This window comes from Pinus tabuliformis, chromosome 9, assembly GCF_031772625.1.
Source record: "Pinus tabuliformis cultivar Carrire ecotype Pingquan chromosome 9, CPIR1, whole genome shotgun sequence".
Classification (NCBI taxonomy): Eukaryota; Viridiplantae; Streptophyta; class Pinopsida; order Pinales; family Pinaceae; genus Pinus; species Pinus tabuliformis.
Genome location: NC_142307.1, coordinates 1,895,387,421 through 1,895,459,509, shown reverse-complemented (window position 1 = coordinate 1,895,459,509; position 72,089 = coordinate 1,895,387,421). Strand labels below are relative to the sequence as shown.

The following is a 72,089-nucleotide window of genomic DNA, read 5'->3' as shown; positions in this document are numbered from 1 at the left end:
AGGTATTCCAAATGTGGGTGAACAGTGGAACAAAGGACAGCTTGTGGGCAAAGAGCATTATGAGCCTTATGACAAGGCTAGTTATCAAAAGCAAATCAGTAGGGTCTTTCCATTCAGATACCTACAAGATACTTATGCTCCACTCATGAAGCTTATTATCAAATATTTCACATGTGAAGGGAGATTTTCTCACTTGTACACTTACCATGTTAGATAATTGATGCATTTTACTAGAGCGAGGATGATGAACCTCCCCTATTTCATATGCAGAAATATTAAGAAAATGGCTATATTGGTGCAAAGGAAACCTCTTCCTCAATAGTTCAATAGCATTTATCATTTTTCCTTGATCAAGATTGTTTTTTTGCATCAGCTGATCTTGTTGAATGTTTCATGGGATACTTTCATTTCAGATGAGGTTTTCAAAAGCCCTCAAGTGACCCCATCAGTGCTTCAAGAGGAAGGAGGGCCTTCAAATCAACAAGAGGTTCATAAGACTCAAAATACAAGTGTGTCAGTATTTGTCACTTATGAAAAGGGCACAAGGAGACTATTTGCAACTGTCAAACTAGTATTATCTCCACCTGGGGTGGAAGTGGTCTCGTTTCCTCCATCAGACCACAGGCAAATGCTATCTTCACCCAAGGTGAAAGGGGCTTTGCCTTCTTCTTCAGCAGAGAAGGTACAGGATAAAGGGAAGCAACCATTGCATGATGAAGGGCCTTCTGAAGGTCAGGAGAGAGATTTTGTTTTGATTCAGGAGGAGGATACTGATTTGGGCTCCCAAAGCTCAAGACTCAAGGAGATCATCAAAGAAAAAGAAGCTGACATCCATGCATTATCTCTTAACCTTGAGAGGGCTAAGTGGATAATTAACTACCTTGAGCAACAGAATAAGAAATTGGAGGATAAACAAACAATTATGGAGCTACAAACCATAAGGGAAAACAAGCAAGCAGCAAAAAGAAAGAAAGTCAAATTGACACCACTTGAGCAAGAAATTCAGGCTAACCCAGAATCATGGCTTGAGAAGATAAAAATTCACTTGGAGAAGCTGTTTTAGAAAGCCAACAAGGAAAATAAGATGTTGCACCACATGGCTTATCACTATTTGGCACGGAACAAAATTTGTAAAACAAGGATAAGGAGCCTAAAAGCCAAGTTAAGAAAGACTTTGAGGAGCAAGAAAGAGCAAGATAAGCTCAAAATATTGGCTGAAGCTTCATTGGCCCAACATAGCACTTGACATAGATCACTCATGCCAAATTTCAAGAAATTTGGTAAACTTTTTGACATTTTTTAAATTTTCATGGAAAAAACAGGGTTTTCCGGCAGGTGCGTAGCGCCACCTAGCGCTCGCTTTTGATAGGGACCTCCATTTGAAGAAAAATTTGAATTTTTAGATTCCTTATGAAAATTTATGCATGCTTAGAAATTACTAGGAAATTTTGACAAGTTTTGGACTTCCAAAAGGGCCAAAAACACCCAAAAAATGCCCTCTCTGCGACTTTTGGGCCACACAGGAAGCAGTCTTGGGAGATTGCAATTTTGGAGGGGCAAATGGACTCCAAATCAAAAACTTCAAGTTGTTCCATAAATTAGACTCATATGGCTTTCCAACGAGTTATCATGCACCTAATTTGGACCTTAGGAAGCCCTCCAAAATCAGCTTGTAAAAAGTGCTAAGCATAGAAAAAATGGCGCTACGCACAGGATGAAAAAGTGACAATTTTGCTCAAAAACTATGTTTTTCTCCTAGTTTTCTTCTAGTTTGATTTTTTCTCTCTGATGGTCAAATTCATGATGTGAAATGATGTAAATTTATGTACTATGATGTAAAAATGATAAAAATTGACTTGATAAGGTAGATACATCAGTTGTAGGTGGTTTTGAGTTGAATGAATCAGTTTCCTAGGTTTTAGAGGCAAGTTGTTCCACTGCCTATTTTTGTGTTCCTAGATTAGATATGGTTGAAACCACCCCTCTTCTCATGGATTCGACCCTTGATGGATAGCACAGGTGGTTTGGAGGTCTATATGATTTGTTTTTTCAGTCATTTGTAAAGGTTGGACTCTTGTGAATGCTTTGAGCACTATTGTACATCATGGTTGCAATTTGGCAAGGAAATAGGCAAGGGTTTGCAGCCTTTTGTGGGATTCTTGTGGCAAGGTGACTTAGTATTGTTTTTCCTTCTGTGATTCAAGTTATCATATGTTTATGTGTGCCATTATCTCTCGCTTTTCTGCTTAACTAAATGAATCAAGTATAAAGGTGGAATTCCTTGATGTTGCAGTGCTCTACCTTAGGGTTTATTTTGTTTTACATGTTTTCAACTATTTGAAGAGGAATCATGACACTTCCATGCCCTCTCCAAATCCTCACCAGTATTAAGACTCTCCATTTCACTTAATTCAAGGTATTAAAGCACTTGCCTACCTCGCCCCATAGAACCCTCTGCAAAACTGAGCTCATTCCCCGGACCCAAAACTACCTTTCACATCTAATCCAGAAAACCTCCATTAAATTCAATCAAACTCCTTTGAGCATATACCTAGCCTAAAATTAGTATTTATATCAGTCATATCAAGCTTTACTGGCCATATTTTCCTGAGATTGACAAGGAGAGAGCCCTCTCCCGACCTGGTAGGGCTAGCTACCAGGTTAAGTGTGGTTTGATGTTACCCTAGACCTGTCTTTCTCAGCCTGAGGTAGATTTAGGCCCTAACAGACTGAGTACATTCTTGAAATAAAAAAATTGTACTTGGATTGATAATTAATGTGAAGATAAATAGGAGTTAAAAAGACACCTTTTATCACTCAACATTTTGGCGTCGTTTTTGGGGAGAGTGTAGCCATTTCTAAGGAGTAGTATGCATCTGATGAGTGCATGTTAAGAGAGAATTGGGTATTAAAAATGGAAGGTAAGAACCTAAGTATGAAGCATGTAAAAGCCCTACCCCCACCCGCTTTCTAGCAAAATTGTTAAAGAACTTAGGGTAGAATTAAATGTTTGGATTTCTGTGTGAATGACTAAAAAACAAATAGAAATTTTGAAAAAGGAAATCTTATGATTTCACTCAAGTGGTGATGTAAGCACCACCCATTTCACTAACTGATTGACAGGAACATTTAAAGAATGAGCCTCAAAGAAACACATGAAGAACATCTTCTATTATGGTAAGAAATGGCTCACATTTCTACTTTTGAATTCCCTATCAAAGATCTAGGAGTAACACAAATGCACATAATTCCCCCATCTTCTCTACCAAATTTTCATGGTTTGACAAATGAAGATCCAGATGAGTTCTTATTTGAGTTTGAAAAACTTTGTAGAGGATATGATTATTGTACTAATGATCAAAGGTTGAAAGTGTTTCCTCTTACTCTAAAAAGAGCAGCTCTCCGATGGTTCATGAGCCTAGGTGGGAACTGCATCCAAACATGGGAGGACATGAAGAACATATTCTTGAAGAAGTACCAAGACTATTACAAATCCAATGAAGATATTTTCGATATGATACAAGGGGAAGATGAAATCTTGGAGGACTATGTAGAGTGATTTCATTACAACCTTCAAAAATCAAAGCATAAACATTTGAAAAAAGAGATCTTAAAAACACTCCTACTCAAAGGAATCAAAGATGAATTTTTAGAACTCTTAAATCTGATAGGAAAAGGTGATGTTTTTCAGTTGTCATATCATGATGTTTGTGAATTGTGCATAAGGAATTCAAGAGGAATCTCCAAGGCTAGTAAGAATTCTAGAGATGTTTGTTATTTCTTTTTCAAATCTGCTACAAGAACAGGAGAGATAAGAGCTTAAATCAATGTTTTATTTGAAAATTTTAAAGCTGATTTTATTAGCTCTCTAAGTTCAAAATTGGATGCTTTGCAGGTTCAAAAAAATCAAGAATTTGATGAAGTGTTTTTCCCTCATGACCGAAAGGAGCATCCCGTAGATAGTTGTTCTTCCTTATCTAGGATGGAAGTAGCATATCAAAGAGATGAGGAAGCTACAACAAGGTCAAAACCATGGAAACCATGGTCTACAGGTATGGTTCAAAACACTTCTTCTCGATTCTCTTACTTGCATAATCCATTATGGAATACTAATGTGTTAATGCAGCCATGTCAATCTCAAGATAACCACCACCAATCTTGTCTACACATTTGGCATGGTTCATCTTATAATTGCATGACTACTCTCCCTCATCTTGTAGCACAAACACATTCTCCATATTATTCACCAGCTCTTCCACAAAATCTTGTTTCCTTATCAAAATCATCCATTCAACCCAATCAACTAAATCATCAAAATTCTCCATTCCGTACACAATTTCCTGCTCAACTCATTCCACACCCTCCCATAATAAACCAGTACAACATGCTTACAGTGTTGAACTGCAAAATTTACCCACCCTTCCCACCCATTCTATCTCACATTCGTCATTTGAAAAAACTTACAATGAGACTGAGAATGTTTCAATTTCAAAAATTGTAGAAGTTATGAAAAAAATGAAGTTTCTTCTAGTATGTATCAACAAATCATTTTAAAAGCTCAAGAACTTCATGATATGATGGCTATGGCAAATCAATAAAGTAAAAGATATATTGAGGATTGGTTTCACTCCATCATCTGTTTGTAGCATCACTCCATACTTCAAAAATTTGACACCATCTTTTCAAGGGAAGTTGGCTTCTCATACCCTAATATTCATTAATATGCATTTTTCAAATTTGGGTATGTGCATACATGAAGCCTTATTTCGAAAATGCTTCCATTGGAAGTACTCCTATACGTAATCATATTCATTTTTCAAATCAGAATAGGTTAGTGTAGAAAATAAAATAAATAAGGACATAAATAAATACATTTTGTTTTTATGTAAAAATAGTGTTTTTGTTGCAACACGCTATGAAAATCAACATTGGTGATAAATGTTTTAATCCATTTGTGTATGTAGATAAATTATAATGGAAATAACAGTTTTACAGACACTCATATTCATTTTTATCACCAATTTGGAAAAAATTCTTGAATATCATATTTTTTTGGCTTATGGGTTTGATGGAATTTCTAGAAACACAATCAAGACACTCATGTTTTTGAGGGATCAAAAGGGAATATTTTTAAAACCTATTTCTATACTAAATATTCATTGATGTCTACTTTCCAACCCAATTTGAATCACTCATTTTGGATTTGAAATGAAAAAGTTAGAACCAAAACATTGACAAGGTGTCTAACAGGAAACTCAGGAACAGAGTTGGGACAATCCGTTTTTGGAGGCCTAAATGAATATATTTTTAAAACCTGTTTCTATCCTAAGTATCCTTTGCTTTCTACTTTCAAACCCAATTTGAATCACTCAATTTGGATTTGAAAGGAAAAAGTTAGAACCAAAACATTGACAAGGTGTCTAGCAGGTAGCTAAGGAATAGAGTTGGGACAGTCCATTTTTGAAAGCCTAAATGACTGAATTTTCAAAACCAATTTCTATGGTAAATTCCTTAATGAATATATCTTACAAAGAAATTTGAATCACTCATTTTTGATATCATATGAGAAAGTTATGACCAAAATACTGACTATCTATCGTAAATCAACACTCTTAAAACTCTATTTTTCCGGTTGTTCCTTAGAGTATTTGACCTACCAATCCTTCTTGTCTTCAAAACCTATTTCTATTGGAGATAAATAAATGAATATACTTTTATTTCCAATTTTAATTATTCAAATCCGACATCAAACGAAAAATCTATGCTTAAAATATCCATTGTTGTTCTAAGTGGGGTAATCAAAAATGACTCTATTATGCAGGTTGTTCTAAGTAAAATTGACATATCATATTATTGAATTTTTAAAACATGTTTCTATTTCAGATATTCCTTTTAATTAGATCTCATTTGGTTTTGGAATCACTCAATTTGGACAAAAAACAAAGAAGTTGTGATTAAAACACTACTAGTTAGTATGGTTGACCACTGCTCTCCTGCAGGTGATAAATAAATTTTACTTTGTTATTTTCTCAGTGGATTTGTTATACAGAGTAATTATTTGTTGTTTTTTTGCATAATTCTTGGATTAGGGGAGCCTGATCACCTCTCTTTCTCTATGATTTAATGTTTTATTGCAGATAGACACTCATTTTTTGCAGGTCCTAGGAGAATAGAAGGTCAATTTATGGACAAGCGATTCTTGAAAGAATTTTAATGAAACAAGGGAATTTCATCCAATTCATTACCCAACGGATTCGTAACAGAAGAAATGAAGAATTGATTTCCATTTGAAGTTCATCTCATGTCACTACTACCAAAACATTTTTCAAAGAGATCATTTTTTCCTTGCCTTAAGAAATAACATTATAGCTGTTGTAACTTAATTTATTTATTTACATACTGTTTTTAAATAAAATGTTGTTTTTTTCTGATTTCTCTTATATTTTTGTGTTTCAGGTGTTGTTTCCTTCAAATTGTAACCCATCCCTAGCATCAATGCACTGAACAACTAATTTGTTTTTTTGTATGCTTGCATTTTATGATTGTGCATTTTTGTTGTTCCTTTCTGAAGGAACAACACTTTCGCATTTTTATTGTTCCTTTCTCAAGGAACAGCACTTCCGCATTTTTTGTTGTTCCTTTCCAAAGGAACAACATTTCTGCATTTTTGTTGTTCCTTTCCGAAGGAACAACACTTTCACATTTTTGTTCTTCCTTTCCAAAGGAACAACACTTTCGCATTTTTTCTATTCCTTTCAGAAGGAACAACATTTTGGCATTTTGGTTATTCCTTTCCAAAGGAACAGCACTTTCGCATTTTTGTTGTTCCTTTCTGAAGGAACAACACTTTCTACATTTTTGCTATTTCTTTCAAAGGAACAACATTTTCACATTTTTGTTGTTCCTTTCAAAGGAACAGCACTTTCGTATTTCTGTTGTTCCTTTCAAAGAAACAGCATTTTCGCATTTTTGTTGTTCCTTTCAAAGGAACAACACTTTTTTGGGTGTATTTTTCGCTGTTCCTTTTAAGGAACAACACTTTTTCGCATGCACTTTTTTTGGGTGTATTTTTTTGTTGTTCCCTACAGGGAACAACACTTTTTCATGTGTATTTTTGTTATTGGCATGCATTTCCTTTGTTGTTCCCTACACGGAACAACACTTTTTCGACTGTTTTTGTTGTTCCTTCAAGGGAGCAACACTTTGGGAGTATTTTCGAGAACAACCCTTCCTTCCTCTTGTGGGATTATTCCTAGTTCATCTCAACCACATTTCACTGATTCCCTTTCATGGCATGAAGTACACTACTTTAATGAGGACAACAATTATGGATTCTATTGAAGCCAGTTAATATAATTCACATTATGATCTTTAACAGAATAGCCCCTTGATGATAGATTATTTTCAAAAGGGACGCAATTATTTATATACTACTTTACTGCATTGTTTTCTGTTGTACATGATACTGATTGGTCATCTTAATACCATGTTGGTTCCTTCCTTCCTGGTTATAATATTCTCTGTCTGTAATAAATGAAATTATGGGTATATTTTTTCTATTGACATGTTCAACTTCTTCCACCATCCCTACTCTGAAGGAGTACTGAACCTCCCTCTTTTTATCATAAAAATGTGTAATAACAGCAAAAAAAAATTTGCAGATGGAGGATAGGGGGTCTCATTACGAGCCAGCCTACCATGTTCATAAGGTTATAGTGGAGTGACGTTCCCATTATGGCCACCACACCAGGGTTATGATCCATTAGATAGCCAAATTATCCTTGGAACATGAGGTCTCATCACAAGCCGACCTGATCATTTTTGCTACATCCCAGTGAATGGTAGTGTGGTTATTTAGTTACCACGCCAACACACTGATCTCTTCTGTAGAACAACACTGGAACTCTCCATTTCTAAATTGAGGATCCTAGCTCATACAAGTTAAAAAGCAACCCTGCCGAGGCTATGGACACCTGCTGGCAACAGTGGCTCTGTTTATAGTATTGAAGTTATATCTTATCGTCAATTATTACTATAATACCCTTTTCTTATTTTCTCTTTTTATCGAAGAAGTTATTTCCTTAATTTTTTTCCCTGTTTTGAACCTTTATGCATGAGAAATTGTTTTCATATCAATCGCATCATTTTCAGCTAGAATACCGTCAACAAAACATCTTTTTGGCATATTGTTGTCCTTTTTATTTTTTGCATAACTTATCATCAATCCAAAGCGCCCTATCTCTATTCATAACTATGTTTACACACTCTGATCTCATTATAACCATACCTCTTTCCGTTCTATCATTGATATGTGTACTCTGCTTCATTCACTGTCGTATTGTTCATTCCCTTGCCTTGCTGTCAGCACAACACCTTTCATATGCTTTATGGTCATGGAATCCCTTTTCCAATTGGAGGGGGGAATGTATGCATTATGGGATAGCATGCGATATAATTACTGCACTCTACCATAACTTGTTGATTTGACAAAATATTAGTATTGCATGTATACAAAAGCTTTTCTGATTGAAATTTTTGCATGCATATTATCTGTTGCTATTCAAAACTAACACTGTAGATTCAAGAACATTGTATGAAAAATAGTGATTTGTTTACAGGAGAAAAATAAGTATAGGGGGGAAACTCTATTCGCAGCATGACCACACTATTGCAACTAACAGAAGAGGCTTGAGCAACTCGCGAACGTGAACAATTGTTCAGACATGATGTGCTTGCCTAGATTCCACCTTTTGCATCACTTTCAACACCAACTCTGCCTACATCAACTTCAACAAATGCTAGTCCATACATGTCATTCTACATTTTCTTTTCTGGAAGTAAAACTTGAGGTAAAATAACATAATTTTCTGATTTATTACAAATTTAGGAGAATTTCATGGAAATCCATTGAGCATTATTTATCATCATTCATTCTACATCTTAACCACTTCCCATTTTTTAGAGACATATCATCTTTCAGTTTGGAGGAGTGTTTCTTTCATTCATTTCTTTCTTATGACCATGTCATTAATATTCTTTATCATCCATTGATATTTTTATTCATTCTCAACATCTCCCTTATTCCATGTTGTTTTCAATCAAACATAGAATTCAACAGATGGTAGCAACCACCTCAATTTGTTTTCTAGCATTGCATGAGTACATGCTAATTCTTTAGTTTGGGGGAGGAATTGTTACGCGTGATGGATGTTTTCTACTTTCTTTCTCATTTAAGGCATACAATTTCATTTTTATACAGTGCAGAAATTGATTTGTGTATATCTTTAAAACAATGAATTCAATTCTTGTGATTTCTGGAAAACACGGACGTATCATTAAAATACACAAACCCAGATAATTTCAAGTTAAATTAGTTCATAAAATTTCGAAAATCATGCATTATCACCTACAACCATTTTGTTTATATCTCATGATCCATGCATCAAAATGATCTAATTTTTGAATCGTAGAAGCATTAATATATTATAAATCTGTAGGAATTTACAGGGTAAGTTCCACAGAAAGAATACCAAAAGGACACCGCTCACAACCAGATCTCAAATCAATACACCAGTATTTTTGACGTGGTTAAAACCCTCAGAGTGCAAGGAGGGAAACAGTCCACGGCCTGTCCCAACGTGGGTACTACAGGCAATTTATTAATCAAAGAATGAAAATTTACATAAGCTTCTCTCATGCACGGATTACCCGAACAATGACCCTCCATGCGCTTTAAATAGAACTCATGGACCAATCGGGTGTCAAGCCACGGATCAAGTGTCGGTAATACCGAGGTGAGAGTGAACCGTCGGATCACTACATATCGTGACCGTCGGATTGTAAGTTACAAAATGTACAACGGTAAAGAAACACACTTTACCTAACTCTAACCTAACTCTATACTAGACCAAGTTGAACTTAACTATATCCTATGTGTCGGAATATCCTAACATCCCCCCTTAAGAACAACTTGGGATAGGATTGAAGGATTTACAAATATGACACAATAGGAGAAGGAAGGAGGCACTAGAGCCTATCCCCCCTTAGTGACAACTTCCTGAACTCCAAGCATATATCGAAGTTTAGTGAACTTCGCCTCTGTGAGAGCCTTTGTGAAGATGTCTGCAACCTGATCATCTGTTGGACAATATTGCACTTCAAGAACATGGTCATGAATGAGCTTTCTGATGAAGTGCATGTGTAGTTCAATGTGTTTGCTGCGCTGATGCTGGACTGGATCTTTGCATAGCTGAATGGCACTTTGATTATCACACCAAAGTGTGGTTGGATGCTGCTGCTCAAAGCCAAACTCTGATAGGATCTGACGAAGCCACAAGGCTTCCTTACTAGCTTCCACGGCACCACGATACTCTGCTTCTGCTGACGAAAGAGAAATGGCAGCCTGTTTCTTACAAGCCCATGTAATAGGTCCTGAACCAAGAGTGAAGACATAACCGGCAGTAGACTTCCGATCATCAGGGTCACCAGCCCAATCAGAATCAGTGAAACCAACTAACAGAGGAGCTGCTTTGGCACTGTAATGAATCCCAAACTGTACTGTACCTCGAACATAACGAAGTATTCTTTTAGCTGCTTTCCAATGACTTTCACGGGGGTTTTGCATAAAACGAGCAACAAGGCCAACAGCAAAGGAAAGATCAGGACGAGTATGGGTTAAATACAAGAGTTTTCCGACAAGTTGACGGTATAAGGTAGCATCAACTTCAGGAGAAGTACAAGAGACTGAAAGTTTGACTCCAGACTGAAAGGGAGAAGGGGCTGGCTTACAGTCTTCCATGTGAAAATGACGAAGAATATCACAAGCATACTTGGACTGGGAAAGGAAAATACCCTCTTGGGATTGCAAGACTTGAAGACCGAGAAAATAGTGTAAGTGTCCTAAGTCTGTCATTTCAAATTTCTTTTTAAGGCTGGACTTCACATGGTTTATAAGGTTGGGATCACTACCAGTAAGAATAAGATCATCAACATAAAGAACAAGGATGATAAGAGAGTTGCCCACTTTCTTGGTGTAGACAGTATTGTCAGAATGACACCTAGAAAAGCCAGATTCTAAAAGAAAGCTATCCATTTTGGCATACCAAGCCCGAGGAGCTTGCTTGAGGCCATAAAGGGATTTCTTAAGTCGACAAACAAGGCTGGAGTCTGTTTGTATGAAGCCAATGGGTTGTTCCATATAGATTTCTTCCTGCAAGTCCCCATGCAAGAAGGCAGATTTAACATCCATCTGATGGACTTCCCATTTTAAAGAGGCAGCAAGGGAAAGAACAAGGCGGATAGAGTTCATTTTGGCAACAGGAGAGAAGGTTTCAGTGTAGTCAATGCCTTCAACCTGTGAAAAGCCCTTAGCAACGAGACGAGCTTTATGTTTATCAACTTTCCCATCTGGTCCATACTTGGTTCTGTAAACCCATTTACATCTAACAAGTTTGCGTCCCTTTGGTAGAGGAACAAGATCCCATGTATCATTTGTCATCAATGAATGATATTCTTCATTCATAGCTGCTTCCCAATGTGGATGGCCTGAAGCTTCTGCAAAAGTGTCAGGATCATGATTTACTGGAGCTTGAGCCAGTAAAGAAGAGGCTCTTTCAAACTGAGAACGTGTACGTCGCTGATCTGTAGGATCACCGGCAAGATCACCTGCTGCATCCCGAGTAGCACGGACCCATCTTGGAAGTTGAGGATCCTGAGAAGGTGGGGGAGGATTATCATCCTCGCTTTCATCATCTGAAGAAGAAATGTTTTCAAAGATAGAAGAGATAGGAAGAGGTGGCACATCCGCCGGACTAGGCTCGCAGGCCGATTTATTTTCATCAAATTTTACATCTCTTCTAATGATAACATTTTTGGACTTAAATGGAATAAGTCTATAACCTTTTACATCTTCAGAATATCCAACAAAAGTACATTTCTCACTCTTAGGTTCTAAAGCTTTATGCTTTTCATCTGGAATATGGGCCCATGCTTCACTTCCAAACACACGAAAGTGACTTACATCTGGTTTAATGGAACTCCAAGCTTCTTCTGGAGTGATATTCTCTAGAACCTTAGTAGGAGTGCGATTGATTATATAATTTGCACAATTAATTGCTTCGGCCCAAAAACTAAGACTGAGTCCTTTAGATTGCAGCATACAATTAGCCATTTCCTTTAAGGTGCGATTTTTCCTTTCAGCTACACCATTTTGTTGTGGAGTGTATGGAACAGTATGTTGCATTTGAATTCCATTTTCGGTGCAAAAGTTGATGAATGTGTTTTTAACATATTCTCCACCATTATCAGTTCTTAGCTTAAGAATTTGATGTCCAGATTGTTTTTCAACAAATGCTTTGAAGGCCAAAAAAGTGGTAAATACTTCGCTCTTGAGTTTTAAGAAGTATACCCAAGTGCGTCTGGAGAAATCATCAATGAAAGTTAAGAAGTACTTGCAGCCAGAGAATGAAGCAACAGGAAGAGGACCACATAAATCACTGTGCACAAGCTGTAAAGGGGCTGAGGCGTGCCAAGAGGCACGTTTGTCAAAACTGTCCCGATGATGTTTTCCGAGTACACATCCGGAACAAACACCATCTCTGCAAGATACCATAGGAAGACCTGTCACCATATTTTCTTTACATAGATGCTGAAGGGAGCGATAGTTTAAGTGACCAAATCGCTCATGCCAAAGTTTGCTCACTTCATCATTATGAGCAACAAATACTGAGGGAAGATTGGATGACCCAAAGTTGTGAAACTTATACAACCTTTTGGAATCATCAGCAAGACCAGTAGCTAGAATCTGTTTAGGATCTTTTAGATCCTTGATTACAACATCATGAGGTGAAAATTCAACAATTTTACCTTCACCTGAATGAGTTATCTGATAGACAGATAGAAGGTTGCAGGATAAGGTTGGAACACATAATACATCATTAAACTGACCATTGTCTAGATGAACAGTTCCAGTCCCTACAACATTAAGAGATCTATCATCACCAATATATATATTTTTGGTGTTACAATCATTTAAAGAAGAAAACATGGCTTGGTTTTTGGCCATGTGACAAGAGGCTCCAGAATCAATGAGCCACTCATGAGAATGAGAAGAAGAAGAAGATACATTTAATGCATAACCAGACTGAGATGATTGACAATGACATGCAGAAAGTGCCATTCCGGAAGTTGAAGTTGAAGTAGGCTCCACATGGATGTTATGTTTCTTCATTGCGGCTTCCAAGGCTTCCATCTTCTTAAAGCATTTAGATTCTAAGTGGCCATCTCGATTACAAAAGTTACAATGTCTATCAGTCTTCTTCCATTTGTTTTTATTGGTCTTATCATTTTGCTGAAATGATCTTTCATTTTGAGGCTGAAATGGTTTAGGACCATTCTTTTGAGGATATGACTTCTTAGGATTCTTTGAATTTGGTTGCTGCTGGGCGGCTAACGCTTTCGTGGAAGAGTTTCCAAGATTAAGAAGACCAAGGTGTAAGAGTTTTTCTTGTTCTCTTATTAAGGAATCACAAAAGGAGTCAAAGGAAGGGGCTTGTAGTCTTGTCCTTGACAAATGAAAGCTTCCCTTGTAGAATGGAAAGTGGAAACAAATACAGAGTAGGCTGGTCCCAACTTAGTAAGGATGGAATAAATAAGGTTACCATCTTCTTTCTTAACTTTAACACCTTCCAAGAGATATCTAAGGTCTTGAATTTGGACAAGAAATCTTCAATGCAAGAAAAATTATTAGGATCCAAAGTAAGCAGCTCATTTTCAAGTTGATGGGCTCTAATTTCATTTTTAATCCCAAAAACTTTAGCAAGTTTTTCTAATGCTTCATGAGGAGTCTCAAGTTCTGCAATGTGGAATCTAAGATCAGGAGAAATAGACATCCCTATCAAACCACGTGCTTGATCTTGTCTATTTTCCCATTTTGCCGCCTTGTCTTCATCTTTTGGTTTCTTCTCTTGGTCTGTGGCTATTCTGAAGAGACCTTTACTTCTAAGTAAATCTTCCATGTAGGCTACCCATTGGAAGTAGTTAGTGCTGTCAAGAATGACTTGGCATGGACTTTCCATTTTTTTAAAAAAAACTGAAGCTGAAGATGCTGAAAGTAAGTGTTCCAATGGATAGATCTCGAAAAAATAGGCGGTTTTAAAAAAAACGGCTCTGAAAAAGGCTTCCGGATGAAGAAGTTATGGCTTTTTGAAAAAAAATTGTTGAAGTTGCCGGCAAAGTGCGCGAATGTGCGGGAATGAAAAAATCCGCCCCCACAAAATGGAGACTTGAACCCAAGACCTCTACTCTCTTAAAATAGCTTTGAACCAATTGATCTATACAAAAAATTTGAGAGAGAGAGAGAGAGAGAGAGAGAGAGAGGGGGGGGGGGGGGGGGCCTCGGTTTGCGTGCTTGCCTTGAGAAAGCTCTTTTTCCCTACAAAACACAAAACACAAAACCCAACACGAATATGCAAAGAAAAACGAACCTTGCGGCTCGAAGTTAGCTTTAGCCAAAAAACTAGAAATTTAAAAAAAAAACTCAAAGTTAGCTTTAGCCGAAAAACTAAATATTTTTCTCAATGTTTCTGATTTTCCGAGATCACACTAAGGTGCAGGGAAAAGAGCATACGCATGAGAAAAATCCTTCCTTTCTGTTTCTGATTTGCCCAGATCGCACAGAGTCGCAGGGCAAAGAGCATACGCAGAAATGAAAGGTATAGATCCGGTTAAAAAAAAGGCTAAATAAACTGAGACCGAAATAAGCAGAGAGAAAATAACAGTAAACTGCAAAAAAGACACTATATACCTCCCGATCTGAAAAATGACGCAGCTAGGGCTACCGGAAACCTTTTCGCGTGAAACGAAAGGGGTTCCTCACTGGAACAGATGCTCCGAACGCAACAGAGCAGTCCTCTCGGCCCGAAAGCAGTCAGAAACAGCAGATCTAGGAAACGACAACCGCATGCAGTTCTATCGGCTTCAGATTTGGATCACCAACGGACGCGGCCCTCAAATAGCTCTGATACCATGTAGGAATTTACAGGGTAAGTTCCACAGAAAGAATACCAAAAGGACACCGCTCACAACTAGATCTCAAATCAATACACCAGTATTTTTGACGTGGTTAAAACCCTCAGAGTGCAAGGAGGGAAACAGTCCACGGCCTGTCCCAACGTGGGTACTACAGGAAATTTATTAATCAAAGAATGAAAATTTACATAAGCTTCTCTCATGCACGGATTACGCGAACAATGACCCTCCATGCGCTTTAAATAGAACTCATGGACCAATCGGGTGTCAAGCCACGGATCAAGTGTCGGTAATACCGAGGTGAGAGTGAACCGTCGGATCACTACATATCGTGACCATCGGATTGTAAGTTACAAAATGTACAACGGTAAAGAAACACACTTTACCTAACTCTAACCTAACTCTATACTAGACCAAGTTGAACTTAACTATATCCTATGTGTCGGAATATCCTAACAAAATCTACTTGCAACATTTCAACAAAATCTGATTTGTAGTTTTTGAGAAAATGGTTAATGAATTTGTTGTTACTTATATCATATTCTGTTGCAACTTCATATACACATAACTTGAATGTCAATGTAAAAAAATTTATGCCTTCGTCAAGATTCCTAAAATTGAACATTCATTAATTGAGGAAGAATTCATTTGTTCTATCCATTTCATGAGCTGGGATGAACAATTTTTTATTGCTTGGATAACACAGAGTCTTTGGGTTGCATGAGGACATGCGATATATTCAGTTTGGGGGTATGTTGGGTAATTAATATGTCATTATTATTATCACTTTTTAACACCTATTTCATCAATTTCGACTCTTCTTTATCATGTCATTTATCATGATTTATCATATAATTCCATGTTATAATGATTTATTCTCTTATGGATAAATATTATTTCTTCTCCTTTATTTTTAATAAATTGATGATTATGCATGATTTTACCAATGATGGTTTATTAATAAATTGGTTGTAACATCACTCACCATTTTAGCCTCCAAGATATTTTCCAAATGGAAGATTTGATCTCTAGCTCATCATTAAATGTGCCAACTCAGAAATTCGTTGGAATAAGAAGTGACAGTTTTGAATTAGACGTTTTGGGCAAATGGAGAAGAATCTGGAAAGTCTGAAACATGGGTTTTGTCCAGAACGGACCAAATTAGTTTTTGAATGAGTATTTTTCCCAAATTCAGTCCGTAATAAGAGAAATGGAAGGTTCTCTGAAGACATTTTTCTCAAATTCGTTGTTGTGGCCATTTTCCAAAATATCTCAGCTACAATGCCAAATTCGACCTATTCCTGTTAATGATTGATGAAGAAATATTCCAAATATGATCTTGTTTATCAGTTTGTTGTGAGAAATCCAATTTTGTAATGAGAATCATATTGTAATCATCTCTGTTGTAACTGCTCTCTGCTTTCTCTATATTTAAATGAAAACAGAGATCGGAGAAGGGGGAACTATGGATTCATGATTCATGATGGATGATTAGAAGGAGAATTAGATGGATTGTTAGATTAGAGATAGATAGGTTAGGATAAGAGGAATGGGAGAATTACTATTGAGAAATTGTAACTATTATTGTTGACTCTCATTGCTGAAGTAGAGAAGAAACTATTGTAATGTTTATGCAATGATTAACATATAAAAATAGTTGCAGTTCCTTCGCATCTTCTCAAGTAATCTGGCAGTGCTTCACTAGCGGCTAAGGGTCTGGCCCTGGTGGATCCACTTGCTTCTTGTATCATTATTTTGCAGTTTCGTGTGATGGTTTGATTTCTTTTTCATTTCTTTAATTTGTTTTATTCAGTAATCTTCTGTTTCTGAACATTTCGCTGAATCGCCCTGTTATATCAAAATCGTGATTGGATTGCGTTAACTTAAAATGTCATGTTGTTCATTCTGAAATAATATTGCGCTGTCTAATTCAGATTCTGCTGTTCATTTACAGTTGCGATTATTGTTCATTTAACTACAGTTCACTTACAACTGCGATTATTGTTCACTTAATTACTGTTCATTTATAAATGTGATTTCCATTCCTATTATACTTGTGGTTAATGTTCATTCTGCTAAGATAAGATTGTTGATTCAGTTTAATTTACAGTCACTATGTGTTTCCATTTAATTAGCTTTACTGTTCCGTTATATTTCAGATTTTTGTTCATTTCCATTAATTTAGCTTTGTTGTTCATTTCCATTATTTTAGTGGTGTTGTTCAAATAGGCTTAACTTTTATCTCTTTCATGCAAGGATTTGATTTCACCTTTTAATTGATATTGCAGCAAGTGTGTTTTAGTGAGCAATTCCAATTGAATTTCCATTTCCAGTTATTTGCTTTAGTGTGGATTGAAAGATCAACAACTGTAAAGGACACTGACTATCGCTGTCTAAGTTCTCAGATTGGAGATCTTGCCTATGATCGATTTTCATTTGCATCAGTTTACAGGGGAGAGAGCTATCATTACTGATTCCTCGACTGATGATTGTTTGATTAAATGATTTAAGTACAGAACATTTCAGTTTCTTGCTGTTCCGATTAGATTTTGTTTCCAGCATTCATTTACTTTTTCATTTTAAGCACTATACTACAAAAAATTATTCTTGAGTAAATAGCCACCTCAGACTGAGTACACTCTTGAAATAAAAAAATTGTACCTGGATTGATAATTAATGTGAAGATAAATAGGAGTTAAAAAGACACCTTTTATCACTCAACAGCTTGATATTCTCTTTATGTGGCATCTAAATTTTGTAGAATCTGAGTTGAGTGATCTCGAAGCAATCAAGTTCCTAACTACAAAAATAACTTATTTCATGACGATGATTTGAACCCCTTAATGATGAGTCTAGATTTGTCTGAACTTCTAAATCAAGTTCTAACCAAGTTCATGTAAGAACAAATTCCATGGAGGATCTAAGGTTATGCCTAAATCTCTCTTCTAAGAGGATCGAGATGATATCTCTCTTAAGGAAGCAAGATAACTCCAAAACAAATATGAACAATCAAAAATTTTGATGTCTAAATACGCATGAGGATCAGGACATAAAAATAAAATAAATAAACACGGAATCCTTGAAAAGGTTCAAAATCAAACACCTTTAATAATTTCCTTAAACAAAGACCATGCTTTGAAGATTTATGGACATGGAAGTATCTAGGGTTTGCAAACCCTAGCAAAATTGTGAATAAGAAAAAGCCGAGGGACAAAACTCTAGGACTAATCATTTCTACTAAAAGAATAAGGAGACCTAGCCTATGCATAATGATGTGGATGAAGTTGTCTTACAAATTGAATTCTAGAAGGATATGACAAAGTTACATTGAGTTCAAGATTAATAGGGATCTTATTTTTCTCAAAATATAAGTACTCTATGCTCCTATCTTTGATTACTATTATTGTTATTTTCTTTGTCGTTGCATAGTCGCTTGTCTATATATTTTTCCTAATTATATTTGTTCTTCTATGCCCTCCTATTGAGAACTATAGGTTGAAGACAAGGGCCACCTAGGCCTTGACAACAAATGAAGTAAATGGAAGAATTAGAAGAATGAAGAAAAGCATGAAGGATTTCTTGATGTGTAGAAACAAGTTCAAAGGGGGAAGTTGTGGAGAAGGTATTTCCATTAGGAGGAGACATTAGAAAGCCATATTATGACCCCAAAGAAAATTATCCTTAGATTCCTAGATAATGGACTATCAGTGTGAGAGAGAGTGTCCAGTTTAGGTATTTGGAAATAACGTGTAATCTAGTACTATTGGTCATAGATGTTTTGAGAAGTAAAACAACAGATTTAGCTTGGACTTGTGTGTTAATTTTTACAACTGCGTCAAATTCCACTTTGGACAGCTCATATGATGAAGATAATAATTGCAATAGTTTCTTCTTTTCGAGAGGACCAAAATCAACCTAAATATCACCCAATTTTGTCAAGAATAAGTTAAGTTTTGAATTATTGTATTCGTACATGTATTATGGAATGGTTCGGCCCTAACCACTTGTGTAACTACTTAGGTCGACCTCAACCCCAAGTGGACCCTCAGGAAAGCCTATAAATAGAAGTGACCTCAAGCAGATTACATCACAATGGTCAAGCCATCTTCTATTCTTATTTTTTGTCTTGGTTCACATAGGTTCGATAGAAGGAGTTTGCGCAAGGGTCTAAAATCACAGCCATGAAGCTCGCATTCGTCTAGGTCTTTCTAGTTCCTAGATGTTGGCACAAAACTAGGCATTTTAGCCCCTGGACGCTAACACACAGTGGTCATTACAGTGTCCAGAGACCCCTAGATGCTAGCACAAAAGCTTATGAGAGCGTCACGGTTTTAGAGGCAGATCTGAAAGTATCGGTCCCCAAACACTTGCATAAAGTGGTCTTGAGAGCATCCAGGTTATCTCGGATGCACACATAGCAACTGGAAGAGAGAGTCTCAGGGTTTTGGAGTAGATATGAGTGATTTTTACCCTGGACACATGCAAAGAATGGTCTGGGAGCATCCCGGTTTCCCTAGATGTTGGCATACTATTCACAAAGAGCGTCTAGATCTGTTATGGACACTCGCACAACTCCTCCTTTCTGCGTCCAAGACTCAAATATGAGATTTCATTATTCCAAATATTTTGTACAGTGTTCAGCATAGTGACAGTAGTACCTAGCAGTTGTCTACAATCAGTGAAAGCATATTACAATCATCAAAATCAGTGTTTTGTTTTCAAGCATGATTAGATCTGTTTAATGGATATCATAGTTGTTTAGTTACATAGATAAATTTATGGATCATTGTACTCTCTTATGCTAAATCATTTGATGGTGATCTAAGAAGAAGAAGATTTGGAAGGTTTTTCCCCAGAGTGGGTTTTTTCCTGGTCTCAAACCAATCCTGGCATCTATATGTGTGTGCATGATTTTCTTCTATTGCTTATTTATGTTCCACTTCATTGATGATCATGATATTGTTCTTTATATATAATTGCATATGCTAATGAATAATGGTGTAGATCTGAATAATGTAATGATGATATGGGGTGAACTTAATGTATTAATGAAGAAATGCAATTATCAAAGAAAAGAACAATGTAGCCCTATGAAAAATTAACATGGTATCAAAGTTGGGTTGAAGAAAAGACATGGATATCACCCCGATAATGACACCTTTCATGGAATCAATAAGAGGATGGTGGAGACCTAAAATAATTTTAGGGTTTGAATAAAACCCTAGGCAACTTGATTATTAGGGTTTGATGGATTCTATGAGGTTAGGGTTGGATAGAAAACCCTGGTTTATGGAAATGATATGAAACCTAGCTAAGATGCTCAACCACTTGAAAAAGATTTGATGAATCCCCATATGGGATAATCCCTAGCAAGTCTGGTTGGATAACTGAAGGCAACATTGGTATATCGACCATGGACATTGATGGCTATTGAAGATTGGTTCAAGAGGGAGAGGATCACCTCTCATTGAATATAAGTATTTCTTGACTTATGATGCTTCTTACTTTTGTTTATATTTATGGATCTTATTATTATGATTATTGTTTGTACTTCCTGCATATCTATTTGAGTATATGGATGTTTCTAACCTCCTTGATGAGATAGATCCTTCTTGAGGATCATTTGAAATGCAAGAAGGATGGCTAGAGCTGCAAAGGTTAAAGGGCATTATATGAAGAATAAAATGGCAAAGTGCTTCAAGCACCCTATGTCTAATGAAAAGGTGCATAGGTATTTGAATACCACAAGGTATGCATGGTATGTTGTATTTCAGTTGTATCATTGGATGGATCGATAAGCCCTAAGGTGTGATGAGAATTTCTCTTTCTTTGATAGCCCATGCATATGAAAGCGACTTGGATCTATGTTTCGTAAGATAAAATGATGCACCTGGTGTTGAATATTCTGATATTATTGAAGTCTATGAGGCTATGTAATGTTGATATATTGATACACTTGATGATTGTCTAGCATCCATCCATTGGACATATTTATCCTATAAAGAAGGCTAGTACCTTGATATAGTAAATGATACTCTTGATACTTGTCATGATGGATTTCACATAGAAGGATATCTCATTGAATCCTATAGATGATACTACTGGTAATGCTTGTGATAAGCATGATGAAAGAATATGGAAAGAGATATTAACACTCTTGTTGCTTTGGTAAATATTTATTGAATGACCTAAATTGAACGCATTGATCATGATAAGCATGGTAACCTTGATGTTAGAGGTATAACTATGAGATTGATACTCTATATCTCTTACTACATGTGGTCATGTCTTGATGCCATATGGTTAAACTGAATGTCCTAGCTTGATGGAGTGACTTGATAGAAAGTGTTATTGAGTTCATAATCTCTGAGAAATTATGTTGCATCTATCTACTGCTTTGAGTCTAAGCTTTGATGAAATATTAATGTTGATATCTATGATAGATATATGTTTATGATCTAACAAATCTGTTGTTCCATGACTCTAGAAGAGACAGATTGATGACGTGAATGAAGATGAATGAAGTAGATTCCCACTCAGAGAGAGAATCTCTTCTCAATATTCTTACTCATATTTCTATGCGCATTCTATGTTGTTGAAATAGGATCTATGTGTATCTGACATTATTGATCTACAGCAAAATCTCAGATCCAGGAAGCTAAATACACTCCCATGCTAGCCTAAAGGGAGTGTCCAGTAGTTTGACTATAGTTGACCGTCATATGAAGCTTTCTGAAGTTGACTAAACTCTAAATCAAGGCGTCTCTGACATATTCTACCACTGTAATCTAATTTCTGAAGTAGTTGGGTTAAATTTCTGATCTCGTAAAAATGAAGTATTGTGCATGAAATCGGATGGTCGCCTGGAAGGTGTCGACTCCACAGATGTTTAGCATATAACAACAAGATCTACAAGCAAGAAAAGCTTGAACTTTTTCCATAGCATGAACATGCAAACTAAACTTGTGTTTGCAGGTGACCGGGACATACATATGTGCTATAAGAGGTTGGCATGATTTGGTTAATTGATATAGATGATCAGTGTTCAATGTTTTGTCATGATGCTTGAAAATAACTTTGAATTGATGATTGAGATATGTTTTGACTATAGATCTCTCTATAATAGAAAATTTGGACTTGACCTCATCTCTAATGATTTGATCTGAAGATTGTTGATTTATCCTGATATAAATGCTATGTGGGCATAATGACTTATATATGTGGGTATCGAAAAAATGATTTTATATTGGCCTCCTCGTTCCTAGCACACTGGTTGAGGTATTGATAGTTGTGATCTAGGATGAAATTGAAACCTGCATGACTCATCCTTGGTGTATGAATTTGCACCCATCAACAGAAATGACTTATGTTATTCTCATGAGAATGACTTGATCAAGTTTGGATATATAATGCATGGTTGATGATAACTTGTCAGCATAATAATAAATGAATTCACTACTTGATATGAGCTCTCCCTATCACCCTGTTGAAAGTATAGATATTTTGATAATAATGACTTTGATAATGGTTGTGATCTAGCTTCTAAACTTTGATGAGCTGACTTTACTGATGTGATGATACAACATTGATGTATGTAAGGTTGATTATGTTGGCTTAGTAAATAATTATGCTTATAGAGAGAATTTCATTAAGCAAGATCCCATATCCAGATATGTCCATAGTGGACAGTCATTTGATGAAGTTAGGATGATGAGTTCCAAGGTATGGCTTTGATTTAAAGTATGGTTTTGGATTTATATCCTAATGACCTAATTTTGACAGGTGATGAGTCTTTGATGATCTAAATCAGAGGGAGATAGATTTTGAAGCTCAAAATGATGTATCATGGCATGATGAATCGATTTCTAGAATTTGGAAAAGAAATTCTATATTGCAAATCTATTGGAAAATGTTTTTGAATAATTAAAATGCAAATCCTTGGATACTCCGATTTGAAGTTCAAAATATTGTTGAACTTAACATGGCATCTAAGAGTTGTTTGAAGCATTGATGTTTTGTTTTGAACATCCATCTGTATATATATGATGTGCATAGAACCTGAATAAATTCATGATTGAGTTGCTTCATACACATAAAGTTTCCACGGAGCATCCTTTGAAATATCTACATGAGATATTCTATTTTTGAGGTTGAGATATTTCTCCTATGCTAAGAAACCATATTCGTCCTCCCCCCGTGTCCTGAATCCCACGAATCATACACGATTCTCTATGACACATGTCTGATTCTCATGTCCAATGTGTCTTAGAGCATGTCCAACGTCTCATGGAGCATGTCCTAGAGTAAACCCACCTATCATTGATGAAGATTGCAAATACATGGTTCTCCTCTTCATTCATCATGTTGAATAGTTTAGGGACATAAAGATCACTCTTGGGGCCATGGGTATTTTAGATTTTTGGTCTTTTTAGATAAAGATAAAACAACCTCAAAAAGAGTGAATGACATAGTGTAAGATGATGCTTGGTGGGAGAGGGTATATCTCACTATTAAGATCATGGACCCTATAATTAATTTGCTATCATTTTCAGATACAAACCAACCCATCCTAGGAGAGGTTTATGAGGGATGGGATTCCATGATTAAGTCCATGAGGTCCATTATTTTACAGAGTGAGTGCCCTGCGTATGAGACATCATCAGAGGCCTTCTTCACTACCATACATGATATTATTGTCAACATATGGGACAATAATTGCACACCTTTGCATTGTTTGGCTTACTCAATGAACCCAAAATTCTACATCCAAGAGTTGTTGAATGATGGACCTTCCCACGAATTCCCTCCTCCAGATGATGAAATTTCACAGGGGAGGAAGGATTCATTAAGGTGGATTATTTAGGATAGAGCACACCTTGATTAGGTGGAGGATGCCTTTGCATATTTTTCCACTAGTAGTGGGTGATTTGTAGGCTATGACGTGATTAGAGACAAGGGGGTAAGAATCCATATTCTGCGTGGGAAACACATGGGGCAATAAGACCTCTCTACATTAGTTATCCATGAGGCTCCTCTCTATAATGACTTCATCCTCTTACCATGAGAGGAATTGGAGCACATATGGAAATTTTGATTTTGATGACTTAATGAGAAAACTGATGTTTCTTGTCTTTTTCCTGTTGGGGTGTTGATGAATATGTCACAATTGTATTTGTATGCATAATGTTACTTTTTAAAACTTACAAATTTTAAATTTATAACGTATAATCTAGATCTATGTCTAAATTTATATCATGAATGAGAATTTGTGTAAGAAATATCTATTTAGTATTAATATATACATATATATATATATATATATATATATATATATATATAGATAGATAGATAGATAGATAGATAGATAGATAGATAGATAATGTGTCCTATTAAGGGGTGTCAACGTGCCCATGTCGGACACTCGAATTTTCATGTCCTATGTGTCCTGTGTCCCTGTGTCAGGTCACTTAGATCCTATGATATGTGATTGCATGGATGTATTATTGTTGAAAGAAATTATTATTAAGCACATTTGGATGTTTTTTTAGTATGAGATCTGTCATGATATCTTGGACGAGAGGTCCATAGTATGATTGAGGATGACTACAATGTTGCTAACATGGATAACTGTGAGGAAGGATGAAGAAGCTCCTTAGAGATTTATCTGAGCATGATCTGGATATGACATGGATACATTGTGATGACATAGAGTGAGATCTGATTGGCAGAAAATCCCATATTTATAGTTGGGACCGAGATACTCTCATATATTGAGACAGTGCAGTTGTTCGAAACAAGCTCAGGCTTGTGATTGGAACCTCTGTGAGAGAGAGGATGATTATGGTATCCTTTTGTGATTTATATGATTATTTATGTTCCGACATGATATTTTATTTGTTTTCTTGTATGAACAGGAAACTACTACTATTGAGACAAGATGATACCATATGTGAGTATGATGAGAGCAGTGCTAATCGAGGACATTGAACAAACTCTTCTTCCATGTCTAAGCACCCAAGGTGTGGAATTGAGGTAGAAGGGATCCTAGAGTTGAGGGAACTCTAGACAATAGGGTATGACCCCTATCTGTTACCCATAGGATTGAAGATGTTGCTCCCCTATTTGGTCTTTGCATAGTATACCCCAGTTCGCATCATACCCACAAACAACGCTTGTCGGGGATACCACTCCTCGTTTGTCCAATGAGTTGAGAGTGTACTTGGGGTGTACAACCCAAGTCGATTTTGATGCAAGTGTTCTACCACATGACTATTCAAGTTCATCAATGGGAAGATCAATAGGCAATAAGATGGGTTGAGATAACCCTATGCGATTCCAGGTTGAGATTGAGCTCCTTGATGTGATCCCAGGGTCGAGATGTGCTCCCCTATGTGTTTGGATATCCTATTGCTTGATATGTGGCTGTATATATATATATATATATATATATATATATATATATATATATATCTATATATATATATATATATATATATATATATATATATATATATATAGATATATATATATATAGATATAGATATATATATATATATATATATATATATATATATATATATATATATATATATATAGATATATATATATATATATATATATATATATATATATATATATATATATATATCCCCCATGATATTCTGGATCAAGATGTGTTCCCTAATGTGGTTACAAGTAGAGATGTGCTCCTTGATGATATGTTTTCTGATGACGATTGATGATGATATTCCAAGTAGTAGCCCATTGGAAAAGCTAGGTAGTATCCTGATGGATAAAACGTGGTAGCTTAAGCCCCCCTCCGGTAACAAATTCTTCTTCTTCTAGATTCGATAATGTTCATCATATGAGCAGGAACAATCAAGAGATAAGCAAGAATACTCAAGGGATATATCGAGATGTACATTGATTATTTGTGACGATGAGATACTTAAGGTGGCCAAGGCATGATGACTACATGATAAAGAAGATCAGGCCTGATATGTGATAACACTTGAAGATACCAGAATGGCATATTGATTGATGAACAAATATTGGCAGGTGGAATTCTCCCTAGTTGAGAGGGAGTGTTAATTTTTACAACTACAGTCAAATTCCACTTTGGACAGCTCATATGGTGAAGAAAATAATTTCAATATATTATTCTTTTTTAAAGGACCAAAATTTACCTAAAGATCACCCAATTTTGCAAGCGGAAGTTGAGTTTTAAATTATTTCATTCAGACATGTATTATGGAATGGGTCGGCCCTAACCACATGTGTAACTACTTAGGTTGGCCTCAATCCCAAGTGGACACTCAGGAAATCCTATAAATAGAAGCGACCTCAAGCTCATTTCATCACAATGATCAAGCCATCTTCTATTCTTCTCTTTTGCCTTAGTTTGCATAGGTTCGACGGAAGGAGTTCACACAAGGGTCTGAAATCACAAGTGTGATGCTCGCACTGATCTAGGGCTTTCTAGTTCCTCAAAGCTGGCACAGAACTAGGCATTTTAGTCCCTGAACGCTAACACACAATGGTAAATATAGCATCCAGAGAACCCTAGATGTTGGCACAGAATCTTATGAGAGCATCTAGGGTTTCAGAGGTAGATCTAAAGGTACTGATCCCCGGATGCTCACACAGAGTGGTCCTGAGAGTGTCCAAGCCATCTCGGACACACACATAACAATTGGAAGAGATCATCTTAGGGTTTTGGAGCATTTATGGTGATTTTTACCTTGGATGCATGCATAGAATGGTCTGGGAGAATCCGGGCTACCCTATACGTTGGGATATAGTTCACAGAGAGAATCCATATCTGCTATAAACACTCGCACAGCTCCTTCTACCTATGTTTAGCACTCAAAGATGATATTTTAGTATTTCAAATATTTCACACAGTGTTCAGTAGCGTTCGGCATAGTGACAGTAGTAGCCAGAAGTTGTCTATAGTCAGTGATAGCATATTACATTCATCAGAATCAGGGTTTTGTTTTCAGGCATGATTAGATTTGTTTCATGGATATTATAGTTGTTTAGTTGTATAGATAAAGTTATGGATCAATGTAGTCTCTTATGCTGAATCATTTGATGACTATCTAAGAAGAAAAAGATTTGCAAGGGTTTCCCCATAGCAGGTTTTGCCCTTGTCTCGGACCAATCCTAGTATCTCTATGTGTGTGCATTATTTTCTTCTATTTTTTCTTCATGTTTCATTGCATTGATGATGATGATGTTTTTCTTTCTATATAATTGCATATTTTGATGAATAATGGTGTAGATCTGAATAGTGTAATGATGATATGGGGTGAACTTAATGTATTAATGAAGAAATCCAATTATCAAAGCAAAGAAAAATGTATCCCTATGAAAAATTAACATTGTGGATCTTATCTCTCTCATTGAGAGAGGAGAGCTGATGAGATGGACATTCTCCTTGTGTCTTCATGACCTTGGTTGGAGAGTGGTCTAATATTTTCCCTGTGTCATCTTGACCTTGGTTGGAGAAGTTCTTCCTATTTCATTATGACCTTAGCTGGAGAATGGTTTAAAATATCAAATAACATCATGGACCTACATTCTTCATGTGTCATGTAATTTGACCTGATTAGGGAGGTTATCCGCATGTCAAATGCATAGACCTTGGTTGAAGAATGGTCCTATGGACTGACATTCTTCCAGTGTCATTGTATAATTACTTGATTAGGGTTGTATTCCCTGTGTCACTTTGACCTGGTTAGGAAGAATGGTCTTATGGACAAACATTTTCCTGTGTCATTGCATAGTGACCTGATTAGGGTTGTATTCCATGTGTAACTTTGACACGTATAGGAAAATGGTCTGGAAAATGAAAATCATTCTCTATGTGTCATTTTATAGTGACCTAATTAGGGAGTTTATCCCTATTTCACATTGACCTAATGAATGGTTGTAGAGGTTGTAGCACTCTGATCTCTTTCTAGAGTGAGATTGTTTTTCCATATGTCAAGGGTACTTACTAGGTTATGACAATGTGTTTTATGCTAGTGGTGACTCTTAATCTTGATGATCCTTTATTATAGAAGTATTCAACTCGAGAACATCTTGATAGCCATATTGAATACCTTCTTAATTAAAAAGGAGTGTTGAATTTTATAACTAGGCTTAGTCTTCATAATATTATGTATTTGAGTAAAAAAAAAAAATTATCATGTCCCCTTCGGAAATTTAAAATAAATAAAATTGAATTTTTAAGTATAATTTTAGTGTCTCCATGTTGACCAAGTTGACCCTCTAGAAGACACAATTTCCTGCCCAAAGTATGAGACCCTTTGCATGAATGAACAACTATGTATTGGCATCTATATTACATCACTTTACAACCAGTTTGGGTTCTTCTGTGGACAAGAAATTTGGACATTCAGGGCAACTTGTGCGCGACATCAAAGGAAATTTTGAGACAGTTTGGGTACAACATCTCAAGCAATTATGAGGCACTTCACATGTTTTTTTGACATAGTATTACGAATAGGCATGGGGCAGAGGTGTGACAAACATATGATAACTTATGGACAAAACTTCATGAAGATTGATGATAAAGGAATAACTTGGCACTTGGAAGTATTACTGGTTAGCTTGTATATGACTTGGATTTGTCTCTTTGATAAATATTCTAAGGAAATGATTGTTGGGATTTCCCCTTGTGGGTTTTTCCCTAGACTCTAGCCTAATTTCTAGTGTCTCTTGTCTTTTTGTGCATTGTACTTGTATAATTGCTTGATGACCTAATTAATGAAGTACATTATAAATGGAAAAGCATATATATAAACAATCACAAGTAATTATCATGATTAGAAATTCTTGTTGACAAACGAATTTCCAACAGGTAAGGCCTTGGCCCTCCATGTGAACTTCAAAAATCAAAATCTTGTTGGTATCAATTAGGTCCATGTTGTGTATATAGGAATCAAGTTCAATGCCTTTGAGAGCATAATCAAATTTATATATCAGCAATTTAGTGTTTAGCATGAACATTTGCAAAATAAGTTTAGTGAACAATGGGTTTGGGTTGGGACTTTATTGGGCTTGTTTTTAATAAATGGTCAATTGTTGGAACATACTCATCATATCAAATGTCATTGTGGCTTGGAACCCTCATGGTTGTCAAAGGTTTTGTTGTTATTGAGTAATTATGGTTTCTATATATAGGGTTTGTTGACTCTCTATGTGTTTCACAGTGTCTTATGCAAGGAAAGGGTCCTAGGACTTTCTTGAACCACTAGGGATTTTATTGTGAACTTTGCAATTTACGATATGCTTGAATAGATATTGTTTTATGCTTGGAATAATCACAAGGAAAAATAAGAGAAATTAAAACATAAATGAACATAATTAATTATTTTTAGAAGTGATGTTCCATTCAACAAAATTTTAGGAACTCTTTGTTGTCTACATCTCCCCAAGGGAAAATCTTCATCTTATGACCGTACTCTCACAACTTAGAAAACTTGAAGAAAGATTCTAATTAGAAATATAAATCTAAAGGATGCTAGAATGATTTTGAAAATCCATGATCTTAATACATTGTTATTAATTGTTATGAGCACTCTACTAATGTTGCAAGAAGATGCTCACACATAATAATTAACAAGAAAGAAAATAGTATTATCAAAAGTGTGCACATGATGTATATTCATATATATTTTTATTTCTATTAATCTAGAGGAGGAGATCAATGGTTGGAGTTATTTAAGTTAGTCCCAAGTTCAAATCTAGTAGCATAGTGTCATAGCTCAAAAGTCAACATCTAGCTGAAAACTTATGACTTAGCAAGGGCATAGTATAAAAATTATGAAGTGATCAAAATTAACCAAATCACCAATAAAATTAATAAAGTGAGTTGAATGATCAATTTAAACTAAACCACTTAAAAGAAATTAAGATAAAATACAAAATGCACTAAAATATGTGAGAATGAATGTAGAGAAAATATGTGAAAATGAATCTAGAGAATGTATCTCATACAAATAACTAACTACATTTATGTGATTCCAATTTGCTTTCATTCTCAATAAAGTTGACCTAAGCCTTATGTGCAAAAAAGTGATCATAATATTGCAATCATTAAAATGTATAACTAAAATATATACCATATAATTTCAAATATACAATAAAATATATATACTTTATAACAAATACAATATATAATATAAAATATCTAAATTTAATATATATTAAAATATATATATTTGAAAATATATATATTAAAATATACATTTAATAAATTAAAATATTTCCAACATTAAAATATTACTTAATCTTTATTTTTATTACAAACTTGAAATAATTAAGTTATTATTAACCATAGCAATTCAAATAATTGTGAACCATAGATTAAATTTTTATTACAAACTTGAAATAATTAAGTTATTATTAACCATAGCAATTCAAATAATTGTGAACCATATGAAATCAAACAATTATTTAATTGTGAACCATATGAAATCAAAAAAATAGAAATAACTGTGAACATATAAAATCAAATAATAAAATTAAAAAATATAAAATCAAACAATAAAGTCAAAAAAAATATCGATACCCACTCAAACCTAGTGAATGTGATTTCAAACAATCTTCGTGAATACAATTTTTGTCAACCATCAATGTAAATTGTGTTAATCCAATCCACATAGCATATGAATCCAATACACATAGAATATGAGGACAAGATTATAACACTTAATAGCAAGACTATGATAAAAAAAATAAAAAATTGAAGGTGTGTTACACAAAGATTTAAATCAAATCCAAAGATCAAAAGAGTTTTTTTATACATAATAAATAACATGTTTTAAATATTGTTTTTAAAGATAAATATATTGGAAAAATAATAATTAAAAAGTATATTTATAATAAATAAATAATAATTAATATTTTTTTTACATATTTTATAAATTAAAGAGTGAGATTTTCTTTTCAAAATAATAAAATGTTTAATAATTAAAAAAATTATTATAATATTTTAAAAAATCGGTACTTTTTATTATATATAATGTTGTAAATGTTATTTATAATGATGAATGTATCCATTATTATTTTTTTAACGTTAAAAATTTTTCACATAATGTTGTAAATGTTATTTAATAATTCCAGAACATTCTATTTTGGAAGTGAAAAAAAAAAAGTGATTTTTCCAGAAAAACCAAATATGATATATATGAAATAGGTTAATGAAGGTAACATTTCTTTGTGCAAGGTTATATAATATGGGTTAATGATTAAGAGAGGTGTATTATTATATAATAATGTTAATATAAATATATTTAATAATAATAAGTTTTGGAAGTTAGTTTAATTAAGTTTTTAATAATTGAATTGAAATGATTTTTTTTTATTTTGAGAATCACATTAAAATTAAATTTAAAATATTAAATTAATATATAAATTATTTTTTTTTTTTTTTGATATTTTAGATATTTTTTAATCAAATTAACTAATTTTTTTAATTTTGATTAATGATGAAATTAATTAATGATGAATCACATTTATTGTTTCTAAAAGAGTGTCAAAAATTTCTTTTATGTGATTTCTACCAAAAAAAATATTTTATTTTTTTATCAAATTAATATATAAAATAATTTCCAATAATTTTGATATTTTAGATATTTTTATAAAAAAAAAAAAAAAATTAATGGTAATATTTTATGAACTTCCTTAAAATTTAATTTGTAATTTATTTACATATATAGAAAAGAGATTTTGCATTTGCTTTTTATCTATACCTAACACTTTGTTTTCATGAAATCTGGTATCTGCAGAATTTAGAAAATATCATATTTTATTATCCAATGACACTTCATTTTCAGGACATCTGGTCATCTGCAGAATTTCGAAAATATCATATTTTATTATCCAAATAATTTTTGGCATCCAAAGAAACATTCCCTAGAACTGTCCTGTGGAAGTATCCTGAGAGTGTCAATGCTTCGACTTGTACAACCAGGTATCGTACCAAAGTGAGCAACTTGCGTTGATATTCTACCCAGAATTTCCTAAGATGCATCACTCCACTTGACTTCCTTGTCAATCTGAGGGGAAGCCTGACTGTACTCATCACTAATTCCTACCCAAATTTTCCAAATATGTATGACTCCACTGATCTTCCGGTCAATCTGAAAGAAAACCTGCCTCTACTCATCACCCATTTCTACACTGACTTGGAAGGCCTGCCTCTACTCATCACCAATTTCTTCCCTCGCTTTTCAAAGATGAATAACTCCAAATACCTTCCTGTCAATCTGAGAGAAAACCTGCCTGTGACCATCAACATAGAGGTCCCACTTTCCTAAGGCCCCATTGTCACTTAAAACCTGTGCATGTCACATGCTGCTTTCTCTCCCCAATAATATAGTTCGAAGAAGGCATGATGAATACAGCCAAGCAACTTGACCGCGATTGGGACTCCACCTGTAACCCATGCTTAGCACCTTGCTCCTGTGGAAGATAATTTCTTGCCCATACTCTATTTATTATACTTTTGTGAGTGTTTTTATTTGTTTAAATCATAAGTTTGATCTGAAGACTGAGTAATCTTATTGTTTTAATGAAGTTTTTTTAAAGATATTTTTGGGTTGAATTTGTGTACAAGTGATGTTTAAATCATAAGTTTGACAAATTTTAATAATCAATTTGAGAGTTTTAAGGGAGCTTTTTTAATGATATTTTTGGGTTGAATTTAGATACAATTTACTGATTTGTTTAATCACAAGGTTTAATTAAACTTTCAGTAATGTTAGTGTTTTAATGGAAAATTTTTAAATATCTTTTTGGGTTGAATTTATGTACAATTTACCAGGATTTGTTTGAATCGCAAGCTTGAGTTAAAGTATCAATATTGTGACTGTTTTAATGGAGTTTTTTAATATTTTTGAAGATGAGGAATTTATATGCACACTCAAAAGTACAAGAGGAATTTTTCAGGATGCTGAATCTATATGTATATAATAAAAAATACATCTTAAAAACATAGTCTAAAAATGTAGTAAATTGTCTCAGAAAACAATGGATTTTGCTGGCAAGATTTTGGTCAAATCTTGCAAAAATAAATTAGAAATCCGAGGGATAACTGTCAAGCTATGTGATGCCCCACTTAAATCTTATCGTGCAAATTTTGTTAATGTTTACATTATTTGAAAATATTGAGAAATATTGGTCTAATATAAAATTCATAATTTCCATTATTCAAATTCCCCACTTACCTTCTCAAATTGAATATTAGGTAGGATATGGTCTCTTTTCATTATTTCAAATAATATATGTATTCATCTCACATTCCCTAATGTACCCTCACATTTACTTGGGAGAATACATGGTCCTCTCCAACTCATTATCAATATATATATTCATTTCACATTCCCCAAAGTACCCTCACATTTACTAGGGCGAAGACATGGTCCTCTCAATGTAATTACATCTCACATTCCCCAATGTACCCTCACATTTACTTGGGAGAAGACATGGTCCTCTCCAACTCATTATCAATATATATATATTCATTTCACATTCCCCAATGTACCCTCACATTTACTAGGGTGAAGACATGGTCCTCTCCATGTAATTATATCTCACATTCCCCAATGTACCCTCACATTTACTTGGGAAAAGACATAGTTCTCTCCATTTAAATATCAATATATATATTCATCTCACATTCTCAAATGTACTTTTCAGATTTACTTGGGAGAAGACATGGTCCTTTCCCATTAAATTCCCAATTTTATATTCAATTCACATTTCCAAATGTACTCCCAGCTTTACTTGGGAGAAGGGAAGTCAACTGTAAGGATGGATGAGAAGTTAATGGCATTAATAAGAGGTGGTTGAGATGGAGAAGGTAAGGAGGAAGGGAGAAAGGGAGATGTTGGGTCTTGCTTATGATTGTGGAGTTGGTTGTGATTATTTTGACTTGTTGTGTTTTTGGATACCCTAGAGAACCTATGGAGGTTTCCTGGGCTAGGGATTATTTCCTAGTTGGCTGGAAGATAAATCCAGTTGGGTCCGTCAAGAGGAGCGTTCAGCAGGAGCAGCAGGACAAAGGTATCTCCATCAGCCACCGGTACAGGTATTCCTCCATAGACTACTCTTGTAAAGTTTATTGGAATGAAATATTCACCTTAATTTATGCTAATTAGAATGTAAATAATATTTGTTTAAAAGTCGTGTAAGTAAGTAAGTTATCGCCTCTTATCGCATTTAATTTCAGAAGAAATTAGATCTGTTAGTAGACCCTAGGATAGGGCTCTTACACATGGTATCAGAGCATGGTTCAAAATCTGGACCTTCAAACCCACACTAGATTGGTGTCCGTCATATACACCATATGAATATTGTAGCACTACACTATAGCCTATTTGGTAGCTTCTCTCAAGCCTAGTGGACTCACCATACTGTGATGCACTAGCACTGATACTGTACTCCAAAAGAGCCCTCGGGTTTCTCATAGGAGGTTCCCCATATCTAGATGGTTCCTCCCACGGAATATGAACATTTTGATCCGAAAACATTGTCATAATCACGACCACAAGTATCACGATTAAAAGGTCAAGCCCAAGCAAGAGTAAGATCAATCTTTGAAAGGTTTGTTGATAATTTTGCGTAGTCTACTTCCTCGTCAAGATCAGTCATATCACTGGCCCTAGCAAGGAAAAATATCACCTCTGTTCTAGGCTTCAAAGACCGAGCTCCTTGTTAAATTCTGTAAAGTCTTGGATCTTATTAAAGGAAAACGAAGACTTTTGAGGGGTATACAAACCCTAACCTAAAAGATCAAAGGTTTGATTCAATAAGCCCTCACAAGGCTGATTTTATTGTTCAGAAAATCACAGTCCTGGGCTCCTTATACAAAAATATTTTAGAAGGTTTGATTTGAAAAGGTCTTGAGGTTCAACATGAACCAGCTCTCTAGTGTGGTCCATATTAGGATATTGACCCTAGTTCTGTAGGAGGGGTGGAGGCATTTCCCACCATGTATCCTCCAAAACCTGGAATTGTGGGAGGGCAGTGGTGGACACGCTCCCCTAGACGTGTGATGGCGATTGCTAGTTGCCTGCTGGGGAAGTTAGGTCGATGTATTTGACACTTCCACCATGTTGGTTTTATCAGTGGTTAGTATGGTTGTTGCCACTGATAAAGTAGCAAAGGATAGATAGGGTGAGAACGGAAGTAGGTCAGGATGGATAGGAGGATATAGATCAGTTTGATACTCTTGATGGGAAGTAATGTCATTGTGTGACTTATCAAATTGTATTGCTATAACTCTCTCTGGTTTGCTATGCTTTCAAACACCTTGCATCTTTTCATTCTAACTTCGGGACGAAGTTTTCTGAAGGAGGGGTGTATGTAATGCCCCACTTAAATCTTATCCTGCAAATTTTGTTAATGTTTACATTATCTGAAAATATTGGGAAATATTGGTTTAATATAAAATTCATGATTTCCATTATTCAAATTCCCCACTTACCAACTCAAATTGAATATTAGGTAGGATATGATCTCCTTCCATTATTTCAAATAATATATGTATTCATTTTACATTCCCCAATGTACCCTCACATTTACTTGGGAGAAAACATGGTCCTCTCCAACTCATTATCAATATATATATTCCCCAATGTACCCTCACATTTACTAGGGTGAAAACATGGTCCTCTCCATGTAATTACATCTCACATTCCCCAATGTACCCTCATATTTACTTGAGAGAAGACACGGTCCTCTCCAACTCATTATCAATATATATATATTCATTTCACATTCCCCAATGTACCTTCATATTTACTAGGGTGAAGACATGGTCCTCTTCATGTAATTACATCTCATGTTCCCCAATGTACCTTCACATTTACTTGGAAGAAGACATAATCCTCTCCATTTAATTATCAATATATATATATATATATATATATATATATATATATATATATATATTCATCTCACATTCCCAAATGTACTTTTCAGATTTACTTGGGAGAAGACATGGTCCTTTCCCACTAAATTCCCAATTTTATGTTCATGTCACATTTCCAAATGTACTCCCAGCTTTAGTTGGGAGAAGAGAAGTCAATTGTAAGGATGAATGAGAAGTTAATGGCATTAATGAGAGGTGGTTGAGATGGAGAAAGGAAGAAGGGTATAAAAAGGGAAGGGGGAAGGGAGAAAGGGGGATGTTGGGTCTTGCTTATGATTGTGGGGTTGGTTGTGATTGTTTGGGTTTGTTGTGTTTTTGGAGGCCCTAGGGAACCTGTGGAGATTTCCTGGGCTAGGGATTATTTCCTAGTTGGCTCGGAGGTAAATCCAGTTGGGTCCGTCAAGAGGAGCGTTCAGCAAGAGTAGCAGGGCAAAGGTATCTCCATCAGCCACCGGTACAGGTATTCCTCCATAGACTACTCTTGTAAAGTTTATTAGAATGAAATATTCACCTTAATTTATGTTGATTAGAATGTAAATGATATTTGTTTAAAAGCCATGTAAGTAAGTTATCGCCTCTTATCGCATTTAATTTCAGAAGAAATTAGATCTGTAGGCAGACCCTAGGATATGGCTCTTACATTATATGCACAATCAAAAGTACACGAGGAATTTTTCAGGATGCTGAATCTATATGTATATAATCAAAAATACATCTTAAAAGCATAGTCTAAAAATGTAGTAAATTGGCTCAGAAAGCAATGGATTTGCTAGCAAGATTTTGGTCAAATCTTGCAAAAAAATTTGGAAATCTCAGGGATAACTCTCAAGCTTCAAGATTTTGGGTGCCCTTAGAGTTTTTGATGGTGTTAAATCGCTTTCCACCATCAAAAACAAGATTTAAGCAATCTTACCATTAAAATTTTTAAGAAAAAAAATAGTCGAATTCCAATCTCCAAACCAATTTACTCAATAAATAAACAACTTCCATTTTAAATAACAAAAAAATTAATCTTACCAAAAATTATTCCACGACATTCCCAACTAAAATTCCAAAAAAACCACTCCCACACTGAACCACATCACATTCCGACCAAAAATTCCGAAAGACCACCCCCACACCACATTTAACCGTAATTTAAATATCCTAACAGATAACACTTAGGATAGTTTATTCCACCAAAAAAATATTGAAAAGTTAAAAGCGGTCATTGTCATGTTAACTCTTAGGATAGTTTATTCAACCAAAAAAATATTGAAAAGTTAAAAGCGGTCATTGTCATGTTGCATATATAAGAGCTGAATGCAGAAATCAGATGGTAAAACAGCGTGTCCCATAAACTATCTTAAACCTTAAATCTTGTGAAGTGTAAATATTTTTTTTTTCTTCAACGCATCTTCCCGCATAACAGGTATACATGGAAAATGCGTAAATATTTTATGTTTCTTCAGGTATACATGGAAAATGCGTAAATATTTTATGTTTCTTCAAAGCATCTTCCCGCATAACAGGTATACATGGAAAATGCAGGACACGGCACTTGTCATAACAGACGAAAAAGGAAGGAATCAGAGATATGATATGATAAGGACGCCCACCCTACTAGCTATTATTGATAACACAAAGTAGCTCTGAAATCTACAAAGGGGAGGAGGAGACTGAATCATATAGCGCACGGCACAATGAGCAATCTGAATGGAGTCGGCAATAGCAATGGCGATGACGGGTGTTGCAGGCCTCTGCATGTGGTTGCGTTTGCATTTCCCTTGCAGGGCCACATTATTCCCATGTTTAATTTCGCAAAGAAGCTTGCAGCCAAGGGCGTTATTGTCACGTTTGTTAATACAGAATCTTGCCATGCCAACATCATCAAGGCCATAACGGCGAGGATCCTTTGATCTCCTTTGCCAGGAGCTCGGGCCTCGACATCCGCTCTGCTCAGGTTGGCGATGGACTGCCCGTGGAATTTGACAGATCGTTGAATCATGACGAGCTTGCGGAATCCTTGCGGACTAATATGATTCTGCACGTTGAGGAGTTCCTCGCCCATCTGAATACAAAGGAGCCCCCTGTATCCTGTTTCATTGCTGACACCTTTTTTGTTTGGTGTGATAGCGTCGCCAAGAAATTTCAGATTCCACATGCTTCATTCTGGACAGAGCCAGCGGTTGTTTTCTCCATCTATTATCATTGGGATCTGCTGGTGAAAAATGGCCATCATCCATTTCTCAACAATGGTAGTTTCTTCTACTGATCCTTTTTATCTGAATATTTTCCACAAATTGGTTTTGATGATGAACCTTCATCTGGATGATGAAAATTCTTTGATCGGGATGATGAATCTTGTTGGAGATTGGAAAAGTCCATCATGTTAATATTTTTAATAATTTTTTTCCAAAAATTTGTTCGGATGATGAATTTTGTTATAGATTTGAAATCTTGTGAAAAGTCCGAAAATACAAATAATAATGAATCTTGTTATAGATTTGAAACACTCCCAAAAAAAATTAGTCATGATAATGATTCTTGTTATAGATGTGAAATACTCCAAAAATTGGTCATGATAATGAATCTTGTTATACATTTGAAAAGTCGATCACACAAATTTACACTGGATTATTTATGCAATCCAACAATATACTGTTACAATTTGAAAATGGTTTTGTTGTTTTGCAGAGCATGAGAGGTTAATAAACTACATCCCTGGAGTTTCGGCTTTGAAGATAACAGATCTTCCCTCTTATCTTCAGGAGTTGGATGTGTCAACTGTCTTGCACAAAGTAATATACGCAGCATTCCAATCTGCTCATGGGGCCGATTGGGTTGTCTCTAATACAGTGGAGGAATTTGAGAGCCGAACGATTGCAGAATTGCAGTTGAGAAAGCCGTTTTGGTCAGTTGGTCCTCTGCTTCCTTCAGCCTTTCTTGATGAGAAAAGTGTCAAGGTCGAGACAAATGGGACCAGCATGTGGCCTGAGTCGGACTGTACCAGCTGGCTTGACTCCATGCCCAATAGCTCAGTCATCTATATCTCGTTCGGCAGCTATGCTCATGTTTCTAGAGACCAAATTGAAGAAATGGCCATGGGATTATTAGAAAGCAAGCAACCGTTCATTTGGGTGCTTCGTGCCGATATGGTTGAGTCCGGAGCTGAAAACATTCTGCCGGAAGGATTTGTGGAGCGAACCAGAGATCAGGGTTTGGTGGTTCAATGGTCATCTCAACTAAAAGTTTTATCTCATCCTTCTGTGGGTGGATTTCTTACACACTGTGGATGGAACTCCATACTTGAGAGCTTATGGTTGGGAAAACCCATGTTGGCGTTTCCATTATTGACCGATCAATGCGTAAACAGAAGGTTGATTGTGGAAGAATGGGGAGTGGCCATGGATTTGGGTGGGAGTTGCAGGATGTTCCAAAACAATAGAGCACTGTTGGGAAGAGATGAAGTCGCAAGAACACTCAAGAAATTCATGGATACAGAACAACAAGATAAGCTGAGATTGAAGATCGAGTCTATGAGAAAGGTTGTGAAGGAGGCTGTGATGCTCGACGAAGGGTCCTCTAACAAGAATTTAGATTTATTTGTCGAAGCTTTAAGGGGCAAAAATCAGGCCTAAGTTCAAGTATAAGTAATTGCAAGGACTCGATTAAGTCTCTCTGCACAGTTCCATTAGTTCTTAGATTAAATCCGTGTTGTATTCGATCAATCTTCCTCTACATGCATATAAAATATCTTCCTTCCTTTGTTTGTAGGGAATATCCTAGACCTATTTCCTCCCCCAGAAGATTTTCTTGAAATTGTGTGACTATGCTAATTGGAGAAATATTTATATTTCAGTGTAATAGAATCTAAGTTCTGGTCGATGATTCAGATTGGTTAACTGCACATTCAGATTTGTAAGCTGTAGAACCGCGACAAATAAGGGAGGTTATATGGAGGAGAGGGTCATGAGTATACAAAGATCATATTAGTGCAGAAATAATTTTTGGTTAAATTTAAATTGATTTTATAGGGTTGAAAATGTATTTTTTAATATATATAGATTTAATATTTTATTTAAAATAAATAATTAATAAAGACTTGTAATTCCAAAAATAAACAAATTTAACTAGAAAATAAATAAAACCCAAATACTAATCACTAAGGCAATCAGAAATACGTATACTGTATTGCAGTTTTAACAGCGTCATACACTATCAAAGGTTTGCGTCGGTTAAGTAAAGAATGAGTGCAAAAAAGTGAAGTAGAGTATCAATCAAGACTAATGTGTGAACACGCAGGAAATGTTCCACGGAGAAACGAGAAAAATTTTGATGAATTCAAGAATAATTGCAAAAAAGTGAAGTAGAGTATCAATCAAGATTAATGTGTGAACACCCGGAAATATTCCACAGAGAACAAGAAAATTTTGATGAATTCAACTTTCAAGTAGGGTTGAAAGAGAGGAGTAAGAGAGTAAATAACGTAAGAGAAAAAAGGGCAATGCATGGAATATGGGGGCACTGATAGAGGTATTTTGATCATATAATAATGATTAACGATTTTGGGGACGAAATTTTACATAAAAGATTCCATAATATCAGTATGCACTATACAATACCTAGATGATATCTTGTACAATATCTAGATGATATTTTGTATAAAATATCTTAATATGAAATTAAATACTATAAACTAAAGGTAAATTTAGGATTAAAGAGTTTAGACTTCTGTGATCCATACTTGATTGTTAGAGAGTTCAGCAAAATCACATAGAGAATCATTTGTTGACGCGTTTCGAATCAACTAGTGTGGTTCATCGTCATGGCAAGTTGAGAAACAAATATGAGCGATCTGTTAAATAGAGTAGGCAGGCCCTTCAACGACTATATAAAATGCTATATGAACAGTCAATGGTTAAAAAGTCCTTTAACAGTTAAAATATATAAAAATAATATATATATATATATATATATATATATATATATATATATATATATATATATATTTATTATTTTTATTATTTTAGTTATTATTATTATTATTTTTTAATTAATTAATTAATTAATTACAGTAATATTAATATTATTGTATTATATTAACCTCAAGTTAATATTACTATATTATTATCAATAATAGATTAGGGTAATTTATTTTTTTATTTTTATATTCTATTATTATTATTATTATTATTTTTCATTTATTTATTTGTTTATATATATATATATATATATATATATATAATTTTTTATTATTATTTTTTATTATTATTATTTATTATTTATTATTTATTTATTTTATTATTTATTTATTTACTTCTTCGTCTTCTCTCTTCTTTTTTCTTTTTTTATTTTATTTTTGTTTTTATTTTTATTTATTTATTTTTTATTTTATTTTATTTTATTATTTATTTATTTCTTTTTTAATTATTATTATTATTATTATTATTTTTTAATATATGAGCGAAATGAATAAAATTGCAATTAGTTAATTATTAATAATCTAGGTCTAAGGTGAATAATTAAAAGGGTGAAATTATTATTACTAAACCAATGATATCCAGAGAAAACAATGACCAGCTAAACCAATAGAGAGGAGTTAGGCGAAGAAGAGGCTAAGGTAAAAGGGCTGGGATCCAACACCTACTAATCTTCCAGCCGTCATCCCTATTGAGATTCAAAGGTCTTTTCTCGATCTCAAGGGCTTCCCTCAATTTTCGATGGTGAAATTGTGCCACTCTTGCAATAACTTGAGCCTCTTCGATAGAGACTTGATGTTTAGTTTTCTCAGCATGCTCAGCCAGGGCTGAGGACTTGGCCCTACCATGCCTCAAGTCTGCTGCATGCTCACTGATCCTTTGATTAATTGAGCGACCAGTTTCACCAATGTATGGGGCCCCGCAAGAACAGGGAATGACATAGACCCCTTTCATGTCTTTAGGGTCAACCGGATCTTTAACAGATCTCAGCGAGCTACGGATGGTGTTAAGAGGTCTAAAGTTCGAGGGGATATTATGCCTCTTAAGAATCCTGGCGATCTTATCAATGGTTCCTTGGATGTAGGGGAGGTGTACCCCAAGGATCCGGTCTTTAGGATCTTTTTGGATAGAGGGCTCCTTCCGGGCCTTGAGGAAGGTTTTTTGACCTAGATGTCTACTGTAACCATTTTTAACGAAGACATCCAAGAGATGAGCCTTCTCCTTCGCTAAGTTTTTCTCATCAGAAATTCTTAATGCACGAGTAGCTAGCGTGTTGAGAACGCCTAACTTCTGAGCAGGGAAATGATGAGAGCTGGCATGGAGATATTGGTCGGTGTGAGTCTTTTTTCGAAAGACTTGGTGGGAGAAGGAACCATCAATATTCTTTGAGATGAGAACATCCAGGAAGGGAAGGCAACCGTTGGCTTCCTTTTCCATAGTGAACGGCGGAGGATTGTTCATTGAGATGACGGAAGAAGAGATCCAACTCATCATGACCATGAGACCAAACGACACCAGTGTCATCTACAAACCTCTTCCAAAGCTTTAGCAAGAGACGGGCTGAGGACAAAGCTCTAGACTCAAAATCTTCCATAAAAAGATTTGCGACGACTGGGGATGGGGGGGCCCATGGCCACCCCACAAGTTTGCTCATAGAACTCTCCTTCGAAGCTAAAAAAGGTGGAAGTAAGACATAACTCAACTAACCGAGCGGTATCAGGGTCAGTGAGCCTATTGATAACTTCCATGGCCTCATTGATGGGAATACAAGTATAAAGGGAGACTACGTCAAAACTAACTAGAATATCATCGGGGTCAAGCTTCACCTTCTTAAGATCATCAACAAACGACGCAGAGTCTTTTACAAAGGACTCTGTGCAGCCAACCAATGGTCTAAGCTTTAAGGCAAGGAATTTTGCAAGAAGGTAAGTAGGACCACCGATGGTATTGACAATAGGTCTTAAGGGAACCCCTTCTTTGTGGATCTTTGGAAGGCCATAGATCCTAGGGGTGATGGGGTTGCTTTCTATGAGCCTCTGGGAAAAAGAATCAGTAAAATTACAGGACTTGATAGCAAGAGCAACTGCCTTTGAAACCTTCTTTAAAGGATTCTTGGACAGCTTTTTGTAACTTCCACTATTGTTAAGATGATCCAACATCTTGGATCGGTAATCATCCTTGTTAAGGATGACTGCTGCCCCACCTTTGTCGGCTTTTAGGACAACAATATTGTGATTTTGGTTTAAGGTTTTCAGAGCCTCAAACTCAGCTTTGCTGATATTACTACGGGGCGGTTTTGCCTTCCTAAGGGCCACGGCACAATCTTGCCTAATCGTGTCCTTAATTTTATCCGGAAGGCTCTTAATACCAAATTCCACACTGCAGATGATGTCTTCAACTGAATTTTTTTCGGAGCTAAGGAAAAATTAAGACCCTTACTTAAGAGACTAAAGACAGATGGGGGAAAGTAAAAGCTAGAGAGATTGATCACCTTATTGTTGGTTGGTAGAGGGTGAGAATTACTCCCCAAATCAAGGTTATTATTATTATTATAATTTTTAACGATATTAATGTTATTATTAATATTATGATTTCCTCTTATATTATTATTATCATTATTAAAATTCTGTTTTATATCGAACACCTTATTATTATTATTTTCATCGATATTAATATTATCATTAATATCATTATTTCCTTCCCTATTATTATCATACACCTTATTATTATTATTATCATAAATATTATTTTTATTATTATCGTTAATATCATTATTTCCTCCCCTATTATTAATGTTATCGTTATTCTGACTCTGTCCTATATCATACCCTTTATTATTATTATTAAAGTGATACATAATAATAATAATATTATTATTATTATTATTAACGTACCTAATATTATTATTATTAATATAATTATCATTAATGTTATTATAATCTACCATAATATTATAATCATTACAATTGTTATCGTTATTATTAAAGTAATCAATCTCAATACCATCCATATTCACTCTTAAGCATAAGTCACGCCTATTTAACATGTTTGAATTCGTGTGAGCTTCACTTTTAAAAGAAGAATATGGCACATCGTTTACAAAAGGCGCGCACAAGGGATTCGTACCTGGAGGCTCACCGAAAACCGCCCTGTCTCCATGAGCCAGCATGTTCTCACCGTTCATTTGCTGCCGAGAAGGTAAGGCCGAGCAGGTTGATACATCCCCATCCACGCCTATTACTGGAGGCTCACCGAAACCCACCCTATCTACACGAGCCAGCACGTTCTCACCATTCGTTTGCTGCTGCGCAGGTAAGGCCGAGGTGCTTGATACAACACGATTTATGCTGGACGGTTGAAATGGAGATCTATCCCTCAGACAGGATTCTGAATCGATGGGGCCATGCGCGTCCGAGCAGATATTTATGGTAGAGCCCGAGACCCATGAACGTAGGGCCGAAACCTGGTCTTTCGAAACCTGGCTGCCAAAAGGAGGAACGAAACCCCGTGACGCAGTGAAACATTTGGAGAGTTTGAGAAACTTAGCGGATTGCCGCTGCTTGAGTAACTCCTCCAAATGCTGAGATTTCAGAGCAGAACAGGCATCTATCTTTGCCTAGAGGGACGCGGTGAAAAAATTGGAAAGCTCCAAATGCGAAGCCAGAAGGGACCGGGATACCAGGTCGAGACTTTTTCTAACTCTACAAATTTCAGCTCTAACCAACCCTAAGCTAGCCTTCAGAAAAATGCCAAGATTACCAGGTATATTAAGGTTATGTTTAATTTTGGCAAATGTTGAAATAACCGAGGAGTCCCTGCAATGCTTTAGAAATGCTAGATTTGATTTCAACTTCGAGACCTGCATGCGTGCCCTTTCGAAATGATGAACTTTTTTAGCAGTGGCTTCTCCGTGCAGGGAAATTATTAAAGAGTTTAGACTTCTGTGATCCATACTTGATTGTTAGAGATTTCAGCAAAATCACATAGAGAATCATTTGTCGACGCGTTTCGAACCAACTAGTGTGGTTCATCGTCAGGACAAGTTGAGAAACAAATATGAGTGATCCGTTAAATAGAGTATGCAGGTCCTTCAACGGCTATATGATTTATATGTAAATTTTAATAATGTATATTTTTTAAGATGTTTGAATATTAATTGATCGTTTTTTTAAGGGTAAGACGCGGAAGTAATATTGTTTATTCAGGTTATACACGTTATTAACATATATATATAATAACCAAAACCATATATATAAAGAGATATTAATAACAATAAATGATATGTGTTTAGTTGTAGAGAATTAATGATAGTATATGTATGTATATATATGGTTAGATTGTTAATTGTGTCTAATTTATTGGTTTTGGTATGGAGCATTATCTTTCTCATGTGTAAGGGATATGTTAAGTTTATAATGAGTATAGTGTTGGAAATTTGAGCGAGTGATGTGTTGAGTCTTTAATAAGTATATTATTGTAAATTCTCACTAGTGACAAGTTGAGCTCTTAATAAGTATTATTGTAAGAGCTTGTTGACCTGCCCTTGTGCCTTCAAGAATCTAAGGTTTACTTTGGGTACGAGCTTTAGAATGAGAACATGTTCCTTGGGGTTTTCACCTAGCCTTGCACCTATTAAATTTTTACTTATATATAGATGATGGTTAATATGGAAGCCTATAATGTGATTATTATTATATAGCTTTATTTTTGTTGTTAGACAATAATAACCATATAATCCATCATTCACCTTAATTGACAACATTTAAGCCTCTAAATAAATGTAAACTAATCGTATAGAAAATAGACTCTCATTCTAACCAAATTTAATAAGAATATAATAGAAATTTCAACCATAAGCATAGATTTATCATGATATGATGCCCATATATAATGGAATAATGCTAATAGGGGCTTTCCCCACTTCTAAATTGACTCATATATTCAAAAATTCAATAATTTTAGATCAATGGGAACTCTAACTTTTAGTATCATTAGATTCAAGTAACTTGAGGGAAGATTTCTACAAGATTAGACATCTCTCTTTAAATATAGTTACACATGAGATTGATGTCACTTAGATTTAGTTCGATCTTGGGAAATATATCCCCCTTCAAAGTGTCCAAAAGGTTTTCAATGTGAGAAAGTAGGTATCTATTCTAATTTTGGTATTGTAGAGGGTGTGCTAATTAATGGAGAAGTGCCAAATGTCATCCTTTATCCTTCTTTAGCATGACTACATTACAAATTTTGCATGGAGAAGCAATCAACTTGTCCCATGCCTTCCATAAAATATTGTTCCTTTCTTGTAAAATCTTCTCATTCTCTAGCAATAATTTGTATGGGTTTCTTGAGTAATGGAGCTTTGGGAACAAGATCAATGTGACTTCAAACCTAGGAATGTAAAATTACTTCCATGGGATCTTTGAAAATATCATGTAATCCCCCAAATATTTGTTGATTTATTTTTGTTGGATGCGTTGCAAGATAAAGTTGATCTATGTGGGTTGCTCGACATAGGATATATGCATGCTTAGAACAACATTCTATGTCATTGTTAGATTGGTTGCACATAGAATGAATCTATGTGTATGACGAATATGGCTATATTAATACACAATTAAAATCAAATTAATTTTGAGCTATGGTTCTCCTTTACGAATATTGAATAATCTTCCTTTGATGTCAATTACCACCACACACCAAGGTATAGAATCATAAATGTTGTGGTGTCCTTTTTGTTGAATTTTCTATGTCTATCCGTTAGAAAATTAATCTGTATTCTGTTGGTTTATTTCTTATACTTGTTTAAATTCGAACAAGTTATTTAATACATTTAAATCCCGAAATAGACATAATACATTCACAACATCTACAGATCATCAACTGAAAGAAAACAAGCACACAAGTGACACCGTTATTTTTGGACAAATGTCCTCGGAAAAACCCAATGCAGGAAAACTAGTGCAACTATTTAGAGGGTTATATTATTATGTAGTCTATTTGAGTACAACTGGGTGCCTAACCGGCTCACCCGATAGAGAAAAATACACGGTAGCAATACCTCTATATCCATAAACAGGTATTCAAAAAACTTGTCCCACGAAACCTTCTCCAGCACAACTGAAGCTCAGCACTGGCCCTTTTTGGCCTTTGAGTCAGCCTCCTGCTAGCATGTGTCAACCCCAGGACCCTCTGTGTCAGCCCTCTAAGGCACTATGCAGCCTCTCAGACCCTCTACGTCATTCCAATAGCCTCTGCGTCGATGACGCAGTCCCTCTGGCCTTTATGTTGTCTCTGCTGGGCTCTATGTAGCATGGACTAGCTACTTCTCTAGCTCTCTCTGCTTCCGTGTTGGTCTCTCAGTATTGTCTCTGCCTCTCTGCCTCGTACTCACTACCCCTTGTTGCTGATCACTAATTCAAATTTTCTTAGCAACCCCACTCTAGTAAAATGAATGACTGATCACTCTAGTGTATTCTCGAACTGACCCTCAAGCCTCTTCTTATAATTTTCTCATTGGTCCTTCAACATCCGCGATTAAATCTATAATCAATGGCTAATATTTGATTGGCTTGATCCATGAATTTTGGAACCTTCTAACCCAATTTTATATTAATACCCATTAATATTTTATTTTTCCTAAGTTTAGGCTTAGGAACTCCATTAAAAATATCAATTATTTTAATATCTCCCAAACCGGGTACAATCTATCCAACCCATTTTTGGGTCATGGAGATCTCATGTGCTTTAGCCTTTCCACCAATTTTCATGGCTAGAACACATTCGATGCTACCCCAAATCAATACTTTTACGTATGGTTGTCTAACAACACAACATAGATGCTTAGAGGTCCAATGTACTTGTCACAAGCGACTTTCCCCTTTATATATGGGTAGATATTGTATTGAACCCCACATTAATGGGTGATGAAAAATTACTTTACCCACACTAAGCCATCCAATGTTGTATAGTTACAAATGTAATGTACTCACATGTTGAAGTTGTTGTACAATATTTGTGGAGATTAACTTCTTCCAACTCCCATGGCTCATAATAAGAATAAGAATTTGTTGATTGAACCACATTTCACTACTCGACAAATGGTTTCCATCCATTTCATTTATTTTGGATTTAATTGAGCACTTTTATGAAATTAAAAGTGTAGAGTGGAAGCACTTAGGTGTTAAGGATGTCACTCAATTCTACCAATCTCATGTCAAGGGAATAAAGGTTTACAACATAAGGTATTTCCACACACAACACATTGATTAAGTGGCATATAATCTTATGCATGTCACGTAATTTATTGGTTTACTTATATTGTGTTTCCTATGGGATAGTCACCTACGAGACTAGAGTGGTTCTTAGACGTGGGATTTTCTTTGATATTTTATTTAAATTGTGTAATCCCCTCTATTGCTAAAGGTCAATGTTTAATTTTATTTCCATAATAACAAAAAAACCATAAGAATATGGAGCTCATTATTGTATTCATATACTAATTAATCATGACTCTAGTAAAATTATTTTCATCTCATTTATTAATCTTCATAATAATTCAACATATATTTTTTCTTTTGTATAGCTTCCATGAAAATTCTACATGTTTTGATCCACTTAACATAAATTTCTATGCATATGGGATTCCTATAAACTCTATGTGGTAAGTGGGGACTTCATGTCTACTACCTTGATTTTATGTGGCACTAAAATGTGAGTGTGATTGACCATTCTTTTACTACCTTTGCTTAATGTTGTCTTCAAAAATTAGGCTTTAAGGTAAATTTGAGTGTGAGGGGCCATTCTTTTACTACCTTGCTTAACTTTTTCTTCAAAAATTAAGATTCAAGGTTCATATTTACCTTAAAAGAATTATTGGTATCAAACATAGGTGGAAGAAATGGACAAAGAATAAATTGGGGCATAAGTTTCGCATATGGTTTCACATGCTAGATAAGGTTTTCACTACAATGCCTCTTAAGGATTTCATCCATTACTGATCATATACACTAATGTCATAATCTAATTGAAACTAATAATTTTGGTGTTACTTAACATTTTAGGTCGTGTTCATTACGTTATAGGATTTATAGGGGAGTTGAGTTGAACCTCTGCATAATGTACTAAGACTTGGTCTATAATAGTATTCAAGTTGTAATTTTGTTAAAACTAAAACTTGGACCTAAATATAGTGACAAATAAAGCATTAAGGAAATAATTTTACTCTATTATGTCAATAATCTTGTCAATGGTGTCTTGTTTATAGGTTCTCATCTACTTCTTGTTATGATATCAATGATCAAAATCCAAGCAAATCAAATTTCATAGAATCTCTAACCTATGATATGGAATATAGCTTCGCAAAAAGGCATTGTGGCATTAGCTCAAAATAGAAAGGTAACACATTAAATAAATGTTGCAATGCATAAAGTAAGGAGATGATTAATAAGTGTAGAAATTAAGTTTGGCGAGTGATAGAATTAATCATATGAATAATGTTATTCACAATCCATATGAGAGTCAATAAGCATAATTGTGGCATACCTTTACAAATCCCTTGTCCATCGAGACACTCCACATATATTTTTTTCTTTGTTTTCAAATCAAATTTCTTGTTGCACCCTTTATAGCCCAATATAGGGGTTGTGGTGTAAATGTTTGTTTATAAAAATAATAAAAGGTTAAAAGTAATATACAGCCTCAGGAGAGATGTTGTAGTGTCAGTATATAAGTTTAAATATTTAAAAGTTGGCTCAATTAATAATAAAAAGTTAAAAATAATAAAATTCAATTTGTTATGTTGTAAATTTTTGTTTTTTTATTAATAAAATTGCGAACAATTTTTAGATAAAAGAAAATTATAATATACATATCACATTAAAATATATAAAATATAAATAGTAGCTATAAATTATGATTAATTTTATTATATCAATTAAAATAATGATTCTATAATCATATTCAGATTTAATTAATAAACACATAAAAATTTAATGCTTACAATATAACATGCTTCTTAATCATGTCTATTCACCCTCATTTTTTGATGGATATTATTAACTTGTAAATAGGCTTTGTTACTATGCCATGGGCCAATAACATGGCTTATCAATACCACATGCCCAAAAAGATAACTTATTTCTATTGTATTGCGTCGAGAGGTGCTCTCTAGCCCAGTATGGAAGAGATGGGATTCATAACTTCAAACTAAACTAATAAAAATAAAAAATAAAAAATACACGTTACGAGAACTCATGCTATTGATCATGTGCAATATAGCCTATTTAAACATTTCTCTGCCAAATTTGGTTTACTTTCCTCTCCATTGTTGGAAATTATGTTTTATGGTGTGTGCATAAAAGTAAGTGAAACAACACTCGACACGTAAATCTAAAAGAAATTCTTGGGTTTTAGGCTAATATGTGCAACTCTAAAGGTTTGGTTTTCTTTTATTTATTAGAAATTTCAAATGAAAAAAGGGGAAATAGTTAATATCGTTGACTTCAAAGGTTTTGGTTTTTCTGTTTGTTAGAGTTTTTGCAATATCCCTACTGTGAAAACCCCAGTAAAAATTGTAGAAATTTAATATATTTATTTAAATTGTTCCATTAAGAATGTGGAAAATTTTGCATTGTGACTTTATTAAACATGAAAATAATATATACGTAGACAATCCAAGAACATTTGTGATCGGTTGTAATAATTTTTTAAATCATTATGGTGATAACTCATCTTATGAGTGGTTGATATCAAGAACCATTGTGTAATTAATCGAACAATTTATCTTGCTCTATGGAAGAAAAACAAGAAGAGGAAATTTCCCTAGGAGAGTAGTGTGTGGCTTGAAAAATTTATGATATGTATGCTATTTTTTATGCAACCGGATCACTAAAGAGAAGAAAAGATAGATCAACGACTTGAAAATTAGCCTCTTTGATGGGAAAATCTTTTGTTCATCACATAAATGAAAAATTCTTAGATTATACAAATGACCTCCTTGGTATATATAGGAGTCTAAGGGGTCACAATATAATCAAAGCCTACATAACAATAATAATGTAAGGGCACAACAATAATAATAGTGGCTTCTATGGGGCACAACAATAACAACAAGGGGGTTACACTAATAATAACAATAAGGGGGCTACACTAGTATTATAGGGACCTAACATGCCCCTCTCCCTCAAAAAAAATGTTGTCCTCAAAGCTTGAGTAGTTCTAGATACTTTTGTATAAAATTCTCATCCTCCCATGTGGAATCTTCAGTAGGTAAGTTTTTCCAATTTATGAGATACTGTAAAACTAATCGATTTCGTATTTGTCGGGTTCTTTTTTCTGTGGTGCTTTAGGATCCAATATGATTTTTCCTTCTTTTTCAACTTCTATAAATATTATTTGAATTGGGAGCTTGTCACTAATAACCTTATTTAAGCATGCAACAAGGAAAATTGGGTGTATTCGAGAAGATGCAGTCAGTTCCAATTTCTATTCCATAGTACCAATCTTTTGCAACACTTTGTAAGGACCATAGTAATTAGGTTATAATTTATTATCTGTCTTAGCTTGTTTGAGGGACATTTTCTTATATGGTTGTAGCTGTAAAAATACCTAGTCACCTGCATTAAAACTTCTTTCACTATGAAGTTGATATACCTATTGTTTCATTCGATTATGTGTCAGAGAGGTAATCCTTTAAGAGTTGGAGAACTTGTTGTTGATGCACAATGTGATCTTCCACTGCTTTGACCTTTGATTTTTCTCTTAAACATGATGTGATGAATGATGGATGATATCCATAAAGTTTCATAAATGGGGTATTTTTTGTTGCAATATGGAAGAAAGTGTTATACCAACATTCAGCCAGACGTAACTACTTAACCCATTGTGTTTTTGTATCAGATACAAAGTAATTAAGATATTCTTCCAAAAATTTGTTCAATATCTCAATTTTCCCATCAAATTGAGGATGATAAGATGAGCTATGAGCTAATTGAGTATCAAGAAAATAATTCCATCCAAAATTTTCCAATGAAAATGGGATCTCTATCACTTACAATAATCTTTGGGTTTCCATGTAGCTTTTGACTTGTTTCCATAAATGCATTATCAATTGTATTGGCTTTAAAAGGATGAGATAATGCACAAATGTTTTAATACATGGTAAGTATATAAACTACCACCATGATGACACTCTTTCCTTCGAACTTGGGTAAACCTGTGATAAAATCCATTGAGACCTCCTCCCAACACTGACTTGCAATTACTAAATGTTGCATGAGACTTAGGGTCTTAATTTTCTCAACTTTATTTTGTTGGAAAACCAAACATTCTTCTATAAACTTTTGAATATCATATTTAAGGTCATCCAAAAAAGTTCCTTCTTGACCCTATGGTAAGATTTTTTTAAATATTGAATTCCCTTCTCAAGGGGAGGTGTACAATTCAAAATGAATTTTTTGTTTTAGTGGGGAATTCTTACATAGATATAAGCGATCGTTATACCATAATGAATCATTTTTCCAAATAAATGTATCATATGTACTTGGATCTCGCTACAAGTGTTGAATGAGTATCCACACCCCTTCGTTATTCTTTCATTCCTCCCTTTCTTCAATTATCCAATTAGGTTATATAATAGAAATGGCACAAAGCAATGCTTACACATTGTCATCCTTTCTTGAGAGTGCATCTGCAACAAAAATTTTCTTGCCTTTTTTAAATATGACTTGAAAGTCATAACCCAACATCTTTGTGACCCTTTTTTGTTTCTATTTTGAAGATAATATTTGTTCAAAAAGTATTTAATACCATCATGATATGCTTTTACCTTGAAGTGTCTTCCCATTATGTAAGGTCACCATTGCTTTAGTGCATGTAGTATTGCTTACATTTCCTTCTCATAAATAGGTTCGTGTAAATACTTTCCCTTGATTAGACGACTTTCAAAAGTAATGTCTCTTCCTTATTGCATTAAAACAACACCAATTCTATTTCTTGAGGCGTCACATTGCACAATAAAGGTTTTTGCACAAGTCTGCTGTAGCTAAGACATGTTGCATTTCTTCCTCTTCTTCATGTGTTATAGTAGAGCTTTCTATTTGCTCGATAGGTGTATCCATTTTTTGTTTCAAGGAATTATGGAATCAAAAAATGATATCTATGCTTCACTATTCCCTTTGAATTACTTCAAACTTATTTTTCAAACAAAATTTATGCAAAAATTACACACATATTTCTTGCATTTAGGAGCTCGATCTTGAAACTATTGTATCTCTATAATTTCGTCTCTCCATGGTCTGAAATTTTGTCTTGTGGTATCCCTTTTAATCTTCTTTCCAACGCCATAAGTCAGACCAATATAGGATTCTTCAACTTAAATTTATACCCAATCTCACACAATAACATGATTATGGACTAGTTCAGAAGAGAAAACTTGTACGGAATTCAACATGTCATTGTTTCAACCTTCGGCCCTGAAAATGATACACAACAAACTAAAGTCCATGCACCTCTAGTGAATTTTTACAAAATTCAAATTTGATTCTTGTAGAGAAAGATATGACGAGTTTCCTTAGATCGCGTGTTTGAAACTGAATTATGGAGCATGCAAAAACCCTAACTCCTTGAGACCATATCTTAGAAAATGTAGAAAACTAATGTCTAAAATTTATAAACAAATTTCACCAAGATTTCTACTCCACGTGATCGAAATTTCAGCTTCTTAAGCTTCATATAAAAAAAATATAGTGAAAAATTTAATATGACATGTTTGAAGTAGTGAAACCCTAGAATCGAAAGCTCTTATACCAAATATTATGCAACCAAATCACAAAAGAGTAAAAGATAGATCAATGACTTGAAAATTAGCCTCTTCGAGGGGGAAACCTCATTTACATCACATAAATGAATAATTATTGGATAATACAAATGACAAGGACTCCTTGGTATATATAGAAGTTTAAGACGTGATAATATAATCAGAACCTACTAACAATAATAATGTAAGGACACAACAATAACATTACTGGGCTTCTATGTAATATCCCCTAATAATAATAACAAAAATAATAATAAATAATTAAAATATAAGTAAATAAATAATAAGCAATAAAGAAAAGATAATAATGATAAATAAATAGTAAAAAATAAATAAAATATAACAATAGTAAATAAATAATAAATAATAAAGAAAATATCAAAATAGTAAATAAATAATAAATAATGAAGAGGATATAATAATAATAAATAGATAAAAATGGAGTTCTAAATATATATATATATTAAAGTAAACAATAAAAATAGTAAGAACAAGTAAAGTTAACAAAAAATAAAATGGAATAAAATAAGAGAGAGTTAAATTAACAGAAATATTATATTAAGTACAACTTAAAATAAAAAAATAAAATTTGAATGTGGACACATGGAATGTGTGCATGCGGCACAACAATAACAACAAGGGGGTTACACTAATAATAACAATAAGGGGGCTACACTAGTATTATAGGGACCTAACATGCCCCTCTCCCTCAAAAAAATTGTTGTCCTCAAAGCTTGAGTATTCTAGATATTTCTGTATAAAATTCTCATCCTCCCATGTGGAATCTTCAGCAGGTAAGTTTTTCCAATTTATGAGATACTGTAAAATTAATCGATTTCGTATTTGTCGGGTTCTTTTTTCTATGGTGCTTTAGGATCCAATATGATTTTTCCTTCTTTGTCAAGTTCTATAAATATTATTTGAATTGGGAGCTTGTCACTAATAACCCTATTTAAGCATGAAACATGGAAAATTGGGTGTACTCGAGAAGATGCAGTGAGTTCCAATTTCTATTCCATAGTACCAATCTTTTGCAACACTTTGTAAGGACCATAGTAATTAGGTGATAATTTATTATCCGTCTTAGCTTGTTTGAGGGACATTTTCTTGTATGGTTGTAGTCGTAAAAATACCTAGTCTCCTGCATTAAAACTCTATCACTATGAAGTTGATATACCTATTGTTTCATTTGATTATGTGTCAGAAAGGTCATCCTTTAAGATTTGGAGAACTTGTTGTTGATGCAAATGTGATCTTCCACTGCTTGAACCTTAGAATTTTCTCTTAAACATGATGTGATGGACGGTGGATGATATCCATAAAGTTTCATAAATGGGGTCATTTTTGTTGCAATATGGAGGAAAGTGTTATACCACCATTCAGTCGGACGTAACTACTTGACCCATTCTGTTTTTGTATCAGATACAAAGTAACGAAGATATTCTTCCAAAAATTTGTTCAATATCTCAATTTTCCCATCAAATTTAGGATGATAAGATGAGCTATGAGCTAATTGAGTATCAAGACAAGAAAATAATTCCACCCAAAATTTTCCAAAGAAAATTGGATCTCTATCACTTACAATAATATTTGGGTTTCCATGTAGCTTCTAAATTGTTTCCATAAATGCATTATCAATTGTATTGGCTTTAAAAGGATGAGATAATGCACAAATGTTTTAATACATGGTAAGTATATCAATTACCACCATGATGACACCCTTTCCTTAGAACTTGGGTAAACCTGTGATAAAATCCATTGAAACCTCCTCCCAACGTTGACTTGCAATGACTAATTGTTGTAAGAGACTTAGGGTCTTAATTGTCTCAACTTTATTTTATTGGAAAACCAAACATTCTTCTATAAAATTTTGAATATCATATTTAAGGTCATCCAAAAAAGTTCCTTCTTGAACCTATGGTAATATTTTTTTAAATCTTGAATGCCCTCCTCAGGGGGAGGTGTACAATTCAAAATGAATTTTTTGTTTTAGTGGGGAATTCTTACATAGATATAAGCGATCTTTGTACCATAATTAATCATTTTTCCAAATAAATGTATCATATGTACTCGGATCTCGCTACAAGTGTTGAATGAGTATCCACACCCCTTCGTCATTCTTTCATTCCTCCCTTTCTTCAATTATCCAATTAGGTTATATAATAGAAATGGCAGAAAGCAATGCTTCCACATTGTGATCCTTTCTTGAGAGTGCATCTGCAAAAATATTTTCCTCCCTTTTTTAAATATGACCTGAAAGTCATAACCCAACATCTTTGTGACCCTTTTTTGTTTTATTTTGAAGATAATATTTGTTCCAAAAAGTATTTAATACCATCATGATATGCTTTTACCTTGAAGTGTCTTCCCATTATGTAAGGTCACCATTGCTTTAGTGCATGTAGTATTGCTTACATTTCCTCCTCATAAATAGGTTTGTATAAATACTTTCCTTTTATTATACGACTTTCAAAAGTAATGTCTCTTCCTTATTGCATTAAAACAACACCAATTCTATTTCTTGAGGCATCACATTACACAATAAAGGTTTTTGTGCAAGTCTGGTGTAGCTACGACATGTTGCATTTCTTCCTCTTCTTCATGTGTCATAGTAGAGCTTTCTAGTTGCTCACTAGGTGTATCCAATTTATTGTTTCAAGGAATTATGGAATCAAAAAATGATATCTATGTTTCACTATTCCCTTTGAATTACTTCAAACTGATTTTTCAAACAAAATTTATGAAAAAATTACACACATGTTTCTTGCATTTAGGAGCTCAATCTTGAAACTATTGTATCTCTATAATTTCGTCTCTCCAAGGTCTAAAATTTTGTCTTGTGGTATCCCTTTTAATCTTCTTTCCAACGCCATAAGTCAGACCAACATAGGATTCTTCAACTTAAATTTATGTCCAATCTCCCACGATAACATGATTATGGACCAGTTCAGTAGAGAAAACTTGTATGGAATTCAACATGTCACTATTTCAACCTTCGGCCCTGAAAATGATACACAACAAACCAAAGTCCGTGCACCTCCAATGAATTTTTACAAAATTCGATTTGATTCTTGTAGAGAAAGCTATGACGATTTTCCCTATATCGCCTATTTGAAACTGGATTATGGAGCATTCAAAAACCCTAACTTATTGAGACCATATCTTAGAAAATGTAGCGAACCAATGTCTAAAATTTATAAACAAAATTCACCAAGATTTCTACTCCACGTGATCAAAACTTCAGCTTCTTAATCTTCATATAAAAAAAATATAGTGAAAAATTTAGTATGACATGTTTGAAGTAGTGAAACCCTAGAATTGAAAGCTCTTATACCAAATAATATGCAACCAAATCACAAAAGAGTAAAAGATAGATCAATGACTTGAAAATTAGCCTCTTCGAGGGGGAAACCTCATTTACATCACATAAATGAATAATTATTGGATGATACAAATGACAAGGACTCCTTGGTATATATAGAAGTTTAAGGCATGACAATATATTCAAAACCTATTAACAATAATAATGTAAGGGCACAACAATAACATTAGTGGGCTTCTATGTAATGTCCCCTAATAATAATAATAATAATAAATAAATAATAATAAATAATTAAAATATATGTAAATAAATAATAAGCAATAAAGAAAAGCTAATAATGATAAATAAATAATAATAAATAAATAAAATATAACAATAGTAAATAAATAAATAATAAAGAAAAGATCAAAATAGTAAATAAATAAGAAATAATGAAGAGGATATAATAATAATAAATAATTAAAAATGGATTTCTAAATAAATATATATTAAACTATAAAAATAGTAAAAACAAGTAAAGTTATCAAAAAATAAAATGGAATAAAATAAGAGAGAGTTAAATTAAGAGAAATATTATATTAAGTACAACTTAAAATAAAGAAATAAAATTTGAATTTTGACACATGGAATGTGTGCATGCGGCCCCCTTTCCATTTTTTGGTCTATTTAATGGATGAGGAGGAGGATGAGGTTCATATATTCCTTCATCCATTCTCTTGGGAAAGAATTTTTGTGAGACAAAGGGTTCCCTGGCAGTAGTACGTTGATTGAGGGCTTGGGTTGGTTAGTTGTAGAAAGAATGCGTGCAGTTGAGCCTATGGTTTGGTGGAGAGTCGTCCCCAAAATCTTTGTTGCGGTTAGAAGAATTCTAAGAGCATTCAACTCCAAAAGCACAAGTAAGGAATATCGTTGGTACAGGTAAGTCGTCTCTATTCGTGTTTTTGAAAATTCTACGTTAAATAGTTAAATAATTGGATGTTGATTATTAATCAAATAAATTGATGTAATTATTTGTGTGGGTTGTTACATATGGTATTAGAAAAGGTTACAGGACTAAGGTCCTTTGGGTTACTCTAATTAGATATATATATATATTATACTTGAAAATTGTAATTTTTTTTAGAAACATTATGAAAGGAAAAAAATAAGGCAAAAAAACACATTTTTGAATATTTTTGTTTAATAAAATGCCTTCATAGTCATTTTCAATCTAAATTCATTGCCCATGCCCTTAGAAGTTATTGTGTAAATTGCAATAGTAATTACGCGGTCTACGATTCCAAGTATGGGTTTGACAAACTCCAGGAATAAATTTTTAAATATAACATTGTTTATGATTAGAGGCTCTAAATAAAGTCAATGTCCTGGTCAATCCAACATTATATTGTGGGTAGAGTTACCATATATAAAATTTATTAAAAAAAATCTCAACGTTAGTATAATTCGTAATAGTCCATAATCTCTCAGTATGCGGAACGTTCAGACAATAGTAAACTAAAAGGTCATGTGGGATTTGGAATAATTTGATTGTATTAAACATACATGGCATGTTTATTTGAAACAAATAAAAATAAAATTATTTAATAATAATATTTAATTGTTCATTTTTAAAATTAGGCAAGTAATCTCTTATAATGTTATTTTTGGAAAATAATAATATTTAATTGTTCATTTTTAAAATTAGGCAAGTAATCTCTTATAATGTTATATTTGGAAAAGGAATTTGGGACTTTTTAAAATAACCAGAATGTCACTAATAGCATGGTAGCCAATAGTGTAAGTAGGAAGCCTTTTATTCTAGTTCAACATCGCAATGCATTATTTAAGATTGAATCCTTTCCCAAAACAGGCCAGAAGGATTACAGAGGATCGAACCTTGGACCTGCCACCGCAAACAATATTCACCCACTGATTAGGTTATTCCTGAACAAGGTGTCCAACATTTTACGCATATGCCTACTTCCTTGTAAACCCAAAATGTCAAAGATGCATCAGTATAGCTGAGACAACGACAATGGAAACCCAACCTTCACTCAAATGATTGGAAAATAATAGAAAAGTTGACTCCATGAATACAATCGACCATATAAATTTGATGATCATGCAAATTTATGAAGAAACAAATAGCAAGGGTAAAAGCATTAAATTGTTACATATTTTTATGTTCCTATATTCCAATTGTTATATTCTATTTTTCAAAACAATAAAAAGGTTGGTGATCATTGAAATAAAAGAATATAACTTAAAAATATGAATTATATGTATCTTACAATTTTTGTAATATATGCTAAGTGGGATTAAATTAATCAATTTTGTTGTTATTCGTTGGTAGGCATATGTATGTGAAATTTCTGTGGAAGAGGGTAGGTAAGAGGGTAGGTGGGTAGGTAAGAGGGTAGGTTAAGGGTAGGTTGACTTTTGTTAGAGTGTTTAATCAATGGCTGTGAAAAGGGAAAATCAAACGATAAAACAGGTGGTAAGATTTAGTGTGGAAGTGTTGGTAGTTGCGTTAACACATTGTCAAAATTAGTTCATGAATATACAAAAAGTTAATGTATGTTGTTATAATGATTTGAATTAAATGTATGTTGTTGTTAAAAGAACACATTAAAGTTAAATGTTAGTGTGTTATTAATTTACTATTATTAAAAGTTATTTACTATGCTAAAAGTTATTCATTCAAAGTTAAAAAGAACATGTTAAATTTAAATGTTACTATGTTTTTTTTAACAATTCAAACGACTCTTAATGTATTTGGCTTCCATGAACTCGTTCATGAATATACAAAAAAGTTATGTATGTTATAATAATTTGAATTATAATGTAGGTTGTTGTTAAAAGAACACATTCAAGTTAAAGGTTAGTGTGTTATTAATTTACTATTATTAAAAGTTATTTACTATGCTAAAAGTTATTCAAAGTTAAAAAGAACATGTTAAATTTAAAAGTTATTCAAAGTTAAAAAGAACATGTTAAATTTAAATGTTACTGTGTTTTTTTTAACAAAAAAACCGAGAAGTTATTGTGTTTCAAACTGTATTTGGCTTTGTGTTTTTAACAAAAAACCGAGAATGGCTTTGTGTTTTAACAAAAAACCGAGAAGTTATTGTGTTTTGTTTTAACAAAAAACCGAGAAGTTATTTTCAAACTGTATTTCGCTTCCATGAACTCGTTCATGAATATACAAAAAAGTTAATGTATGTTGTTATAATGATTTGAATCAAATATATGTTGTTAAAAGAACACATTAAAGTTAAATGTTAGTGTGTTATTAATTTACTATTATTAAAAGTTATTTACTATGCTAAAAGTTATTCAAAGTTAAAAAGAACATGTTAAATTTAAATTCTTACTATATTTGGCTTCCATGAACTCCATGACGAAGGTCGAATAAATAAACTTTTTCGTTATTTGAATCCACAATTTTACTACACCACAGTGGAATAAACCTGAATACCTCTGGCAAATATTTGGTGAATTAATTTACTATGTTACAAGTAAATTATTAAAAGTCATTTACTATGATAAAAGTTTAAAAAAAATAGGAGTCATTTACTATGATAAAAGTTCAAAAAAAATCGTAAAGGTTAATGACTACTTATACTAATTTTTACTAGTTATTTTTTTACTAATTATTGTTTGTAGAAGTGGATGCTAAAATGGGTGGGGTGGAGTGGGGTGATTTTTACTAGTTATTTTTTTACTAGTTATTGTTTGTAGAAGTGGATGCTAAAATGGGTGGGGTGGGGTGGAAAATAGTTTCCATCATCGTGGATGATGAGACCACTTACATGCTTGTGAAATTTCATATTTTATGGAAGCTTGGGTTGTTGTGTTCTTGTTTATTGGACTTAGAATGGTGAATTTCGTGGATGGGGTGTGCTTCGTAAGCTTGGAATTTGAGAGGAATACTAGAGTTGCAAAGGAATACTAAAGTGGTGGATGGGGTGTGCTTCCTAAGCTTGGAATTTGAGAGGTAAGCTTGGAATTTGAGAGGAATACTAGAGTTGCAAAGGAATACTAAAGTGGTGGATGGGGTGTGCTTCGTAAGCTTGGAATTTGAGAGGAATACCAGAGTTGCAAAGGAATACTAAAGTGGATGGGATGTGCTTCCTAAGCTTGGAATTTGAGAGGAATACTAGAGTTGCAAAGGAATACTAAAGTGGTGGATGGGGTGTGCTTCGTAAGCTTGGAATTTGAGAGGAATACTAAAGTTGCAAAGGAATACTAAAGTTGCAAAGGAATACTAAAGTGGTCATCTGTCTTCAAATGAGTAAGAAAAATGAACGACATTTTCTATTCAAAGTATCAATTGGCATGTACTTCCTATGTAAAATTTCTATGTAAAATTTTAATTAAAGATATAATGATGCAGGTCTACCCTGCAAACCCAAAATCCTTCCTACCCTGCACATCAACATGCATCTCAACATGCATCTCAGCATAAAAATTTTAATACCATGCAAATTAGATGCATCTCAGCATAAAAATTTTAATACCATGCAAATTCACCCCCTGCCGTTATCATTGCAGGAACTATCTTCAACAGATGTTTCATCTCCACAACCCAGTAAACAACCTTTTCATTCATTTAAACACATACTGTAGTTGGCACAATGCGCCCATCATCTCAGAATACAATAAAACAAAATGCACCTTAAACTGGCAAATTAATACCCCTCTCTATTTCAGAACGCTGCATCAATTTTCATCACTTCATGAATATCTATGCAAACTCGGGTGCGCCCTTCCCAACGCTCTCACACCTCCACCTCAACTTTCAGTTTTTCGTTTCACATTCCGTCAATTTCAAGGATTTCTTCCATCGACCCTTTTGCTCTACGTTTGTTTTAATAGCACGATGACAATCGACCTCTGTCCGCTATTGATTCCAGACAGCGCTTTTTTTACATGCATTAAAAACCATTCAATTGGGAATTTAACACGATTTCTATATCATTTGATTTCAAGCCCAAATTGTCACACCAATGCTATGGCTATTACAGAAATTAATACTCTACTACTCGCATAACTATTTCTGAATCGAACCTTGTCCAATTTGAAGTATATTCAGTTCCACACAACAAACAATTTGAAGTATATTCAGTTCCACACAACAAACAGTTTCCAGCTTTACTGTTTACCTAACGATCCATCAAAATCATAGATTCAACTACATATAAATCAAACACTCATTCACACCAAGATTCAGCGCTCGATCCAAAGTACTCTGTCTTCAACAGTTTTGCATTTAACTCATAAACAATGATTTCACAACACCGAATATTATAAAGCGTGCACTCTCAATTTAAAACTCAGTTCCAGAAAACCACTCCATAGATGGAACCACCCAATTCTGAAAACACACTGTTTTTTTTTTTCAAAAAAAGCAAATACTTACAGCGCTGGTCTTTGCCGAATATTCAACATTTAGGCCATCTACAAACTGCCCGAAGGCATCCAATCAGAAAACCTCCCCCCTCTGAGCTTTCACTCCTTTCTATTCTCTCCAAAGTTATACATCAATCATACCTAACGACTTCTTCCCACACATGAGGAATTAGTTATTCAGTTATAACTCAGTCTTTACCAACATCTAACTAAACTAGACCACTCTTAACTATCTACACTTATTGAAATTAACACAAATTTAACAACGAAGTCTTCTTCAGATCTTGCATTAGCCACAACATGTGACCACCCGGTCACATTGCTGGCCCAAGTCTAGATGCTCCTGCATCATATAACCAGAGCTTACATCAAAAAATAGATAGTTGAATAGTTGAACGGTAGTGATTATAACAAGTGTTGTAAATTCTAAAATGACTAAATGTATAAGATACGACTAGCTATTTAGTGCACTAGTTTTTAATCTCGATCATTTTTTTATTATTATTAAAAAAAACATATAAAATAATCTATTAGTAATTTATGGGTAATATTTTCACATACTGAGGAGAAGAGTGCTCAGGAACCCTAGCTCTGCAGCCGCCGCCATGCCCTCGGCCGCCATAGTTTCTCAGATCGCCCCTGCCGCGAATGGAATCGAGCACCACAGGCACAGATCAAGGGATATATCCCTCATTGCAGACGCACAGGATGCTCATTTTGTGAATGTTGTGGCCACAAACAAGATTACTCGCGCGGATCTCTCTGCAGAGAGCCCTGGAGTAGCACGGCATCAGCTCCCCGCCTTTGCAAAAAATTCATGGAGCCATCCTCAGCCTGTCGGCGCAGCAGCCAAGGGCGCTCCAGCAGAACCCCACGCAGCGTATCCACTGATCTTGGATAATGGGAAGGAAAAGCCTACTTCGTTGGGCGGTATGCCTCCCCCGCAAATGAGGCAAATCCAAGATACGAAAACCAATCACGCATGCAGCCTCTATGCACAGATCTGCAATGGAAAGAGGCATTCGGACTTTTCTGCATCATTCCAGATACAAATCAAGCTCATTACAGGCAAAACTATGCTACAATGGGTTAACCAGGCGGATCTAGTGCAGAATCTCAAGCATACACTAAGCATCAAACTGGGAATCCCCTCTGCAGCTCAACGGCTTCTCCATGCAGGTAAACAACTTGAGGATCACTATCCCATTTCTTTTTTCGGCATTGAGAAAGATGCATGCATTATTTTAACCCTTCGTTTGAGGGGAGGAGCTGCTGGAGAGTCTTCCTCAGCTAAGGCTTTTTCTTATAAAGATGCAGTCCATGCTACTAAGCCTGAAAAGACAGATCCGCCAGTTCAGGCTCCTCCCAAACCCTTTCTGGTTGACAAATCGGAAGAAGTCCCCTCTGTTGAGATCTCTTACCCTGACTTAGCAGATGACACCCAGCAATTTGCTGAAAGGGCCATCATCTGCAGATTCAATGGTCTCTGGCCACGCTCAAAGGATCTTTATGACTGGATCAAGGACACCTGGACTCACCGATGCAAGATTTACTTCTGTGCAAAGGGATATTTTATAGTGTTGTTCGACAATCTCGAGGACTACGAAGAGGCCTTAGAAGAAGGCCCTTGGTTCATGGGTTCGGCAGGCCTCTTCTTAACTCCATGGTTCCCAGACTTTGATCCAGCTTCTGCAGTTATCACAAAAGCCCCTGTCTGGATCAGACTTCCAAACCTCCCAATTCACCTGTGGCGCACAGAGGTATACAGGCAAATAGGAAACACTTTGGGTCACTTCTTAATGGGAGATTACAAGAGGGAAATGCAGGGTCTCTACATATATGCCAGAATCTGTGTAGAGCTAGATTTAAGCAAGGGATTGCCAGAGCTAATCAATCTCAAGATCAAGGACTCTGTTTGGACTCAGCTTCTAGACTACGAGAACACTGCCTTTCGGTGCCGCCATTGTCACCTTACAGGACACCTGCAGAACTCCTGCCCATCGCTGACATCAAGATCGAAAAAGGGATTCAACGCAAAATCCAAGCCCAAGCATTGGACTCCCTGCCCTCCTCCGCCGACTGGGAACCCCAGCTCCCCAGGTTCGAAGGATGGGGATAGCGATACAGAACCAGATGAGGAGCCTCAGCTGATGGATCCTCCCATGGATACCATGGGCCATCCCCCGGACACAGCAATCGCCCTGAAGCGCAGCCATGAGACCTCCTCAGAATCTGAAAAGGAATTCCAGATGACAGAGTTTCCCAGTCTTCAAGTTGTCCTAGCTCATCCTCCCCAGGATGGCTGGACAAAAGTCAACAAAAAGAAAGGGAAAAAACAATGCGTTGTAGCTTCTACCCCCATGGGGTAAAGATCATTTGGTATGGTTGTGATTACATGCTATCTGCTGTTGCCTTAGTTTAAATCTTTTCAGCGGGACCGAGGTTGATGGATACATCATTTCCAGTCTGCCGGTCTCTTGCTTTTCCTGATTGTACTATATTTTCTACTTAATAGAATTAGTCTTTACCGAGAAAAAAAAAATCTATTAGTAATTTATGAATAGGTATATGTATATGTTCAAAAATAAGTCGTGTTTGAAAGTCTATTAAATAACTCAGGTAAGATAATAGTGTCGTTTGAATAGCTTCGACTCTGCACGGTGGTGCTAACTAAAGGAACCTCAAATGCAAAGAATTCAAGCAATGAATTGCAAACAGTTTAAAGAAAATTATACATATATTCTTATGAAGAAACCACAAACATTTTGTGCATAGGAACATAATAATATTTTCATAGAATAATAATATTTGTGCGAATGAAAGAAGTGGTTTCTTCACATAATAACCATCTCCAAAATGTAATTAGGAGTTTTAGTTGGTGCTAACTAAAGGAACCTCAAATGCAAAGAATTCAAGCAATGAATTGCAAACAGTTTAAAGAAAATTATGCATATATTCTTATGAAGAAACCACAAACATTTTGTGCATAGGAACATAATAATATTTTCATAGAATAATAATATTTGTGCGAATGAAAGAAGTGGTTTCTTCACATAATAACCATCTCCAAAATGTAATTAGGAGTTTTAGTTGATCTTACATAAGTCTTTAAAAAAAATATTAATTACAGAAAATTAAAAAGCAAGAAATGGTGCTTGCTGGCCTGTTGTTGTCATTAACAAGCAGCCGAAAATTAATAAGGATTTACTTTGAGCAGGAGTTTACACGAGTATCACACATGGAGTTTCAAAGCCACCTAGGAGGAGTCCTCGACTGTGGAAATCCTCCAGCTTTCACTCAGAGCTCTAGAAACTCTGACATGGAAAGGTAAGGGCTAACTCCGGAAAATCGAAGGAATAATCAAGTAAACTCCATAGTATACACAAAAATAAAGTAATGCTTACCCAAGATGAGTGCGAGAGGTTTGAAGGAACTCAGCGGGATATCTGTTTCGCACGAGGAAAAGGTCCTAAGTACCTGCATGCCGAAATGGAGTGTTAGATTTGTCGAGGCAAGTTAATTTATGAAGAGCCGGAGAGAAGCTTGAAAATTAATCATGAAAACCTTAGAAAGTTGGCAAAGATTCAACTTAGCATGATGCATGGTGTCAAGAAAGTGGACCCTGATGAGCAGCTAGTTCATGGGCGAAGTCGCATAACCAGAAAGACCCCCAGAAAACGTCGGTTGAAGGAAGAGTACGTGAAACCCTAACCAGGTTGCATAGAGAGGCATAACACTTGAAGGAGGAGTCAGATGAGTGATAGAAGGGCGCGGGAGGTAGAGGCAGTTACCTTTCACCCACCTTGAAGTCCTTTGCATCGGGAGGTAGAGGCAGTTACCTTTCACCCACCTTGAAGTCCTTTGCATCGTTGATTTGTTCCCAAGTTTCCTAAGTCGTCTATCATCTACGGGTTCCAAGAACCACATCCACCATCGAAGAGTCGTTGATCCCATAGTAAAGGAAGCTCCAAGTGTCAATTGTCTATGAATGGAGGGAAGATTCCAAAAATTTGGGGTACATGTAACCACCTCCAATTTAATGTTTTCTCTGGTTGGACATTAAACCATACCACTAAGCATTTATATATTCACATTTTGAATATGAATCTACGCCCATATTAAACTATCCAATAATGGGGAAATGTAATATTCACATTTTGAATATGAATCTACGCCCATATTAAACTATCCAATAATTGGGGAAATGATTTTACAGTGCCACTCATAATGTCTAATTTAATTGAAATCAAATAAAATTTATTTATTAAAAAAATTTACCTCTAATTTCCTATAATACCTTTATAAAAGTATTAAAACTTCATTTGGAGCTTTGAGAAACATAAAAGATTAATATGATATTTTTATAAAAAAATTTAAATCATAACAGCACACATATTATGTCGATATAATGTCTTTACGAAAATATAACAATTTATTACAATAATAATAGATTTTGATAATGAAAAAAATGTAAAAAAGAATTAGTAAAAAATTATATTTTATTTTATCCTTTCGAAATTTGAGAAACATAAAAACTAGCTTATGGTATTTTCAGACATTAATAAATCATAACACCACACAAATAATGAAACCATAATGAAATGATAATGTCCATTCTTATTCGTCGTAAAAGAGTGTATCCACCATAGCGCTTCTTATAGTTGACTGAGGCTCTCACTAGACGACTTCTAGTTCTCACTCGAAGGAACCCATAATGCAAAGAATTAAAGGAACAACTCGTAATAAAAAAAACGCTAATTGTAATTTTAATTTTATTATTTTAACTTGCTCTTTTGCCTATTTTTTATTTTTATTATTTCACTAGAAGGAGCCAAGAAACAAATCACTAAAGACAACAAACCTATGTGCCCGGTACTAAACTATACAGTAAACCATTAAACTGGTGGTAAAATTTATACAATACAAACTCATACAATCATCGAAATTCTATAAAATAACTCAGGTAAGCTAACAATATCGGTTGAATACCTTCGACTCTGTATGGCCATCCTAACTGAAGGAACCAAGAATGCAAATAATTGAAGCAACAACTCCTAAACAGTTCAAACACAACTATGCATATATTCTTAAGAAGAAATCATAAACATTCTCTACAAAAAATCAAATAATATTTTCAATTTGCATACCGAGAAAAGTGTTTCCACATGGAAAAACAAAATAAGACCCAGAACCAATTTCTTCACAAAAGAATCATTTCCAAATGTAATTAGGAGTCTCAAATCATGTTAAAAAAAAAAAATACAGAACGTTAAAAACGAAGCCATGGCACCTGCAGTGGTGCTTCCATTAAGAATCAAGTGAAAATTAAGAACCATGGAGTTTACACAAGTACCACACCTAGAGTGTCAAAGCCAGCCAAGAGGCACCCTCGCCGGTGGAAACCCTCTTCCTTTCGCTCAGCGGTCTGGAAAACTTGGCATGGAAAGGTAAAGTTTAACCCTAGAAAATCGAGGGAGGAATGAAGTAAATTGGATGACGGGAAAGACCCCAAAAAACCCGAGTAGAAGGAAGACTATGTGAAACCTCCATGGGAAAATTCGCATGACAAAAAGACCCCCAGAAAACCTAAGAAAAAGAAAGAGTATGTCAAACCCTAACCAGGTTTCAGACAAAGGCATAGCGCTCAGTGGAGGAGTCGAATGAGCGAAAGAAGGGCGTGGGTGGTAGAGGCAGTTTCCTTTTGAGCCATCGTGAACTCCTCTCCACCGTCAATCTCTTCCCAAATTTCCTGATCCATTCATCATCTACGAATCCCAACAAGTGGATCCACCATTGAATAGTCCTTCATTGTGTTGTAAAGGAGGCTGCGGGTGTCAATTGTTTGTCAATGGTTGAATGCATGGTACCATTATCACATCAACACTTGAACGCAAACCCATCTATCTCGACTGACGCATCAATTTATTTAATATTTAAAAAAGCTCATATCACGGATAGAAATCACATTATTTTCCTTATGAGTAATATAATCTCTGCATTCCACGCATAGAATTCACAACCACATTAATTCTATTTATATTAATATTTAAAAACGCTCGTACAATAGATAGAATTGACATTATTTTCTTTATGAATTATTTATTTAATAATATTTAAAAACACTCGTACCAGGGATAGAATTCACATTATTTTCCTTATGAATTATTTATTTAATAATATAATATTATTTTCAAGGTTGACATATGATCTTTGTGTTTAGTTGTGTCTAATGAAATAGTAGGGAAGGTGATTTTATTTCTTATACATTGTCATTTTATTAATAAAATCAAATATTAAACAAAAAAATATAATTAATATTATAATTAAGATTTTTCAGTAGTATTTTTCATTAATTATAAAGTTAAAATTAAAGTTTAATTTAATAATTATAATTCTTATACATTTCCATTTTATTTCTTATACAATCTCAGTTATTAAAAGACTATTACTTTTATATAATTATTTTAAAAATTATATTAAAATAATAAATTTAATGGTAAACATTTACATTTATCAAAAATTAAAACTTTATAATATTGAACTTTAATATAAATATTTCTATTAAATATTGAAATAATGAACTTTTGTTTTTTATATTATATTATATTATGGTAAGCTACCAGTGCCGGTCGAATGCCTTTGACTCTGCATGCCTGTCCTAATTGAAGGAACCCGGAATGCATGCCTGTGTCCTAATTGAAGGAACCCGGAATGCAAAGAATTGAAGGAACGACTCCTAATAAAAGAAAACACTAATTTTAATTTTAATTTTATTATTTTAACTTGCTCAAGTTATTTTTCCTATTTGTTATTTGTTATTTTTATTATTAATTAAAATTTTATTATTTTAACTTGCTCAAGTTATTTTTCCTATTTGTTATTTGTTATTTTTATTATTTCACTAGAAAGAGCCGAGAAATGACTTAACAAGCAAAAACACTACGAATCACTAAAAACAACAAACCTACTTGCTCAGTACTAGACTATACAGTAAACCATTAAACTGGTGGTAAAATTTATACAATGAAAACACTACGAATCACTAAAAACAACAAACCTACTTGCTCAGTACTAGACTATACAGTAAACCATTAAACTGGTGGTAAAATTTATACAATGCAAACTCATACAGTAATTGAAAGTCTATAATGCAAACTCATACAGTAATTGAAAGTCTATAAAATAACTCAGGTAAGTTAACAGTTTCGGTTGAATACCTTCGACTCTGCACGATCATCCTAACTGAAGGAACCTGGAATGCAAAGAATTGAAGCAATGACTCCTAAATAGTTTAAACACAACTATGCATATATTATTACGAAGAAATCACAAACATTCTCTGTAAAAATCGAAAAAAACAAGAGTGCTTATACAAATATACAGGAATAGAATAATATTTTCAATTTGCATACCCAGAAAAGTGTTGCTGCATAGAAAAACAAAATAAGACCTAGAACTGGTTTCTTCACAGAAGAACTGTCTCCAAAATTTAATTAGGAGTCTCAGTTCATGTTACCCAAAAAAATAGAGAACATTAAAAATGAGGCCATGGCCCCTGCTACCGTTAACAACCAGGCGAAAATTAAGAACCCTGGAGTTTACACAAGTACCGGACCAGAAGTGCCGAAGCTAGTCAAGGGGCACCCTTGCTATGGAAACCCTTCGCCTTTCGCTTAGCGCTCTGGAAACCCTATCATGGAAAGGTAAAGGTTAACCTTAGAAAATCAAGGGAAGAATGAAGTAAACTACATGGGAAAAGTCACATGACGGGAAAGACCCCCAGAAAACTTGAGCAGAAGGAAGACTACATGAAACCTCCATGGGTGAAGTCGCATGACGGGAAATACCCCCAGAAAACTTGAGCAGAAGGAAGAGTATGTCAAACCATAACCAGGTTGCAGAGAAAGGTAGAGCGCTCGGCGGAGGAGTTGAATGAGCGAAAGAAGGGCGCGGGTAGTAGAGGCAGTTTCCTTTTGAGCCACTGTGAACTCCTCTCCACTGTTGATTCCTTCCCATCTTCCGTGAGTTGTTGATCATCTATGGATCCCAACAAGCAGATCCACCATCGAACATACCTTCATCACGTGGTAAAGGAGGCTCCAAGTGTCAGTTGTTTGTTAATGGTCGAATGCATGGTACAATTCTCACATCAACACTTCAAACCCATCTACCTTAACTGACGCATCAATTTATTTAATATTTAAAAATACTCATACCACGGATAGAATTCACATTATTTTTGCTATGAATAATATAATATTTTCATTCCATGGATAGAATTCACAACCACATAAATTCTATTTATATTAATATTTAAAAACACTCGTACCATGGATACAATTCACATTATTTTCCTTATGAATTATTTATTTAATAATATTCACATTATTTTCCTTGTGAATTATTTATTTAATAGAATTCACATTATTTTTCTTAGGGTTTCTGTCTTCCCTCTCCTTAAGTTTTGTTTTTGACGGTTGGTCTCTCTTTTCTTCCCGCCCCGTTAATCCTTGCATCCCATAGTATTCTTCGCATCCCATAGTATTCTTCGGTTTAGTCCTATTATTATAGGGGGTATGAGTTATGAATAGGTTATAAATTAATTTCGGGCTAATTATTGTATTAACCTTATCCCGTTTATGATACTATTGGGTATATTAAAAATAGTTTAGATTTTTGTTTCCATAATTTCAATCATTTATGCATTTATATTTAAGTCTACTATACCTTTAGATTTGAAATTCCCTTTAACTAATTTCTTATATATTTAATTAGTGAAAATTCCTTTTTAAACCTTATAAGTATTAATATATTTACCTAATGACATAGTTAATTTTAATAATTTTATAACAGATTATTCAATAAATATTGATCATTTAAAGAATATAAATTATTAAATTAATTATAAGAGGAGATCTAATTTACCAATGGACCATTAGGTTTAAATGAAAAATAAGAAATTATTATTAATAAATATAGGATATACCAATAGTATTGAGTTAGTTTGAGTTAGTTATTTTTATAGATATACATTTATTAATAAACATATACTTCAAATTATGGTATTTACCTAATGTAACTAGATTCTAAGAATAATAAAGATTTAACAAGAATACTATTTGTTTGCTTTTAATAATATTGGAATTATAAATTATTAAGTAAATATAGATTATTTAATAAATATAAATTATTATATATAACTTATTTTAATTTCGAATGGGCCATTATATTTAAATAATAAGTAAAAATAAAATAATATATTTTACCAATGGACCATTAGATTGAAATAATTATTGAGTATATATACAATTACCTATCGAAATTAAATTCTAAGAACAATAGTAATTTAAGACTATTTGTTTACATTTAAATAATTTTGGAATAATAATAAATATAGATTATTTAACAAAGATGAATTATTTATTAATTTATTGACCATTATATTTAAATATGGATTATATAAATATTATATGTTATACCTTTTATTAAATGAATTCCTTTAAGTAAAATGAATTCTTTTAATCTTAGCTAATTTTTAATAATAATAAATTATATATTATTTGTTTTTAGATATACATATACATTTATATTATTTACCCGATTTAGCTGTTTTCTAATAATAAT

The 72,089-nt window shown here is 34.3% G+C and overlaps 1 protein-coding gene and 1 pseudogene across 2 annotated transcripts; one reads left to right on the top strand and one right to left on the bottom strand.

The window, feature by feature from the left end:
• The first annotated feature begins 37,632 nt into the window (after positions 1-37,632).
• LOC149156516 (UDP-glycosyltransferase 86A1-like) lies at positions 37,633-39,819 on the top strand (annotated as a pseudogene). The gene is made up of 2 exons (XR_016263371.1): positions 37,633-38,211; positions 38,651-39,819. The product of XR_016263371.1 is annotated as a UDP-glycosyltransferase 86A1-like (transcript).
• Positions 39,820-41,571: 1,752 nt separating this feature from the next.
• On the bottom strand, positions 41,572-42,372 carry LOC149156515 (uncharacterized). Its single transcript, XM_089444773.1, has one exon. The coding sequence runs from the start codon at positions 42,370-42,372 to the stop codon at positions 41,572-41,574; it is 801 nt and encodes a 266-aa protein (XP_089300899.1).
• Positions 42,373-72,089: the final 29,717 nt, after the last annotated feature.

What these genes read in the sequence shown, in the direction of transcription:
- LOC149156515 (XM_089444773.1), bottom strand. Translation starts at nt 42,372, where the DNA reads ATGGAAAAGGAAGCCAACGGTTGCCTTCCCTTCCTGGATGTTCTCATC.